Here is a 64,272-nt window from a genome sequence, read left to right as displayed (position 1 = left end):
ATTACTTATATGCTTGCTTTGAGGCAAGCAACACTGAAGCATTTTTAAAAATTATTATTAAAAAAATTCAATAAAAAAAAACTTGATTTAACTAGGCAAGTCAGTTAAGAACAAATTCTTATTTTCAATGACGGCCTAGGAACAGTGGGTTAACTGCCTGTTCAGGGGCAGAACGACAGATTTGTTTGTACCTTGTCAGCTCGAGGGGTTTGAACTTGCAACCTTCCAGTTACTAGTCCAACGCTCTAACCACTAGGCTACCCTGCCGCCCCACCATGCATGAGAGCATCAGCTGTTCCGAATGACTGTGTGATCACGCTCTCCGTAGCCGATGTGAGTAAGACCTTTAAACAGGTCAACATTCACAAAGCCTCAGGGCCAGACGGATTACCAGGACGTGTACTCCGAGCATGCGCTGACCAATTGGCAAGTGTCTTCACTGACATTTTCAACCTGTTCCTGACTGAGTCTGTAATGGCAACATGTTTCAAGCAGACCACCATAGTCCCTGTGCCCAAGAACACTAAGGTAACCTGCCTAAATGACAACCGACCCATAGCACTCATGTCTGTAGCCATTAAGTGCTTTGAAAGGCTGGTCATGGCTCACATCAACACCATTATCCCGGAAACCCTAGACCCACTCCAAATTGCATACCGCACCAACAGATCCACAGATGATGCGATCTCTAATGCACTCCACACTGCCCTTTCCCACCTGGACAAAATTAATACCATCGTGAAAATGCTATTCATTGACTACAGCTCGGCATTCAACACCATAGTGCCCTCAAAGTTAATCACTAAGCTAAGGACCCTGGGACTAAACACCTACCTCTGCATCTGGATCTGGATTTCATGACGGGCCGTCCCCAGGTGGTAATAGTAGGTAACAACACATCTGCCACACTGATCCTCAACACGGGGGCCCCTCAGGTGTGCGTGCTCAGTCCCCTCCTGTACTCCCTGTTCACCCATGACTGCAGGCCAGGCACGACTACAACATCATCATTAAGTTTGCAGACGACACAACAGTGGTAGGCCTGATCACTGACAACGATGAGATAGCCTATAGGGAGGAGGTCAGAGGCCTGGCCGTGTGGTGCCAGGATAACAACCTCTCCCTCAACGTGATCAAGACAAATTAGAGGATTGTGGACTACAGGAAAAAGAGGACCGAGCACGCCCCCATTCTCATCGACGGGGCTGTAGTGGAGCAGGTTGAGAGCTTCAAGTTCCTTGGTGCCCACATCACCAACAAACTATCATGATCCAAACACACCAAGACAGTCATGAAGAAGGCTTGACAAAGCCTATTCCCCCTCAGGAGACTGAAAAGATTTGGCATTGATCCTCAGATCCTCAAAAGGTTCTACAGCTGCACCATCGAAAGCATCTTGACTGGTTGCATCACTGCCGGTATGGCAACTGCTCAGCCTCCAACCGCAAGGCACTACAGAGGGTAGTGCATACGGCCCAGTACATCACTGGGGCCAAGCTGTCTGCCATCCAGGACCTCTATACTAGGCGGGTCAGAGGAAGGCCCTAAAAATTGTCAAAGACTCCAGCCACCCTAGACATACAGTTGAAGTCAGAAATGTACATACACTTAGGTTGGAGTCATTAAAACGCGTTTTCCACCACTCCACAAATTTCTTGTTAACAAACTATAGTTTTGGCAAGTCGGTTAGGACATCTACTTTGTGCATGACACAAGTAATTTTTCCTACAATTGTTTACAGACAGATTATTTCACTTATAATTCACTGTATCACAATTCCAGTGAGTCAGAAGTTTACATACACTAAGTTGACTGTGCCTTTAAACAGCTTGGACAATTCCAGAAAAGGATGTTATGGCTTTAGAAGCTTCTGATAGGCTCATTGACATCATTTGAGTCAATTGGAGGTGTTCCTGTGGATGTATTTCAAGGCTTACCTTCAAACTCAATGCCTCTTTGCTTGACATCAAGGGAAAATCAAAAGAAATCAGCCAAGACCTCAGAAAAAAATTGTAGACCTCCACAAGTCTGGTTCATCCTTGGGGGCAATTTCCAAATGCTTGAAGGTACCACGTTCATTTGTACAAACAATGGTACGCAAGTATAAACACCATGGGACCACGCAGCCGTTATACCGCTTAGGAAGGATACACGTTATATTTCCTAGAGATGAACGTACTTTGGTGCGAAAAGTGCAAATCAATCCCAGAACAACAGCAAAGGACCTTGTGAAGATGCTGGAGGAAATGGGTAGAAAAGTGACTATATCCACAGTAAAATGAGTCCTATATCGACACAACGTGAAAGGCCGCTCAGCAAGGAAGAAGCCACTGCTCCAAAACCGTAATAAAAAAGCGAGACTACGGTTTACAACTGCACATGGGGACACATATCGTACTTTTTGGAGAAATGTCCTATGGTCTGATGAAACAAAAATAGAACTGTTTGGCCATAATGACCATTGTTATGTTTGGAGGAAAAAGGGGGATGCTCGCAAGCCGAAGAACACCATCCCAACCGTGAAGCACGGGGGTGGCAGCATCATGTTGTGGGGGTGCTTTGCTGCAGGAGGGGCTGGTGCACTTCAGTCAGGAAGTTCAAGCTTGGTCGCAAATGGTCTTCCAAATGGTCTTCCAAATGGACAATTACCCCAATCATACTTACAAAGTTGTGGCAAAATGGCTTAAGGACAACAAAGTCAAGGTATTGGAGTGGCCATCACAAAGCCCTGACCTCAATCCCATAGAAAATTTGTGAGCAGAACTGAAAAAGGGTCTGCAAGCAAGGAGGCCTAGAAACTTGACTCAGTTACACCAGCTCTGTCAGGAGGAATGGGCCAAAATTCACCCAACTTATTGTGGGAAGCTTGTGGAAGGCTACCCAAAACGTTTGACCCAAGTTAAACAATTTAAAGACAATGCTACCAAATACTAATCGCATGTATGTAAACTTCTGACCCACTGGGACTGTGATGAAAGCAGAAATAAATCATTCTCGCTACCATTTTTCTGACATTTCACATTCTTAATTCAAAGTGGTGATCCTAACTGACCTAAGGCAGGGAATTTTTACTAGGATTACAAGACTGAGTTGAAATGTATTTGGCTAAGGTGTATGTAAACCTCCGACTTCAACTGTAGACTGTTCCCTCTGCTACCATACGGCAAGCAGTACCGGAGCATCAAGTCTAGCTACAAAAGGCTTCTTAACAGCTTCTACCCCTAAGCCATAAGACTCCTGAACAACCCCCCTGCTCCATCTTTTACGCTGCTGCTACTCTCTGATTATTATCTATGCATAGTCACTTTAGTTCTACCTCATGTACATATTACCTCAATTACCTCGACTAAACTGTGCCTTCGCACATTGACTCTGTACTGGTAACCCCTGTACATAGTCTCCACATTGACTCTGTACTGGTAACCCCTGTAAATAGCCTCCACATTGACTCCGTACTGGTAACCCCTGTATATAGCCTCCACATTGACTCTGTACTGGTAACCCCTGTATATAGCCTCCACATTGACTCTGTACTGGTAACCCCTGTATATAGCCTCCACATTGACTCTGTACTGGTAACCCCTGTATATAGCCTCGCTACTGTTATTTTACTGTTGCTCTTTTATTTTTATTTCTTACTTATCTACTTTCTACCTAACACATTTTTCTTAAAATTGCATTGTTGGTTAAAGGGCTTGTAAGAAAGCATTTCACTGTAAGGTGAAATACCTGTTGTATTTGGCACATGTGACAAATACAATTTTATTCGATATGTGCTTGTTTTTGCTGTTCTCCAAATAGCATTTTAGAGTTTTTAAATAGTGTAGGAATGTAATAAATGAGCTTCAACTTCCAGAAAATTCCTTGCAGTACATGAGCTTCAACTTCCCAAAATTCCCAGTTCCACCATGGCAGGGATGGACTATGTTATAGAGGCATTCATTGTGTACTATTACAGTATGATTAGTAATAATGCATCAATAAATACCTAATGTATGTATACTTCTATAAATACAGTTACTGATATTGTTTCTTACTTCTATAAATACAGTTATTGATATTGTTTAGCTAATTCTTATTGGCTATATCCAGATCATTCTAACCATCTCAAACTCAAACCCTCTATATAACGCACTGACCTGAGGCAGTGTCCATGATACAGGCAACAGAAATGAGGTCATCATTATACCTCCATGGGATTGGCTCACTTGGACAGAATAGACAGTCTTCTAGTAAGGTTTAAAATAGAGCCAAGGTGATTCCCTACTGAATCAATCTGATACTCCTTAGCATTTCCACTGGGTTCACGTCATATAATTGGCATCATGATTTCTTTCTCAGCAGACCCACATTTCTGCTTGTGAAAATACTTGGACAGCTTTCATAATGATATTAAAACAGTGACTCAAGAATACTCGGGTCACAAGGGCATCTGAGCTAAAACAGGAAGCAGAAATGGACTGGCCATAGGGCAGTTTGAGAAAATGCCAGATGGGCTGATCAAACTTTAGCCCAGTGGTCCGGTCAAAAAAAAAATGTATGCAGAAGGACCACTATTTGGCTAATAATGGGGGTTTAAGGAAAAAAGGTTCTCACCAGTGACCCAAAGAAACTGTAACAGTTATCTAATTCATGCAGGGATTAAGGTGTGTTAGTGTGGTATGCCTTTTTCACTACACACTATCAACATATGCAGTAGTCCAATAACCCTAGTTCCTAAAGGCAGATGAGATGATACATAAAATATAAATAGAGGCCAAGCAGAGTAAATAGAGGAGGAAGAAGAGGAGTTGGAGGAGATAGGAAGTGAGAACATTCCAGTCCGAGAGGGAAGAGGTAGATGAGTCAGGAGAAAAGGTGTGGCCAATCCAGGCCCACTAATCCCAAATGATCTAGTTTAGCCCCCGTCTCCGCCCCTCGCTCTCAGATTAGACGTGTGGGCCAGAATCAAAATAAAGGCACCGTATGTCCCTCTGTCTCTCTGCAGACAGCTCTTCAACCAAGAACAAACTCTCAACATACACAGGACAAACACTCCTGTCACAAACATATTATTTGGGGTGAGGAATTGTGTTGTGGACAGCTCACTGACCGTACCCATGGCTCTACTGAAGTCAGGCTGGCTCTGGAGACAGAGTGAGTACTGTAGCTTCAATGTCTCTCGAATAATGTCATGTTGTAGTCTAACCTAGTGTCTACATGTTTTGGTCTTGGATACAGCCTTAGCCTTTACAGGTACTATCTTTACCAAGTATAGACCTCAACGGCTCAACAAAGCATAAGAAGTTGTGTGGGGCACTAGTATAAGAGTGATATCAGCACTATATAGTACACTTTGAAAGACAGGTTAAGTGGCGTGTGAGGTCTGTAGTAATCTTTTCTCCCATTCGCAGTCCATGCCACTCACTCCAAAAACTGTTCTCCCATGTTCTTAAGACTGTTGATGCCATCAAGATCGATTGATTTTGACTTTTAAATAAGATCAGAATCATTCTAGAAGGTGAATGTTACGATGGTTGTGAAATTCCAATCCTCACTCTACTTGTGCAGCCTGGCCATAATCTAATGAGCGTTAGCGAATCAGTGACTCACACAGACAGGCCACAAGCCAACCACAACCGCCGGAGAAAAACAAAAACGGATTTAGAGCTTCAACCATATAAATAAAAAACACTTAAAATGGCTGTAGGTCTACCCACTGTGCTGAATTGAGACAGAATCTGGCTGACGGTGCATTTCAGTTCATGTGAATAAATGAAATAGCTGGAGCATTTCAGTATGTGGATAAATTAAATACAAGTATACACAGTTGTCAAATTCGACCTGACCGATTGAAAACTAGACATCATAAACTAACCCGAAATCTACTCTACTCCACTTCACACTCCATCTCCCCCTCCCTCTCTCCTTTCCTCCCTCCCTCTCTTCCTTACTTACTTCCTTCAGCCTCTATCCTAAAACACTGGAAGCTGAATTGGTGTGACCTGTGGATCGATGGAACCCTGGCCTTCTACAAGACGGACAGTAGGCGAGAATTTGAGCACCGAGTGGGCCTCAAGACCAGCTGTGTGAGCGTCAAGTCTGGCCTGGAGTGTGCAGGTGAGGAGGGAGTGTATGGAAAGATCGGGGTGTTCAACAGACAATGGATGCTTCCGAAATGGCAACCTATTCCCTGGGCTTATAGTGCACTACTTTTGACCAGAGTTTCTTAAGACATGCTGTATTCTTTATTACAGAAAGAACGTGGAGTCCAAATATCTTTATTGACCTACAAAAGATTTGTGACTTTGCTGTGGACCCAAATAAAGCATTGAAATGTACGGTGTCCATATTAGACTGACACAACACCAGTTTATACTGAGGCTGTCCTAATATGGACACCCTAATAATGTGTGTGTAAGTGTGTGTAACCCTAGCTGTCTCTGTTGTTGTGCAGGTCTCTCTCCCCCAGAGAACCACCCCAGGGAAAACCTGGTGGTGGTGCAGCTTAAAGACAGTACCACAGTGATCCTGTGTGCCAACAGTGAGGACGAGGCACTGTGAGTCTGTATTCTTTCTCTTTCCCTCACACACACACACACACACACACACACACACTCCCTCGGTTTTACAGTACACATTCTTTATTTCTCTCTCACTCTCTCTCTAATTCTCCCTTCCTTTCTTTCTCATTTTCTCATTCTGTTTTGGCAGAGCGTGGAAATTGACAATTCTAGAGGTGAGACAAAACCCAGTAAGTAACCCAGTATATTTCTACAACGTGCACCACTGAGTACTGTATCAATATATCCCATATCCATATACTCATAGCATACAGTATATGATCAATGTTTATTGGGATGCTCAGAGGACAGTCTTGTTTTATCCCTAGCCTTATCTTATCTTCTCATCCTTTTCAGTTTGTGTATGACCCGTATAATGACTCCTACCCGTCCGTCCCAATGGACGGCCACAACACCATCTACCTGGCTCCTGGATCAGGTAAAGACAACACACCCGAGCTCTGGGTCATATTCATTACTGCACACCGTAGCAAAACTTTTTGCAATAAAAAACTAAACATTGTTTATCACAAGTTCAGGTAGTCCCTCCCTGTTTCAATCCGTTTTCTTCCGTTTGGTGCCTAGTGAATACGACTGATGTCAGCAAGTAAACAGTGTGAATCTAGCAATCCTTTCCAAGACTCCCTGAAATCAGTTGTTGAGAAAACTATCCTGGTTATATCAAATCCGGAAATTCTTATAAAACACACTCATATATTCACCTATGCTCCTGTATACAGTAGTACACCATATATTAAGCATCCTGTCTCACCCTCCATCTCTCTCAGGTACCCACCACATACTGATCCAGAGAGACCCATACGATGGCATAGGAGAACAGGTGGCACTGGGGCTACTGGCTGGCATGGCGGCAGGCGCTGCTATGCGCTCCTTTCTCTGGATGCCCTTCTTTTTCTGCTGATATAGAAGACCTCTATAAGCAGGGAGGCACGGCTGGGAAACTCCCAGGCTCATATATGTAGGAGTGCTGCTGTAGGCATCACTCCTAAAAGTCTTATTTTCTTGTCATCCTTGAGTAAAAGTAATGATACCTTAATAGAAAAGGACTCAAGTAAAAGCGAAAGTCACCCAAGAAAATACTACTTGAGAAAGTCTAAAAGTATTTGGTTTTAAATATACTTAAGTATCAAAAGTAAAAGTAAAAGTATACATTATTTCAAATTCCTTATATTAAGCAAACCAGACTGCACAATAAAAAATAAAAAAAACTTTTATGGATAGCCAGGGGCACACTCCAAAAAATAAATAGTAAAGTACAGGTACTCCAAAACACTACTTAAGTAATACTTTAAAGTATTTTTACTTAAGTACTTTAGACCACTGCCATTGCAGAATATGGGTGCACGTGTTTGTGTGTGTGTGTATCATCATTTGTTGTACATTTGTCCTTAATGACATAGGCTAAATTCACACAGCATATTTAGTATGAATGTACAGTACCCGTCAAAAGTTTGGACACACCTACTCGTTCCAGGATTTTACTTTATTTTTACTATTTTCTACGTTGTGGAATAATAGTGAAGACATCAAAACTATGAAATAACACAAATGGAATCCTGTAGTAATCAAAAAAGTGTTAAACAAATCAAAATATATTTTATATTTGAGATTCTTCAAATTAGCTACCCTTTGCCTTGATGACAGCATTGCACACTCTTGTCATTTTCTCAACCAGCTTCATGAGGTAGTCACCTGGAATGCATTTCAATTAACAAGTCTGCCTTGTTAAAAGTAAATTTGTGGAATTTATTTCCTTCTTAATGCGTTTGAACCAATCAGTTGTGTTGTAACAAGGTAAGGGTGGTATCCAGAAGGAAGCCCTATTTGGTAAAAGACCAAGTCCATATTATGGCAAGAACAGCTCAAATAAGCAAGGAGAAACGACAGTCCATCATTCCTTTTAAGACATGGTCAGTCAATGACGAAAAGTTTCTTCAAGTGCAATCGCAAAAACCATCAAGCGCTATGTTGAAACTGGCTCTCTCATGAGGACCGCAACAGGAAAGGAAGACCCAGAGTGTCACGCCCTGACCTTAGAGATCCTTTATTCTCTATTTTGGTTAGTTCGAGGTGTGACTAGGGTGGGCTTTCTAGTTTCTTTATTTCTAGGTTGGCTTGGTATGGTTCCCAATCAGAGGCAGCTGTCTATCGTTGTCTCTGATTGGGGATCATATTTAGGCAGCTTTTTCCCACTTGTTTGTGTATAGTTGCCTTGAGCACTGCATAGCGTCACGTTCTTTTTGTTCTTTATTGGGGTTTTTTGCCGGTTCACGTAATAAAGATGATGAACCCAAACCACGCTGCATTTTGATCCGATTCTTACAACAACGTTCGTGACACAGAAATACCTCTGCTGCAGAGGATACGTTCATTAGAGTTAACTGCACCTCAGATTGCAGCCCAAATAAATGCTTCACCGAGTTCAACTAACAGACACATCTCAACATCAACTGTTCAGAGGAGACTGCGAGAATCAGGCCTTCATGGTCGAATTGCTTAGAAGAAACCACTACTAAAGGACACCAATAAGAAAAAGAGACTTGCTTGGGCCAAGAAATAATGTCAATGGACATTAGACCGGTGGAAATCTGTCCTTTAGTCTGAATCCAAATTTGAGATTTTGGTTACAACCGCCGTGTCTTTATGAGACACAGAGTAGGTGAACGGATGATCTCTGCATGTGTGGTTCCCATCGTGAAGCACGGAGGAGTAGGTGTGATGGTGTCGGTGTGCTTGCTGGTGACACTGTGATTTATTTAGAATTCAAGGCACACATAACCAGCATGGCTACCAAAGCATTCTGCAGTGATACGCCATCCCGTCTGGTTTGTGCTTAGTGGGACTAACATTTGTTTTTCAACAAGACAATGACCCAAACCAGGCTATGTAAGGGCTATTTGACCAAGAAGGAGAGTGATGGATTGCTGCATCAGATGACCTGGCCTCCACAATCACCTGACCTCAACCCAATTGAGATGGTTTGGGATGACTTGGACCGCAGAGCGAAGAGAAAGCAGCCAACAAGTGCTCAGCATATGTGGGAACTCCTTCAAGACTGTTGGAAAAGCATTCCTCATGAAGCTGGTTGAGAGAATGCCAAGCGTGTGCAAACGTGTCATCAAGGCAAAGGGTGGCTACTTTGAATAATCAAAAATATTCAAAATATTTTGATTTATTAACATTTTTTTGGTTACTACTGTACATGATTCCATCTGTGCTATTTCATAGTTGTGATGTCTTCACTATTATTCCACAATGTAGAAAATAGGAAAAAATAAGGAAAAACCCTTGAATGAGTAGGTGTGTCCAAACTTTTGACTGGTACTCTATATGAAACGTATACGTTATGCAACGTATATGAAAAACATAAATGACCCGACCTGCATATTCAGCTGCTTGAGGTTTATGGCACCCCACAGAACCCTTGACTGCAATACTTTTTTTACTTGAAACATTGAGGTGCAAACGCTGATTACATTTATTAACCTTAGATCCTTTACTTAATTTCAGGTACAGTTTTCCATTCACTATGTTTGAGTGCAATGCTGTTGTTACTTTCAAATTGAATAAAATAGTTTCAAAACCATGGCTATGAAAATGTATATAAGATGACAGAATACTTACTTGCATAATCATAATTCCTATGTGGAATATAAGGCTTTCATGAGAGTGCATCACTGTTGCCTGTATTCAGCCTGTCTGGTGATGGTGTTCCACAGTCCTTCATCTTCTTGGCTTTTCCTCCGTGTCTCTTTAGGGTAGCAGCTGTTTCTTTAATGATATAAAGCATAGAGAAATACAGTGCCTTGCGAAAGTATTCGGCCCCCTTGAACTTTGCAACCTTTTGCCACATTTCAGGCTTCAAACATAAAGATATAAAACTGTATTTTTTTGTGAAGAATCAACAACAAGTGGGACACAATCATGAAGTGGAACGACATTTATTGGATATTTCAAACTTTTTAAACAAGTCAAAAACTGAAAAATTGGGCGTGCAAAATTATTCAGCCCCTTTACTTTCAGTGCAGCAAACTCTCTCCAGAAGTTCAGTGAGGATCTCTGAATGATCCAATGTTGACCTAAATGACTAATGATGATAAATACAATCCACCTGTGTGTAATCAAGTCTCCGTATAAATGCACCTGCACTGTGATAGTCTCAGAGGTCCGTTAAAAGCGCAGAGAGCATCATGAAGAACAAGGAACACACCAGGCAGGTCCGAGATACTGTTGTGAAGAAGTTTAAAGCCGGATTTGGATACAAAAAGATTTCCCAAGCTTTAAACATCCCAAGGAGCACTGTGCAAGCGATAATATTGAAATGGAAGGAGTATCAGACCACTGCAAATCTACCAAGACCTGGCCGTCCCTCTAAACTTTCAGCTCATACAAGGAGAAGACTGATCAGAGATGCAGCCAAGAGGCCCATGATCACTCTGGATGAACTGCAGAGATCTACAGCTGAGGTGGGAGACTCTGTCCATAGGACAACAATCAGTCGTATATTGCACAAATCTGGCCTTTATGGAAGAGTGGCAAGAAGAAAGCCATTTCTTAAAAATATCCATAAAAAGTGTTGTTTAAAGTTTGCCACAAGCCACCTGGGAGACACACCAAACATGTGGAAGAAGGTGCTCTGGTCAGATGAAACCAAAATTGAACTTTTTGGCAACAATGCAAAACGTTATGTTTGGCGTAAAAGCAACACAGCTCATCACCCTGAACACACCATCCCCACTGTCAAACATGGTGGTGGCAGCATCATGGTTTGGGCCTGCTTTTCTTCAGCAAGGACAGGGAAGATGGTTAAAATTGATGGGAAGATGGATGGAGCCAAATACAGGACCATTCTGGAAGAAAACCTGATGGAGTCTGCAAAAGACCTGAGACTGGGACGGAGATTTGTCTTCCAACAAGACAATGATCCAAAACATAAAGCAAAATCTACAATGGAATGGTTCAAAAATAAACATGTCCAGGTGTTAGAATGGCCAAGTCAAAGTCCAGACCTGAATCCAATCGAGAATCTGTGGAAAGAACTGAAAACTGCTGTTCACAAATGCTCTCCATCCAACCTCACTGAGCTCGAGCTGTTTTGCAAGGAGGAATGGGAAAAAATGTCAGTCTCTCGATGTGCAAAACTGATAGAGACATACCCCAAGCGACTTACAGCTGTAATCGCAGCAAAAGGTGGCGCTACAAAGTATTAACTTAAGGGGGCTGAATAATTTTGCACGCCCAATTTTTCAGTTTTTGACTTGTTTAAAAAGTTTGAAATATCCAATAAATGTCGTTCCACTTCATGATTGTGTCCCACTTGTTGTTGATTCTTCACAAAAAAATAAAGTTTTATATCTTTATGTTTGAAGCCTGAAATGTGGCAAAAGGTCGCAAAGTTCAAGGGGGCCGAATACTTTCGCAAGGCACTGTATGTATCAAATACACGCCCCTACTTATATATTTGGACAGTGAAGTTAAAAAAGTTTAATTTGTCTCTATGCTCCAGCATTTTGGATTTCAGATCAAATGTTTTATATGAGGCACAGAATGTACAGAATGTCACCTTTTATTTGAGGGTATTTTCATATATATCTGTTTTATAGTTTAGAAATGAATGCACTTTATGTATCGCATTTGAAGGTGTCATAAGTATTTGAACCAAGTGCATTAAATGTAGTTCAAAGTTTAGTATTTGGTCACATATTCCTAGCATGCAATGACTAAATCAAGCTTGTGACTCTACAAACTTGTTGGAAGCATTTGCATTTGGTTTTGGTTGTTTCGGATTATGTTGTGCCCAATAGAAATGTATAGTAAATAATGCATTGGGTGATTTTGTAGTCAATTTTATTGTAAATAAGAATAGAATATGTTTCTGAACAACTTCAAATGGGGACTATATACATAAAAGGCTTTCATTTCTACGGTAAAACAAATATGTAAGAAAATACCCTCAAATAAAAGGTGACATTTTGTACTATAGCCATTGTATCTCATATCCAAAATGCTGAGAGAGCCGAATTAAAAGGTTTAGCTTCATTGTCCAAATAAATACATAGGGGAATACATGTATAATTTATTAGACATCAGTTGTAGCCTACACACTTGTCAATCAATCTATGTTGATGTAGTTTTTCTCCAAAACAATATTCACATGATGGTGAACTTCAGAGAAGCAGAAGCAAACCATACCACTAGAGGGAGACAGAGCACATGAAACCAACATCTAATGGTTTGCTCCTAGCAGAATTTTGCTAGCCTATGCGAATGTCTGTGCCTCGCATACTCCCCTAAAAGACCTTCACTTGAAATATTAGAAACAAGCGGCAATATTTACAAATATTTTAAAACTGAATTCAAAAGCCTATTAAACTCTGCTTGTTCATGTGGTTTTTAGCATTGAGTCATAAATCAAGTCTGACCCTTCTACACCATGCCTTTCCACCATAAAAAATAAACCATCCTACAAAATCAAGTGTTATTTTTTGTTTGAATTAAATGTCAGTGGTTACAACTTCTTAATAACACTGTAATTCAGTGATCCAATTCATCACACACAATGGGAAGGCTGTTTTAAAGCAGACCTACAGTAAGGCAAATTAATATAATTATTTACTTAATCTCTAAACGATAAAATTATATTTTTTTTATGAAGCTCTCAAATCAGCCATGATTAATCAACAAAACCTTAAATTATCCTTGATTTTCACTTTAAATGTCCATGACACTCACTTTGATGGTCAATGACACCAATCTGTGCCTCTCTCCTTTTTTCTTAACCCTTTCCCAGATTGTGTGGTTGTTTTGTTAGGGTTGCGCCAATTCAAATCTGCTATCTGGATAAGTATGACACTGAGTCACCGATTGTATACTATGTATTTTTTATTAGCTAAGCAATAAGTGGTAAATGCAATTTTCGTATATACGGGCTCTCTGTCCCACCTCACAGGGCAAAACAGAGAACTAACTTGTTCCTGACAAAGATATTATAGATATACTCTTACAGAGGTAGTTCCTGCTTCCGAGCCGGCCTGTCAGAGTAGAGACTGGGTGTGGTTTAGACTCACCCAGCCTATCGTTGATTGTTGGCTCAGAGGCTGGTCCCAGCGCCCTAAGCGCTTCAGCGGTCAGTCATTGTAGCTGTGTAGAATATACTGTTAGCAGGCACCTGGCTCCTGTTATCTAACAAAAGACCGTTTGTTCTCGCAACACTACGTTCTGAATGTGCCCCCCCCCAACTCATTGCACAGGTCCTGTCTTCATGTTATTCTGTATTTTTCCATCATGAGAAAAGCCTCAATGTCTCAAGTCAGCAATGTTGCATAACACATACATCCACACAAGCCAACAGCAGATAATATTCAATCACATATATGGTAACTGCTATATTGCATAACACAGAATCCTCATAGTTTTGAATATATTGTATTTGCTTAATAAATTGTTAGCTAACTTTTATATGCCAGCTGATGCCTTATTGCATAATATAGGCCTACGTACATGTTTTAGCCTACAAATAAATGTAGGCTGTTGCAGTGAAAGAGGAGACTGCCTCTTTGGCATAGCACACGCTGTTGGAAAAGCAGACAGATAAAACTGTGGTTACTACCATATTCTTTCTTTAGGGTATTTAGGGTCTTTAGGGTATTTCTTATTATATTACTTCACATTGATAGACAATTCACTAGAAAGCAATGCAAATGTTCCTTTCAGGGAAAGATTCGATCATCAGAAAACGGTGTTTACAAAAATGAAACACGTTGCATTATGGGAGTAGAATGATTGACACGGCAGCCATTTTCCTGCTGGACGCCGTGTTCCCACCATTGTGTGAGAGATAGTAAATACTGAAACTGCTAGACAACCATAACATTTATTTCCTTGCGAAAAAACATTTATATTCACGTCAGGTAAGTGGCATATTTTAGCATGTTGTTTTGTCTAAAACATTTAGCCACATTTTTATATAAGTTTTAGATTGGTTAAACTTCATTTTATTTCAAAATATCCTTCCATTCCGTCGGTGTAGAAATGGAAAAGCGACTGCCGCGATGCCAGAGGCTTTCTACTTCCACTGGCGGAAGCAGATATAAAATTCTGATCCAATTTCATGTATAGTTTTACTTCGCTTGTACGGTGTAAACAAACATTCACATACAACTCAAAGCAACTTTTTGGATAGCTACAGTTGTCTACTTTGATGTTTTAATACTCTTAGTCCTGAATTTTGCTTTGTTTTTATTAGATTTTTCAAAGTTCATGTCCCGCTCTTTGCCAGTACATTGGTAGACTATTCGATTGCCTCTTCATCTGCGGCCATAATCTTGCGGTTAGAGGCGGCACAATGGTTTGTGGACCCATCCCTACGTTCTAAGTAGTGTATCTTGATTGGTCGACAGCGAGAAAAATGCCCACTGGATTGGATGTTTTTCGATAGGCGATCTGCATACTAGTTTGATTGGTTGGGCAGTATCTGAGTGTTCACGGGTAGGATACTGGCTCAGAGAAATAGATTTCCATGACTGGCCCACTGTTGCTGTAGCATTGCAGCTGTTCAGCAAAATAGAAAGTTGTCATAACAGAGTAGTACTCCAGATGGAACCATTTCAATCATAATTTCTCCATAATAGCAACATACTAGTTAGTCTGATTAATCAGGCTGTAATACACAATAAATTGGTATATAAACTTGAGACATTTGTTTGCAAAAAAATCAGCTAAATATCCCTTACAAGCCAGAATGTTTAATGAATTTACAATTACTATACCGGTTGTACGTGTGGTTTGGCCTTTTGCTGCTCAAAATTTCAGACAAAATATCCACGGGAAAGTATTGTTTACCTGACTTTTTAAGAGAGCTTGTAGGTACAGTGCATTCTGAAAGTATTCAGACGCCTTGACTTTTTCCACATTTTGTTACGTTGCAGCCTTATTCTAAAATGGATTAAATAAATAAGTCCTCATCAATCTACACACAATACCCCATAATGACAAAGCGAGAATGTATTTTTAGACATTTTTGCAAATTTATTAGAAATAGAAAAACAGATACCTTGAGTATTCAGACCCTTTGCTATGAGACTCGAAATTAAGCTCAGGTGCATCCTGTTTCTATTGATAATCCTTGAGATGTTTCTACAACTTAATTGGAGTCCACCTGTAGTAAATTAAATTGATTGGGCATGATTTGGAAAGGCACACACCTGTCTATATAAGGTCCCACAGTTGACTGTGCATGTCAGAGCAAAAACCAAGTTGTGAGGTTGAAAACATTGTCTGGAGAGCGCTGAGACAGGATTGTGGCAAGGCACAGATCTGGGGAAGGGTAACAAAAATGTCTGCAGCATTAAAGGTCCCCAAGAACACAGTGGCCTCCATCATTCTTAAATGGAAGAAATTTGGAACCACCTAGAGCTGGCTCCCCAGCCAGGTTCAATATCCAATACAAAACAAGATTCTCTGCTCTGAGGAAACCAAGATTGAACTCTTTGGCCTGAATGCCAAGCATCACGTCTGGAAGAAACCTTGCACCATCCCTACAGTAAAGCATGGTGGTGGCAGCATTCTGCTGTGGGGATGTTTTTCCAGCGTCGGGGACAGGGAAACTACTCAGGATCGAGGGAAAGATGAACGGAACAAAATACATAGAGATCCTTGATGAAATCCTGTTCCAGAGTGCTCAGGACCTCAGACTGAGGCAATGGTTCACCTTCCAACAGGACAACGACCCTAAGCACAGAGCCAAGACAACGCAGGAGTGGCTACGGGATAAGCCTCTGAATGTCCTTGAGTGGACCAGCCAGAGCCCAGACTTGAACCCGATCGAACATCTCTGGAGAGACCTGACAGAGCTTGAGAGGATCTGCAAAGAAGAATGGGAGAAACTCCCCAAATACAGGTGTGCTAAGCTTGTAGCGTCATACCAAAGAAGACTCAAGGCTGTAATCGCTGCCAAAGGTGCTTCAACAAAGTACTGAGTATAGTCTGAATACTTTTTTTTTCTTTTTTTTTCTTTTTGTATTTTTTGTTGTATTTTTTTGTTATTGCAAATTTGCAAAAATGCCCCAAAATGTTTTTGCTTTGTCATTATGCGTGTAGATTGATAAAGGGTAGAAAACGATAAACATTTAATCCATTTTAGAATAAGGCTGCAAAATAACAAAATGTGGAAAAAGTCCAGGGGTCTGAATACTTTGCGAACGCGCCCTATATTTGTTTGGGACTTAGGTAAAGTTTTATGATTTTTTTTTTCCATCAGTACCTATTGAAGCAAGCATGACATGACAAAGAAACTTGTATATTCTGAATCAGGGGAGGATGGAGAACGATCTTTTTTAATTTTTTAAAATTCAATTTCCAATATAAAACAAACTGCCTAGGTACTGAACCATAAACCAGCTCTCTAAAAAGTCAGGTTAGCAATACTTTCCTATGGATGTTTTTTCTCATTTTGAGTAGCAGAAGGACAAACCGCACAGACAACTGGTACAGTAAGTTTAAATGTATTGTTATTTAACATTCTGGCTCGTAAGGAACATTTACAAGATTTTCCACACAAATGTATCAGGCTGTATATTCCAATGAATTGTGTATTAGTCTGATTAATCAGACTAGTACGCTTAACACTTGGAAAAATTGTATTTCAATATATTTGCAACTCACAGAATGTGTATAACAGAGCGTTGTTGACACATTCAACGCGTTTCCAATGTGGTTTTTCCTGTCTTTCAAGTATAACTAACTCGTCATGGCTCGTACCAAGCAGACCGCCCGTAAATCCACTGGAGGAAAGGCTCCACGTAAGCAGCTGGCCACCAAGGCTGCCCGCAAGAGTGCGCCGTCCACCGGTGGGGTCAAGAAGCCCCATCGTTACAGGTAAAGCATCGGTTCACCCCTAGAAATAAAAGTTTGTGTTCACCATTGAAAGTACACACGTGGATACAGCCCTATTATGACATGTAGAGCTTGTGTGAAACCACACAGGTGCTACCAATCCATATTGTTATGGAAATGACTTGACAATCCTATAAGTCCCTGTGTGTCCGAAATGCCACCCTATTTCCTATATAGCGCACTACTTTTGACCAGGACACATAGGAAATAGGGGGACATTTCAGACGCAGACACTGTTTTCAATTAGCCGTTCAACAAGCCTTATAACTAAGCAGTGACTGCTGGTAAACGGTCGTCACCATTCAGTGTTTACCATGGCCAGAAACAACCAGGGCAGTAGCATTCAGCATGGGGATATGAGCAGTGAAGTACTATAGTAAAAGAGAAAAGAATATAATGACTTTTTCCCCCTAGTCATACTGACAGTGTGTTGGTTCCAGGCCCGGCACTGTGGCGCTCCGTGAGATCCGTCGGTACCAGAAGTCCACTGAGCTGCTTATCCGCAAGCTGCCCTTCCAGCGCCTGGTGAGGGAGATTGCTCAGGACTTCAAGACCGACCTGCGCTTTCAGAGCGCCGCCATCGGAGCACTTCAGGTCAGTGGCTGTGTGTGAGTGAAGCTCTGTTCCTCCTAACCCAGATCATGTCCTAATTGGCCTATACACATCTCAAAATTCCTATTTTTGTGCTGACCCACTGTTCACCATGCGTGTGTGTGTGTGAAAATGATTCTGTCTGCAGGAGGCGAGCGAGGCATACCTGGTGGGTCTGTTTGAGGACACCAACCTGTGCGCCATCCATGCCAAGCGTGTCACCATCATGCCCAAAGACATCCAGCTGGCACGCCGCATCCGTGGAGAGCGTGCTTAGATGCTGTCCTTTCTTTTCTCCAATGTTTCAGCTCTATTCTCTTTTTTTCTTTACCTCTAACTGTCCTCACCTTCACTCTCTCGTTCCCCCCGCCCTTCCATCTCTCTCCTCAGCCCCCTCTCGCTGTATTCTTATTGGTAGACTTTAGAGTAACAGTGATTATGATGAGATAGAAATGTGTTTGAAAAGTCTCGTCTCTCATAGTTTTTGTCTTCAGCAGATGCTATAGGGTATCTTTTTTGTGCATGTAGTAGGAGTCGCTGATCAGACAAATACACACACATGCTTAGAACCATGCATTCTCAGCTCTCCTACAACAAAACCACTCTGATTGACCAGGGGAGATATCAGGCATGTGTGTGTGTTTTGCGACAGGCGTCGGGTTTCTGCAACACTCACACACACACACACACACGGGGGCAGACCATAGGGGTGTCGCCCGGGGCTAGTCTGCTTAAGGGGAGTGGCAACTTCCACAGCAGGGTGCTACTTAAACTAACCCCAGGGCCTCTGCCCTGTCTGCCCACCTCCCATTCTCACCCACTTCCTGCTCCATCCTCTACACCTGATCTGGGGTACTCTCCCCATGCACCCTCCTGCCCACCACAGCCAGACCCCTTCCCCGCCTACTCCCCTGATCCCTATCCAGCCCTTCCACACTCTCCTGCCCCTCTAAATTGATGGTTGGGGGGTGGTTGTCTGTGGAGCGCCATTAGTCTGTTGGTGTGAGAGCTCTGATCAGCCAAGCAAATTGTATTCAAAGGCAAACGAGTATCTCTTCTTGGCTACTTAATTTTTTGTATTATTATTACTATCATTGTGGATATGGTGTCATTAAAAAATATATATATAATTCATACATTTTCTTTTTACAACTGCCAGAGATGTCAAAATAGGAATAAGGAGAAAAAAAGTGATTGATGTTTTCAGACATGGGAAACTCTTGTTTTTACAGAATTATTTTTAAACCAATCAGGAAGAGCTCTGTTTCATAAGCGAGCTCCTGTTCCAATGGCAGCCACACGGGGCCGATATATACCAGCCGCCTTCCTATTTCGTTTCTCACTATCAGTTTGTCATTATCCATGATGCTACTCTCAATCTCTTTACCTGATCTCTGTCTCTTAAGATGAGCATTAGAGTTGTCACATCTGTATAAATTGACTTTGTAGTAGCAAGAGTTACTCTGCACGTTTGGGTTCTTTTCTGTTGCTCTCACGTCTCTAGCTCTGACGATAGAATCTGTCCTTTTCCTCGAAATTTGTGATACACAATATAACCTCATGTTTGTTTTCTTATTTTTTCTTATTCCTCCAGATTTTCAGATGTTTAAATAAGCTGATGTTTGTATTTTCCAAATTTCTCATATTATGGTGGTAATAAATAGATATCCAAATGGGTGTCTTTGTCCGTTTCCTTTTCTACAAATGTTTCGCTCTTTACTTGTTGTGTGCGTAGTCTAAGAGATGTAGGGTTTTGATTGATGAAACATTCCGGTGAGCTACCCATTTTGATTTGAAAGAATATGACTTATAAATGCAACTAGATTACCGATGGGAACCTTTTGGTGGGGGCCACAAAAAATCTGAAGTCATTGAGGGACTGGGGTTGCTCACATGTCTGTATACCCACATGTGCATCATGCAATTCTACTAATTTTGCTATGGGGCAGAGAGGAAATAACTTTTTTAGAGCTAATTTCCTGTGATTCTACACATTTTGCCATAAACTGGAGAGAAATGTTTGCAGTTTTTAATATCTGAGTGAGACTGACAGGGCTCCCAAGTGGCGCAGCGGTCTAAGGCACTGCATCTCAGTGCTAGAGGCGTCACTACAGACCCTGGTTTCATTCCAGGCTGTATCACAACCTGCCGTGATTAGGAGTCCCATAGGGTGGCGCACAATTGGCCAAGCGTCGTCCGGTTTAGTGTTTGGCCGGGGTAGGCCGTTATTGCATATAAGAATATGTTCTTAACTGACTTGCCTAGTTAAATAAAAACAATCAATGTGGAAACCCTTGGCTGATAATTCAACCATGATTACTAAATTTAGATACCTGACCGCTAGACTTATTTACCAATCTAAAAAATGTTAACTGACATGGGCTAATTGAGTGACTAGCAGTGACTCACATAAGAGAAACTTGCCGATTTCCCCCTCAGCAAACATAGAACATTTGGCATGGGTCCTGAGATCCTCAAAAGGTTCTACAGCTGCAACATCAAGAGCATCCTGACCGGTTGCATCACTGCCTGGTATGGCAATTGCTCGGCCTCCGACCGTAAGGCACTTCAGAGGGTAGTGCTAATGGCCCAGTATATCACTGGGGCAAAGCTGCCTGCCATCCAGGACCTCTACACCAGGCAGTGTCGGAAGAAGGCCCTAAAAATTGTCAAAGACCCCAGCCACCCTAGTCATAGACTGTTCTCTCTACTACCACATGGCAAGCTGTACCGGAGTGCCAAGTCTAGGACAAAAAGGCTTCTCAACAGTTTTTACCCCCAAGCCATAAGACTCCTGAACAGGTAACCAAATGGTTACCCGGACTATTTGCATTGTGTGCCTCCCCCTCTATCTTGCAACAGTAAGTTGAGACCCCGAATGAGTGCCTTCGAAAGGGGTGCGGTCCGCCGGCAGACAGTTGCCCATCCCTGCCCTGTCGTATCCAAAAAACTAAGGAGCTAGAACTCAAATGTTTGTTTTTGCAGGCACTGAGTTACTCTGCAGCAATGTTCCTATCTTTGCCAATAAGGCAAAGCAAACAAATGATATACAGCTTGAAATCATGTTTTTGAAAGTAATGTTGCTCTCATGGAATGTCATTCCTAAAGCACAATAGAAACCAATTGCTTTTTGCATGTGAATATGCATTGCAATCCTATGCTCCTTGCTTACACTTTTGTTAGTGGCCCACTCCAAGAGGAATTGTCGAAAATGTGCTATATAGCAGTGTAAGATAGCGAATCCCAAGTTAGATTAGGTTGTCAGAGCTTTGTAAATGTATTTATTTTTGTTACATCATCAGAGATCTGTGTGCGTAGGTAGACATGCCTGTTTTCTTTCCTAGTTCCTCTTACAATGCCTGACCAGAGGGGTAAGAAGTTGAACAGCAGTAGATTTGGCACAGTTTGTACTGCGCTACAGTTCCACCAACTAGTAGGGATATATAGTTGCCAAAAGTTTCCAAACGTGCGGTGGAAAATGAAAATGAGTGTTTCTGAAGTTAAAATAGTATCTCTCTGTTTTGGACAGTTTTTTTCCATCAGTTTCTTGCTTAGTGAACACGACCCAGGTAGCCTATGTTTATTTCTTCCATTTTTTATTTAACCTTTATTTAAATAGGCAAGTCATCCTCCTACAAGGGCTAGGATAAAAAAAACATCTATATTACATCTTCGTAATCTAGCATGGGTAGGATGGTCATCTGAATCAGGGTTAGTTTGGCAGCTGGGGAAGGTAGTAGGACTTGCCCTAGCTGTGTGTGAAATGTGGTGCCTCTATCACAAAAGGCACAAATTCTCTCAAATTTGATACTAATGAATATCAACCTGGTCCTGCAGAGGTACGGTGGTGTGCAGGGCTTTTCTCCGGCCAACACAGCACCAAAACACCTGGGGTGTATTCATGACGGAAACCATTTACTGTTTAAGAACCAAACGGAGGCAAACAGAGCAAAATGTGAGTTTATTTTGAACACATTCAGGTATGTCCCTCCCCGTTTCATTCCATTTGCTCCCGTTTAAGAAATGTTTTGCAACAGAATCGGTGGAATGTATACCACCCTGATACAGCTAATCAACTCTAGGTCTCGATAAACTCAGATGAATGAAGTAGTTTTGTGCTGGGCTGGAGGTAAAACCTCCACGTCCAGTAGCTCTCCAATGATCACCAGGGTTGGTGACCATTGTTTTACAATTGTTTGTTTTTTAAAACTGGTTTATACAGGTTTATGTTGTATACATATACCACTTGACCCACTCTTTATTTTGTGAATAGCGTTTATTGTGTGAATAAGTGTTTCTTTGCATTAGGGTACGCACATCTCGTCTGAACTAAGTTCTCCATCATTGAGTTAGAGTAGTCATTGGACTCAAAAGTTTAAACTGATGTGGTTGAGTGTTTGTGTTCCTTATTCCCTAAAGAGAAAGGAAATGCTATATTTTAAGGGGTCATGATTTGGTGATTTACGTCTTATGTGTTAAGGGTTTACAGTTTGTGAGTATACTTCAGATAGAAGGGCAGACAATGGGCAACATTTTAAAACTCTTTGCAATGGAAAAGAAGATATCAGGGTTAGTTTTGCAGCTGGGGTATGTAGTAGGACGTTGTTGTTTGTGATGTTGTTTGTGATTGGACAACTCCAGCTAGTCCCTCCCTGTGTGTCTGTTTGGTGGTTAATGAACACGACCCACATTGGGAATGCTGTGTCTCTATATTCACCTTCCCCAAGGTCTGCTGAGTGCTGCTGTCCTTCCTCCATCCCCCACCACATCTGCTCCTTTCAGAGATTACTGGCAACATGTCTGTCTGTCTAAAACTCTCTGTGCTGATGACGGGCAGATTACAACCGCACTGCACACTCTGAGAGAGATTAACCAATCAGGACCCAGACAGAGAGGGCAGGGATTAACCAATCAGATCACAGAGAGGGAGGGCAGAGGGATTAAAGTGTGGGATTAACCCAGCGAGTTGAGTGCGTATGTGGTGTGCGTATTGAGTGCGCTATGGAAAACTCTCCAGTTTCCCTTTTCTCAATGCTATACTCTATTATGTTTGTGTTCAAAGGAACTCTTCATCAATTCATCACCCTCCTATGTTATTCACTTGCAACATTGTTAGATAAATATACTTTTGTTCCACTCTGAAAAACAAAGTTATTCTGTTCTATAAATTAATAGGTTTTTCATTTTCAGAGTCCATATTTGTCCAAGTTTAAAGTAACAAATTGTTACTCTGTCACCTAATGAGGAATCTAGTCATCTTCAGATACTGTAACATTTTTATGGAATCCATCATTTGCAATGTCTAGATTTCAACACACATTTGTAATGAAGATGTCGTATTGGCAAAGATAGGAACATTGCTGCAGAGTAACTCAGTGTCCATCGATTTTATAACACACACGAACACACACACACACACATCGCATACACATTGAATACACATATTGTACTCACAAACAAGTATACACCCGCACACAAATGTCCACTTGTGGTCAAATTGCATGGCATGTAACCAGGTCAACTAGGGATTACTGAGTTGTAAGAGTTGTCAGAAGAGGGGGGTGAGGTGGAGTAGTGGGGGTGTGGAGGGAGGCAAAGGGGGATAAGAGGCTGGCAGAGATGAAGGGGAATAGATGGGTTTGAGGGAAGGGGTGGGATACGGCAGGAAGTAAATGTTCTTTGTGTTACCCTGAGGGACGATAGACAATACTTTATGTCACAGATGACAGCCTTGGTTGTTCTTTGGACATTGAACAATTTTTGTAAGGAAATAAATAAAGAGGAAGTGATGACATCTCTGAGTCACTCATTTTCCTCTATAGCAGAGTTTGAGTTGATCTGAAATATGTTTGAACCATGGCCTGTGTGTTTAAATCAGTTTCTAGTTAAGTCTTTCCCATATAGTATTATCATCAAGGGTGTCCTTCCTTCTTTTTATAGGGTATACTTAGCTTTTTTCAAGGAGAAAGGGAAAAATTGAGACCATTGGTAGAGGAGATTGAGAGACATGTAGATGACCGACAAACAGGGAAAGAGACTGCGAGAGAGAAGGAAGAGGAAAAGAGGGGGAGAGATAGAGGTAGAGAGAAAAGAGAGAGAGATGGGGAGGGAATGAAGGAGGGAGAGAGATAAGGAAAGAGAGATAGAGGGGGACAAAGGAGTAATCCTGACTAATTCACTTAGGGCATTGCTAAAGGGAGGGTAAGAGGATTGGGCCACTCCAGAATCAGATCAGCAAAAATACCTGACAGCAAGACGCACTCGTGGGCCAAGGGGGCAACACAACAGAAACTACACGCACATAATATAACACATAACAACATGGCCACTTGTTAAGTTCTGGGTCAGTTTTGTACTTCAACTCAACCAATTTAAAATCCAAATAGGGAATACCAATACATGATGTACAGTATATTTGAATGCAAAAAAACCTGAACCCCTTCATATAAATTGTGAAACGAAAATGTCACTCAAACTTGTAATCACAATGACGTTCGTTGGGCATAAATGTAGATTCAAAGTTAGCTTTAATATTTCACACAAAAAAACATAGAAGCCATTTTTTTTTCTCCCATCAAAATGTAATAGCAACGACACTAGCCTAACACCATAGTAACATGTTAGCTCCAATAGCCTAAAAGTAACCAAATTAAGATTTAAATTGTAGCATATATAACAACAACTAAACTCAAATTAACACTGATAGTCTTTCAGAACAAAAAAGAGAGAGACTAAGAGAGTATTAAAGCCCTGTGAATATGATCTATTGATATGTTTCTTGAAAACAGCAGAAAAAAGAACAGAGGAATGATTGAGTATTGCGTGGTTGTATCAATAGAATTCTCTTGAGGATGTCTTTCCATGACAGACCAATCAATGCATCTGAACCATGGCCTGTGTGTTTAAGTCCGTTTCTAGTTGAGTGTCTTTCCATATAGTATGATCCTCAGGGGCATCCTTCCCTTCTACTGTATGAGAAATGAACTGGACCTGATCTCCTGCATTCACAGTCAGGAGGTATCAATTATATCCCTGCGTCTATCTTCTCCTCTCTCACCTGAATGGAAAACACATTCTACAGGGGTTGTAAAAACCAAGATTATAAATGAGAAACAAAACTTACAAACAAGAAATAACCAAAACAAAGTAATCTGTCAGAATAATTTGATCGTATTTGATCGTGTATCTGGTGAGGGCCTCATTCATTCACAACTCCTCCCACTCTTGTTCTTGTTCTTGTTCTTCTCTACAGCACCTGGAACTTCCACGAATTCTGGTCTTTGTGGTCCAGGCAGTCCATGGTGCTGAAGCCCAGCTTCCACGCCTGCTGGTCTTTGTAGTCCAGGCAGTCGACGGAGGTGAAGCCCAGCGAAGCGGCCGTGCCGTAGCCCTGGGAGGAGAGCGAGGCGGGTGACTGGCTCAGCGAGCCCCCCATGGAGGGCACGGTGATGGGGCTGAGGGCGCCGTTTGCCGACAGCTGTGAGTGCATGGGCGAAAGGTAGGCGCCACAGTCCAAGCCTGTGAAATAGGAGGAGGTGCCGGCGTAGCCCTGGGCGTAGGCCTGAGGCTGGCCGTAGCTCATGGGGTAGGCAGAGGGCCGCTGCATGCAGGGCGCCGAGGAGGCCAGAGGGTCAGGGAGTGGCGAGATGGCTGGGCTCCAGATGGAGATGGGTGCATTGCCAGGGTTGTTGCCACTAGTGGGCAGGGAGGGGCCTGATGGGTCGGGGGAGGGGCTGTAGGAGCCAGAGGGGTTGTTGGATGAGGGGTCGGGGCCATTGCTGGGCTGGTCCTGGGCCGGTGACGCCTTCTTCTTGGGCGGGCGGGGCTTGGACTGGCCGCTGCTCTGCTGCTGCTGCTGGCGGCACTTGGCACGGCGATTTTTGAACCACACCTGCAGAGACCGAGACAGACAAACACAACCCCTTAGAATAGAGAAAGAAAATATGTAGAAATTCTGTGATTGTGAAAGTAAGTTGTTTGGTGGAGGGAAAAGGACATCATGTTACTACATAATTGTTGATATATCTGTCACTATGCCAATGTGCACCTACAGATGTAGGATCTTCATTTGATCACCCTGTTGCAAGAGAACTTTATTGAAATGAAAAAAACTTGTTGTATATTTGAGGTTTAAAAATGCTTCTGAAGTTGATTTTCCCTTATGAAAATGTATCATTCCCTACAAAATTGTACATTAATTATACCATTGAGAGTTCTAAAGGTACTCGCACTCAAATCATGAAAAGGAAGAATCAAAGGAGGCTGATATGCTAAAATAATATACTTTATTTAATCCATGCTTAAATTATATCAATCAGCCTCCTTGGGTTATTCCTTTGTATGGTTTGAGTGCGAGTACCTTTTGAACTCTCGATTGTAATGAATGGACATTTTTGTCAGGGTTGATTCATTTTTTTGTAAGGGAAAAACCTTTTGAACTTGATTTTTTTCTCCTACGCACAACCCACCTTTCTTACTAGCTTGAAAGCAAACCCTCATACTGGCTGTCTACATTAATTATAATCCACATAATATACTGGCTCAACTTAAGATCCTACATCTGTATACTCTGTGATAGTATTTGTGTGTCAAAACCGTATCGGACAGAACTGTGAGCTAAACTGTCACGAGTGTGGGATGTGTATGTACAGAGCATTTAGTAGGCTACATGTCCTTCTACAGTCTTTACCACAATACTGGTGAATTGTACTCTGAGAGCATATGCCACTATCTCTTCTTTATATTTTCATATTGGCTACTTTATCTACAGTGCCTTCAGAAAGTATTCATACTCTGACTTATTCCACATTTTGTTGTGCTACAGCTTGAATTCAAAATGGATAAAATATATATTTTTCTCTCACCCATCTGCACACAATAACCCATGATGACAAAGTGAAAACATGTTTTTAGAACTTTTTGCAAAGTTACTGAAAATGAAATTCAGAAATATCTCATTTACATAAGTATTCATGCCCCTGAGTCAATACATGTTAGAATAATCTTTGGCAGCGATTACAGCTGTGAATCTTTCTGTGTATGTCTTTAAGAGCTTGGCACACCTGGATTGTCTAATATTTGCACATTATTCTTTAAAAAATTATTCAAGAGTGGTTAAGGGCGCTGTACTGCAGCGCCAGCTGCGCCACCAGAGACTCTGGATTCGCGGCCAGGCTCTGTCGTAACCGGCCGCGACCGGGAGGTCCGTGGGGCGACACACAATTGCCCTAGCGTCGTCCGGGTTAGGGAGGGTTTGGCCGGTAGGGAAATCCTGGTCTCATCGCGCACCAGCGACTCCTGTGGCGGGGCGGGCGCAGTGCACGCTATTCAAGGTTGCCAGGTGCACGGTGTTTCCTCCGACACATTGGTGCGGCTGGTTACCGGGTTGGATGGCGCTGTGTGGCTTGGTTGGGTTGTGTATCGGAGGACGCATGACTTTCAACCTTCGTCTCTCCTGAGCCCGTATGGGAGTTGTAGCGATGAGACAAGATAGTAGCTACTAAACAATTGGATCCCACAAAATTGGGGAGAAAAAGGGGTCAAATTAAAAAATTGAAAAAAAAAAAATTCTTCAAGCTCTGTCAATTTGGTTGTTGAGCATTGATAGATAGACAATTGCAAGTCTTGCCATAGATTTTCAAGCTGATTTAAGTATAAACTGTAACTAGGCCACTCGGGAACACTTAATTTGTCAGGATGCATGTGATGAAATAGTCTTATTCTGTACAGGCTTCCTTTTCTTCACTCTGTCATTTAGGTTAGTATTGTGGAGTAACTAACTCAGTTTTTTTCCTATCACAGCCATGTAACTTTTTTTACAGTCACCATTGGCCTCAAGGTAAAATCCCTGAGCAGTTTCTTTCCTCTCGGGCAGCTGAGTTAGGATGGACGCCTGTATCTATGTAGTGACTGGGTGTATTGATACACCATCCAAAGTGTAATAAATAACTTCACCATGCTCAAAGGGATATTCAATGTCTGCTTATTTTATTTGTACCCATCTACCAATAGATGCCCTTCTTTGCGATGCATTGGAAAACCTCCCTGGTCTTTGTTGTTGAATCTGTGTTTGTAATTCACTGCTCGACTGAGGGACCTTACAGATAATCGTATGTGTGGGGTACAGAGATAAGGTAGTCATGAAAAAATCACGTTAAACATAATTCCATCATCATTAGACCGTACCTGTACACGCGACTCGGGGAGGTTGATCTTGAGGGCCACCTCCTCCCTCATGAAGATGTCGGGGTAGCGGGTCTTGGAGAACATGGCCTCCAGGATATCCAGCTGGTTGCGTGTGAAAGTGGTGCGCTCGCGACGCTGCTTCCGCGGGGTGGCTGAGAAATCCAGAGACACAGAGACTGTGTGACAATAATGGTATGATGGAATGGCATTAATGGACAGTAGCACTCCTCAGTGCTCAAAGTGATTGACATTCACATTGCATTTCATTAGGCTGGCAAGTCATACAGTTCATTGGTAAAGGGATGTAGCTATATCTGTTGATAACAGTGGTATTGGTTTCAATATCTATCATGACCACTCTCTATGGTAAAACAAGTCATTGGGCAATGTCATAGCCTATAGTTTCTATTATCTTTATGGTATTTTGAGATATCCAAATGAATCATAGCCTAGTAATAAAAAAAAGGCACAAAAAAAAGAAAGGCACATATGCTAATGTTGGCTATGAGAAAACTATTAGTTTCCTGACTAGTCTTTCCCCATATATGGGAAGATATGTGTTACACTAAATGGTGATTGTGTGCTAGTTGAAGAAGTGTTACAACTGGTGATGATGGTAATGGCAGATGCAAAAATAGAAATGTTGACACAGAAATGCATAGCCGAATGTAAAGGACTACTCTGACATTTATCCAACCTGGACTATCGACATTGTTTTTTGTTTTATTCTCTATTCTTTTCAATTCTCACAATGATTTCATTTTTTCTTTTTGAATAGGAATCGCTTTTATTTCCTACCCTTTGTTGAATATTGTCACATGAACAAGTCTCAAAATAATCTATTATTAGTAGTATTGATATTCTTATTGATATTATCATTGATATTCTTATTCTTATTGTTGTTGTAGTTATTATTATCATTATTATGTTATGTTGTTATACATTATTAAAATCTCTACAGGATCGGTGTCCCCCTGTGGGACGGTTGAGTTAACGTGCGCTAACGTGATTAACATGAGATTGTAAGTAACAAGAAAATGTCCCAGGACATAGACATATCTGATATGGGCAGAAAGCTTAATTCTTGTTAATCTAACTGCACTATCCAATTTACAGTAGCCATTACAGTGAAATAATACCATGCAATTGTTTAAGGAGAGTGCACAGTAATGAACTTGAAAATGTATTTATAAACCAATTAGGCACATTTGAGCAGACTTGGTACAATATTTTTTACAGAAATGCAATGGTTCATTGGATTAGTCTAAAACTTTGCACATACATACAAAATCTACATTGCGCCTAAACTGGAATTATACATTGTGGCCTTTCTCTTGCTTTTCAAAGATGATGGGGAGACCAGAGCTAATGTGTTATATTCTCCTACATTAATTTCACATTTCCACAAACTTCAAAGTGTTTCCTTTCAAATGGTATCAAGAATATGCATATCCTTGATTCAGGTCCTGAGAAACAGGCAGTTAGATTTGGGTATGTATTTTATGGCGAAAATTTAAAAAAAGGGTCCAATCCTTAGGGGCTGAAAAATCCATGGTGCATGGACATAATGCATACACTGCACACTGTTTTACGCATGAGCAGCGTCAAGCTTTGGCCAATGTATCCCGAGAAAAAATATAAACGTAACATGTAAAGTGTTGGTCCCATATTTCATCAGCTGAAATAAAATACCCCAGAAATGTTACATACGCACAAAAAAGCTTATTTCTCTCAAAATTTGTGCACAAATTTGTTTACATCCCTGTTAATGAGCATTTGTCCTTTGCCAATATAATCTATCCACCTGACAGGTGTGGAATATAAAGAAGCTGATTCATTAGCAAGATCATTACACAGGTGCACCTTGTGCTGGGGACAATAAAAGGCCACTTTAAAATGTGCAGTTTTGTCACACAACACAATGCCACAGATGTCTCAAGTTTTGAGGGAGCGTGCGATCGGCATGCTGACTGCAGGAATGTCCACCAGAGCTGTTGCTAAAGAATTGAATGTTCATTTCTCTACCATAAGCCTCCTCCAACACAATTTTTTGGCAGTACAGACCTCACAACCTCAGACCACATGTAACCACTCCAGCCCAGGACCTCCACATCCAGCTTCCTCACCTGCGGGATCGTCTGAGACCAGCCACCCTGAGGAGTATTTCTGTCTGTAATAAAGCCCTTTTGTGGGGAAAAACTCCTTCTGATTGGCTGGGCCTGCATCCCCAGTGGGCGGGCCTGGCTCCCAAGTGGGTGGGCCTATGACCTCCCAGGTCCACCTGTGGCTAAGCTCCTGCCCAGTCATGTGAAATCCATAGATTAGGGCCTAATGAATTTATTTGATTAACTGATTTCCTTATATGAATAGTAACTCAGTAAAATCGTTTAAATTGTTGCATGTTGCATTTATATTTTTGTTTTAGTATATATATATATATATATATATATATATATATATATATATATATATATATATAAAAATGCAGTTTAGTTGGGCCAACTAACGCACTTTCAACATTTAGATAATAAAGAATTTACCACATTTTTTTCAATTTACCAATGTTTTTTCATTTTTCAAATATATATATATATATATATTTGAAAAATGAAAAAACATTGGTAAATTGAAAAAAATGTGGTAAAGTCTTTATTATCTAAATGTTGAAAGTGCGTAGGCAATGGAGATAAACACAATGGTGCAGTTTGAGGCCATGTGGCCGAGAATGATATGTGCGCTGGAGATGGGGGTATGAGCAGGTGGGTCTGGGCATGGGTGATGTTATCGTCGTTTTATGTGTATGTTTTGTGTTGTTGTGTATGTTTTTTAAAATCAATTCTGACAAAAAAAATACAAAAGGAGGTAAATGACAATAAAAAAAAGGTAATATTATTTTACTCACATGGGTATCCAGCGGTGGTGTGTAGCAGGTCCATCCCAGACATGTTCATGGCGTAATGGGGTTGCTTAATGTAGGACATCATCCTCGCACCGGGTTTTTATGCCTTCTCCCTCACTTGGTCGTCTCTCTGAACAGGCACACACGACGGACTTATTTGGCTATTTCCCACTAGTCCCTCTCCGTTGGTAATGTATTGAAGTTTAGGTCCCGCTCCAAATCGACCTCGCCAAGTGACAAAGGTATCTTGAGATGTCTCAAAGTTATTTGCCTTTCTTTATTTTCCCTCTTACTGTTTCTCACTTGACTTGTCGAAAACACAAAAAAATGTAAAGTGCAACCCTCGTGACAATTGCGCACCGCAGTTTAGGACATAGTAGAGTGCGCGGACTCTTATATTTTGGCGCGCCAGGAGCAGGTAAAGGTGGGTGCTGCCGGTGAGCGGGGTGATGCCACGACACTGACTTATTTTACAGACACGGTGAGCTAATTAAAGGTACCAAGTGGACGCACAGAACCCCCCTCCCTCTCTCTCTTTCTCGCTCTATTTTGTCTCTGCCCATCCCACTACACTTCATCGCATCATCTATTAAACTTTTATTCACAGATACATTTACAAACAATTTTGCAGATAGGTCTACTTTTTCGTAGTAGAAAACGAAATATGTCACATTAAGATTTTCGCATTCGTCACATTTCCATGGAACAAAATAATATACGCCCTGGGCTGATTTATCTTTGCTTAGTAATGGGTTGGGTAACGTTTTTTGTTTTTGTTGAACATATGTATATTTCAAACTATACATACAGGGCTGTAGCAAAAAATAATATTTTGTAGTCTACTTTTTCAAATGCGAGGATTTATTAACGACAACTGATAAACATTCGTTCTCTAAACATTTGAAATCGAGACATAATATTATAAATTATACCGAGGACATATTTGACCTAGGACTATATTAATATAGTAATTAAAATGACTGAATTGAGTCCATGGTTAATATATTGCATTACTCAAAAAGTATATTCCCATTAAATTCTCAAATAAGCCTATAATTTTATGTTTCAATTTGTAATTATAATTTGAAAATCAATGAGAAATTAGTTAATGTTGGTCCAGAGTCATTTCGATTAGCCTACTTTGGAATCAAATTAAAACGTTGATGTAATTAACTATCCTCTGAACCAACATTTTATTCATAATTTCTTTTGACTTTTTTGTGATACGCCGAAAAATATTTCATATTCGTTTAATTTGATCTGTAAAAACATGTGTTTTTGCGATGTTTTCACGGGATTTTTGTAGAGTTATGTTGGCCCAACTAAACTGCATTTTTATTTAGAATATGGTGGACAATAAACATGTTGCCAATAATTTGACAAATTAAGCAAATTTTATTTAAATTAAACTGATTTGCAGTTTTTTTCAGTTGCTTTGGTGCAATTTTCACAAGTATGTGGTAAATGTTCACAACTCTTACTACAAAAATAAAAACAGATATTCAAAAAGGCAGTTGTTTCAACAGCACATGTTAAATTGACTAAGTACAACACACAAAATCATACGGTCACTTTTCACCAAACTGAATCAGTGCTTCATTTAGAAATAGGCCTACATGTTTCACATTGCAATACATGTTCATATAAAATAATTGCCTTCCACATTACTTGAAATGATCCTCTTCTAATCTGTTAAAATACATTTTACTCTGAATTAATCCGACTGCTCTTAATTTATAATAATTTAACCGTTTGGTAATCACATAGATTTTAAACTGGTTTGTCGATGTATGTCTATGGTGTATAAACATATAAAGTATGATATATACGTAATGTATTATTATGATGATGATGAATATAGATTTTGCCTGACAGGTCTGGATTGATGTTATTGCATGCCTCATCCTTGCCCCCAAGGAGGGTGGGGCTCATGGGGATTACAATCATACATCTTCTACCTCTATTGTAATCATATATTGTATTTTACAGTATTGTATTGTACTTATGTATTGTAGTGCTTCTGTACGTGACTCAGTTTGTAAGAGCATGGCACTAGCAACAGCAGAGTTGTTGGGTTTGATTCCCACTGGGGTCACATATGAACATTTGTGGACTCTGTTGTCACTTCGGGTAAAAGTGGCTCCTACGTAAATGGCATATATTACGGTGTTACAGTATTGCATTGGCCAATGCAATTTTAGTAACGCAGTGTTACCTAACTCCCCATAAAAAAACGTTATTTTGGATAGGGGATGCATTTGTTACATACAGTACAGTACATATCTGATCTTGTCAATATCAGATTTACATTTTGTAAGTGATTATCAATTAAGAGCAGTCATATTAAGCAATAGTCAAATGTATTTTCAAAAGTAATGTGAGCATTGCCTTGTGAAAGGCAATTACTTTATATTAACAGGAACGTGTATTTCTAGACGAAACACCAATGACATTTGATGAAAAAGTGTCTGCATGGTTTTGTGTGTTGTACTTAGTCAATTGAAAATGTGCTTATAGTTTTTGAAACAACTGCTTTTTTGAGGATATATTTTTTGAATGTTGTACTAAGAGTTGGGAAAATGTACCACATACTTGTGGAAATTGCACCAAAGTGATTGAAAAAAACATGGGAAAAAAGTTTTGAATATGAAACTTGCTCTGTTATAAGTGTTATCAGTTTGGAGTTTTGTAGTAAGAGTTTTGAAAATTCACCAGAAACTTGTAAAAATAGCACCAAAACGATTGAACACAACTGTAAACAGGATGGTGATTGTTGCACAATCTTCAATATGTTCTTCTGTTTAATGGTAATTTCAATGATATAACCATTCTCTAAGAATATAACTTATGCTTTATTAGCATATTACAACTTGTAGCCTAAATGTCCAAAATGTATATTTTGGTTTTTAGCCTGGCTGAAACTCAGGAATGTGGCTTCAACTTTGATTCTAAATTGCAGCTCAAGGTTTTCAATCAGTTATTGAACAGGTGCATCACACATTAAATTGCTGTTCATCAAATCAAGCCTTTCACGCATTCATTGACACATCATCAAAAGATTACAGTGAGCTGTAATAAACCAGTGTAAAAACAAACACACACTCACAGATTCACAAACATCCACAAAGCTAATTCGATGTAGCTATAATAATATACTTCATCTGAAAAGTAAGTATCTTATCTTCAAATAAAGTCAGGCAAGAAAGAGCAATCCATTCAGTGGCAGAGGGAGAGAACAAGGATAGAGAGAATGAGCTATCAGCTGATAGAATAAAGAGAAGTATAGACAACTTGGACAGACAGACAAGAAGACAGAATGGCATGTAGGTATAAAGACAGACAGACAGAGAGGTGTAGAGATGTACAGACAGCTGGCAGACAGATATAAATGAAGAAAATATAGATATCTTCTACACATGCAACTCAAAACAATAAAAGTTACAGCAACAAAAATACTTTACATAGACAGAAAAGACAAGTCACCAAACTCATGAAACGAGCGAGATGGAACAACGACCGCATTTTTGTGGACTAACATCATTGATGCCCATGTGTGTGTGTGTGAGTGTGAGTGTGCCAGTGCCAATGTGTTGGTCAACAGTTCAAGCTAAGAGAAAATTAACTACGTGGTTGTGGCTTTCGTTAGCTGTCTTTTTGGAGATCAATGTTGATTAATATTTGGACAAAACAATAATTTTAAGGCTGGATATTTTCCTCAGGATTTTTTTTGTCAAATAAATATTTGGTAAAATCCAATAGTTAACCACTTTTGTTCTAAACTTTTTTGATATTTCATTTTTATTGACAGTCAGCAACTATTCAGTGTCTACATATTGTCATAATACAGATGATTCAGACATGCAGCCAGGCTAGATTGTGGAACAGCTGCAGGAGCAATTAGGGAAGTAGAGGAAGAGGACTGAGCCCCCGTAATCCTTGGCCACATGCTGCCACGTGCCGCACCCCACATGCACACATGCACTCACGCACGCACACACACACACCAAATTACGCTACGGGAGAGCTTTGGGATGGAATTGTTGAAGATGGTGCAGTTAGAGAGACAGGGAGATGGAAACAGATTGAGGACAGAGTGAATCAGGTGAGAGAGAGAAACCGAGAGAGAGAGAGGGAGGGGGACAGGTAGACAGAAGTGATTACAGAGAATCGGCTAAGGCGGTCAAGGAGGAGGATAGGAAAGAGGAGGGGAGGAAAAACACAGGTAAACTCAGAGAGATTGAGAGTAGGGAGAGTTGGAGGGAGGAGGAACAAGGTGGCAGAGGGAAGATGGGGGTGAGGTGGATGGAGGGAGGGAGGGATGGAGAGGGGGAAGCAGGTGAAGGAATAAAGAGGGTGAAGGAGGGTGCGGGCCGTGTCCCCACTGACACACTGCAGTGGTTAATCCAGATTAGAGTGTCTAAAATGGGTCGGCTAAATCTGCTGGCCAGCCAGTAATGCAGACTGCTGTCAGTCCCAATCACACACACACACACACACACACACACACACACACACACACACACACACACACACACACACACACACAAACACACACACACACACACACACACACACACACACACACACACACACACACACACACACACACAAACACACACACGCACACATCCCCAACCCAGTTGCAATTATATTGCAACAATTTTGCATAGATTTTTTGGTAGAGATGGAGACGTTAATCCAACATGTCAATTTCTAATTTGTAGACAAACTGAAATTAAAACCAGACTAAGTCATTGGCATGGATGAGATGGAACTATCCAAGCAGAAGATACATCTCCTTCAAATGTTTATATTTGGTTGTGTTGACAATTCAATATACAGTTTGTCTACAAATGAGTCATTGATATTGTCGGATTCATGTCTCCATTTTAACCAAAAATCTAAATGAAAGAATAGGCCTAATTCTAATCTAATCAAACTTTAAATCCACTTTAAATTAAGTTTGATTTGATTTAGCCCTATTCTTTAACTTCGATTTTTGGTTGAGATGGAGACTTGAATCCAACATTAAAAATCCTTAATTAACATAATACAAAAAAGTCCCCATCAAAATCCACCAGTTTAATGATTAACTTGAAGATATATTTGAAATCAACCAAAGCTTGAAGTCCTAGGCTTATATGTATTGTCTATTTTTTTTTTTTATCCTGGGTTGAATTGAAACAATAGCTGTTGATGACTTTGCAAATGCAATATAGGCCTAAATAGTATTATTGATGATACATTACTTATAAAGTATGGTTACATTTCATTTGCTCTTTTTAACCTACCCTGATTTCAATAGCAACAGTGATTATATTTAGTTATTAAGGGATCTCTTAATAATCATTCTCATGATAGCACATTGGTAGTGGTCAGTGACAAATATCAAAGCTAAGCAGGCTGGGCTTGGTTAAAACCCTGGTATTGTTTGTATTTGTTATTTATTAGGATCCCCCATTAGCTGTAGATAGATCATTTTTCATTAGGATTTGATTTATTAGGATCCCCATTAGCCGACACCAATGGCAACAGGTAGTCTTATTTGGGTCCGACATATAACGAAAAATACATTACAGACAAAAGACTCAATTTACATACATTTAAAAACATTATCATGTAATGTAGTGTGTGTGTGTGTGTGTGTGCATCAATCAGTTACACATACACGTCAGTATATACACACAACAAGTAGGTCACATGGGGGAGAGGCGTTGTGCCATGAGGTGTTGCTTTATTTGTTTTTTTAAAACCAGGTTTGCTGTTCTCTTGCACTATATAACGTGCATTCGGAAAGTATTCAGACTACTTGACTTTTTCCACATTTTGTTACGTTACAGCCTTATTCTAAAATTGATTAAATTGTTTTCCCCCCAATCAATCTACACACAATACCCATAATGGCAAAGCAAAAACAGGTTTTTAGAAATGTTTGCTAATTTATATATATATACAGTGCCTTGCGAAGGTATTCGGCCCCCTTGAACTTTGCGACCTTTTGCCACATTTCAGGCTTCAAACATAAAGATATAAAACTGTATTTTTTTGTGAAGAATCAACAACAAGTGGGACACAATCATGAAGTGGAACGACATTTATTGGATATTTCAAACTTTGTTAACAAATCAAAAACTGAAAAATTGGGCGTGCAAAATTATTCAGCCCCCTTAAATTAATACTTTGTAGCGCCACCTTTTGCTGCGATTACAGCTGTAAGTCGCTTGGGGTATGTCTCTATCAGTTTTGCACATCGAGAGACTGACATTTTTTCCCATTCCTCCTTGCAAAACAGCTCGAGCTCAGTGAGGTTGGATGGAGAGCATTTGTGAACAGCAGTTTTCAGTTCTTTCCACAGATTCTCGATTGGATTCAGGTCTGGACTTTGACTTGGCCATTCTAACACCTGGATATGTTTATTTTTGAACCATTCCATTGTAGATTTTGCTTTATGTTTTGGATCATTGTCTTGTTGGAAGACAAATCTCCGTCCCAGTCTCAGGTCTTTTGCAGACTCCATCAGGTTTTCTTCCAGAATGGTCCTGTATTTGGCTCCATCCATCTTCCCATCAATTTTAACCATCTTCCCTGTCCCTGCTGAAGAAAAGCAGGCCCAAACCATGATGCTGCCACCACCATGTTTGACAGTGGGGATGGTGTGTTCAGCTGTGTTGCTTTTACGCCAAACATAACGTTTTGCATTGTTGCCAAAAAGTTCAATTTTGGTTTCATCTGACCAGAGCACCTTCTTCCACATGTTTGGTGTGTCTCCCAGGTGGCTTGTGGCAAACTTTAAACAACACTTTTTATGGATATCTTTAAGAAATGGCTTTCTTCTTGCCACTCTTCCATAAAGGCCAGATTTGTGCAATATACGACTGATTGTTGTCCTATGGACAGAGTCTCCCACCTCAGCTGTAGATCTCTGCAGTTCATCCAGAGTGATCATGGGCCTCTTGGCTGCATCTCTGATCAGTCTTCTCCTTGTATGAGCTGAAAGTTTAGAGGGACGGCCAGGTCTTGGTAGATTTGCAGTGGTCTGATACTCCTTCCATTTCAATATTATCACTTGCACAGTGCTCCTTGGGATGTTTAAAGCTTGGGAAATCTTTTTGTATCCAAATCCGGCTTTAAACTTCTTCACAACAGTATCTCGGACCTGCCTGGTGTGTTCCTTGTTCTTCATGATGCTCTCTGCGCTTTTAACGGACCTCTGAGACTATCACAGTGCAGGTGCATTTATACGGAGACTTGATTACACACAGGTGGATTGTATTTATCATCATTAGTCATTTAGGTCAACATTGGATCATTCAGAGATCCTCACTGAACTTCTGGAGAGAGTTTGCTGCACTGAAAGTAGTAAAGGGGCTGAATAATTTTGCACGCCCAATTTTTCAGTTTTTGATCTGTTAAAAAAGTTTGAAATATCCAATAAATGTCGTTCCCCTTCATGATTTTGTCCCACTTGTTGTTGATTCTTCACAAAAAAATACAGTTTTATATCTTTATGTTTGAAGCCTGAAATGTGGCAAAAGGTCGCAAAGTTCAAGGGGGCCGAATACTTTCGCAAGGCACTGTATATATATATATATATATATATATATATATATATATATATATATATATATATATATAAATGAAATATCACATTTACATAAGTATTCACAGCATTGTATGAGATCTCCAGTTTCTTAGCAATTTACCCATGGAATGGCCTTCATTTCTCAGAACAAAAATAGACTGACGAGTTTCAGAAGAAAGTACTTTGTTTCTGGACATTTTGAGCCTGTAATCGAACCCACAAATTATGATCCTCCAGATATTCAACTAGTGTAAAGAATGCCCGTTTTTTTACTTCTTTAATCAGAACAACAGTTTACAGCTGTGCTAACATAATTGCAAAAGGGTTTTCTAATGATCAATTCGCCTTTTAAAATGATAAACTTGGATTAGCTAACACAATGTACCATTGGAACACAGGAGTGATGGTTGCTTATAATGGGCCTCTGTACGCCTCTGTAGATATTCCATTAAAAAAACTGCCGTTTCCAGCTACAATAGTAATTTACAACATTAACAATGTCTACACTGTATTTCTGATCAATTTTATGTTATTTTAATGGACAAAAAAAAAATGCATTTCTTTCAAAAACAAGGACATTTCTAAGTGACCCCATACTTTTGAACGTTAGTGTATAATTCATTTTTTTCAAAACGTTGACAAATTACGTTCAAACAACATTGATTCAACCAGCTTGTGCCCAGTGGCTCTGTCCCGGCATTTGAACCACAGTTCCCCATGAATGGTAATGTGTGTAATCAATCATTCAATCAATACACTTGAACTACTTTTTATCATTTGATACAGAATAATTAAAGGCACAATCCAGACATTCTCTGCTCCTTGCCTCAACAAGACGAAGAACAAACACAATCGACTTGAGACAAAGTAAAGGAAAACAAAACACGGTGTGTGTTATTCTTTATGTGTGGGTGTGTGTTTCTGTGACAGAGAGTGAGATGAGTAAGATAGTAATGTGCATACATATGTGTGTGTGTGTGCATGCCTGCGTGCATTTGTGTGTAAGGTGCATGTGTGTGCATGCTTGTGTGTGTGTGTGTGTGTGTGTGTGCGTGCGAATGCATGTGTGTGTCTGCAGAGCACACCCTAGCCACTCAACTTACTTTTGAGAGTTAGAATAGTAGAACACACAAGGTGCAATTCTGGAATTTGGTTGTGCATCAGCAGTTTTTCTCTTTTTATGTCAGTCAGTGACAATCACTCAATTAGCCCATGTCAGCTCATTTTTTTAGATTGGTATGTTAGCTGACTGGACTATCTAAACTTGTACTAATCATGGTCGAATTACCGACCAGGCACGCAGGGCACTTGCCCAGAGGCCCTGACCTCCAGGGGGCCCTCATTGATTTTATTCGTCACTCTCACTCAAATATCATATTACATGACATAACTCAGGGCAAGATTATTAGAATATCAATAAATTAGCTTCAAAACCTGCAAATACTGTCTCTTCACCCCATGGGAAAGGTGCAGAATTACAAGAAATTAGCTGTAAAACTGCACATTTGTCTCTCCACCCCATTGCAAAATGAGTAGAATTGCATGAAAACAAGTTATACAACTGAAACATCTTCTCTCTGCTAACATGGGAAAATGTGTTGAATTGCAGTAAACTTGCTTAAAAACTGCATCACTTTCTCTACGCCCCATGGCAAAATGTGTAGAATTGCAGGAAATGTACTTTGTTTCTGTTTTGCTTAGGCCCCCAAAAAGCTAGGGCCGACTCTCTCTCTCTCTCTCTCTGTGTGTGTTTAGTCAGAGGATGCTATATTAGGTGACAATGTGGTTGATTGATTACAGTGGACAGTAATCCTGCCTAGAGATTATCCAGGTGGTATTAGGGCAACTGGGAGTGTGGCACAAGCTATTCCTGAACTGGAGAACATAGTCCAACAGGAGATCTCACTGTCTCTACATACAACACACTGTTGTGGAAACTCTTAAACAGGGACATTCAAAGTCAATCTTAAATTAATCATTGTTTATTGTCAGCGCGTTGGAGAGGTTCCAACAAACTTGATGCACCAGAGTGAACATCTGTCAGGAGCGCTAACGGGGCAGTCCCATTAGTTCTCTTCTGTACTGACAAGTCATATTTGCATGACTTAGCTTATTCATCATTCATGTTTGCTTCATTCCTGTGAAAAAACAATAATGGGTCATGCATGTGACAGACCAATACCTCACAAGGCTTCTTCTCTCTAAGTTGATACCTTGAAACTGTGATATAGTTCTCAAAACAAGGGTCTGGGCGTACTGCCAAATTGCAGATACTGATAGTGAGGATTCGTTCAATAAGTCACTTACATTAACACGGATATTGGTTTATAGAAAAGCGCAAACATTGTACACAGAAATGTATAATATAGAAATGCACCAACATAAAATTTTGCATCACATTCCGTCCTCTTATCACTTGTGTGATAATAGACATTACATTTTAATGTAGGCATTTAGATTTTAGCTTCTATATCAAAATATTCTATACTCCTTTTAAAGTAAGGGAAATCAACACAGAAACTTCATAATTCCAAACCCTTCATTCTCAGTTCTCCAAGTCAATTAGTATAGTAATTGTCACGCCCTGACCGTAGATTGCTTTGTATGTTTCTATTTTTGTTTGGTCAGGGTGTGATTTGGGTGGGCATTCTATGTTTGTATGTCTAGGTTTTTGTATTTCTATGTTTCGGCCGGGTATGGTTCTCAATCAGGGACAGCTGTCTTTCGTTGTCTCTGATTGGGAATCATACTTAGCTAGCCTGTGTTGCCATCTTAGTTTGTGGGTAGTTCATTTCTGTTTAGTGTTATTCACCTTGCAGGACTGTTTCGGTTTTCCTTTTGTTGTTTTGTTTATTCAGTGTTCAGTGCAATTATTAAAGATGAACACGTACCCTACTGCATTTTGGTCTGATGATTCCTCTTCTTCCGATGAAAGCCGTTACAGAACTACCCACCACAAACGGACCAAGCAGCGGGGTAACAGGGAGCAGAAAGTGTTGGACTCATGGACATGGAAGGAGATATTGGACGTCAAGGGACCTTGGGCACAGGCTGGGGAATATCGCTAATATCTCATACCAATGAGATTGGTATGCACCAGATGTCCAGTGCTCCCCCACAGCCCGGTTCGACCTGTGCCTGCACTCTGGAGGGGCCGGGCTTAAGAGGTCATCCAGCCTGGAGGAGTGGTGCCAAGGCTGCGCACCAGAGCTCCAGTGCTCCCCCACAGCCCGGTTCATCCGGTGCCTCCTCCACGCACCAGGCCTCCTGTAGGTCTCCCCAGCCCTGTGGCAGCCCCACCCACCAGGCTGTCTCTCCGTCCTCTCCCTCCAGGTTCTCCCTTCACTCCGGAGCTGCCAGAGTCGCCCTTCACTCCGGAGCTGCCAGAGTCGTCGCCCTTCACTCCGGAGCTGCCAGAGTCGCCGCCCTTCACTCCGGAGCTGCCAGAGTCGCCGCCCTCCTGTCCGGAGCTGCCAGAGTCGCCGCCCTCCTGTCCGGAGCTGCCAGAGTCGCCGCCCTCCTGTCCGGAGCTGCCAGAGTCGCCGCCCTCCTGTCCGGAGCTGCCAGAGTCGCCGCCCTCCTGTCCGGAGCTGCCAGAGTCGCCGCCCTCCTGTCCGGAGCTGCCAGAGTCGCCGCCCCTCAGTCCAGAGGCGTCCTTCAGTCCGGGGTCGGCGGTGAGGGTCCTCGCTCTAGAGGCATCACCTAAGTGGGCCGAGCCAAAGGTGTAGCGGGGTCCACGTTCCTCACCAGAGCCGCCACCGCGGAGTAATGCCCACCCAGACCCTCCCCTGTAGGTTCAGGTTTTGCGGCCGGAGTCCGCACCTTTTGTCACGCCTTGACCGTATATTGCTTTGTATGTTTCTGTTTTTATTTGGTCAGAGTGTGATTTGGGTGGGCATTCTATATTTGTTTGTCTAGGTTTTTGTATTTCTATGTTTCGGCCGGGTATGGTTCTCAATCAGGGACAGCTCTTTCATTGTCTCTGATTGGGAATCATACTTAGGTAGCCTGTGTTGCCATCTTAGTTTGTGAGTAGTTCATTTCTGTTTAGTGTTTTTCACCTTGCAGGACTGTTTCGGTTTTCCTTTTGTTGTTTTGTATATTCAGTGTTCAGTGCAATTATTAAAGATGAACACGTACCCTGTAGCATTTTGGTCTGATGATTCCTCTTCTTCCGATGAAAGCCGTTACACTCCAACATAAGCGTATGTAAACCTCCGAGTTCAACTATTTGTAAATGATGAATGAATTACACCAGTATTTTTATATCAGATAAAGATACCCCAAAACGTATAGTCATATTGAACTTGATAGACAACTGGTTCAAAGCAAATAAGTTGTCAAAAATGTGCATATGTGATTTCTTACCTAAAATTTAAAAAAACATTTCCATGAGGATATCTGCATGTCCAATATGCCATATACAATCTTCCAAGTTCCTAGGAATCCACAACTGGAAAGATCACGTCATTTGTCTCCAATAAAATTGTGAAGGGTATTGGTGTCATCAGAATAATTCAGCATCTCATCTCCAGAAAAAAAAAACATTTAGAATCTGTATTACACCATGACACAGTATTTCCATTCATCTCCTAGTGCAATTTAAGTAGCCTAACCTCAACAATACATAAAAATGTATCTGCTCCTAGTTTCTCTCCATATTCTTCTTCAATTCAATACTCAAGTTCATTATTACTCCGCAAGAATTGCCAATGATCTCACTGACTAATACAGGACAAGACAAAGTCAGTTTTTCATTAAAACAGACTTCCTTTTTTTCTGGAACTGTCTCCCTGCTTGAACGGCCCCCCTCGAGCACCTATTTGGTTCCTGCATGAACGCCTCACCGTCGTTAACAGAACTGTTGGAAAATAGTACCCGTCTGGCAGGGGCAAAGGGCACTGTCTACCAGTCGCCCCTGCCACACGCTAGAACAGAAGGCGAGAGGCTGGGGTGACACCATGAGCTAGCTAACTAGTTAGCTAGCACACAGTGTGGCCCCCGCCTTCTGCCTACCGGTCGCTAGCTCAGCAGGCGGGAGGCTGGGGCACACTGTGTGTTGCCTAACTAGCTAGCTTGCTAGTTAGGGACACCATTTGCTAGCTAGCACATGTGATAGATGCTAGCTAGCATCTATCACACAGTGTTGCCCCCGCCTGCTGTGTACCGGACTAGCTGGCTAAGCTAGCACACAGTGTTGTTCGCTAGCTAGCTATCATTGTCGCCCCCTCCCCTTCTTCGGTGGAGTTTATAGGCGGTTGGCATCCAACGTCATTGTGCATTAATGCCACCTACTGTAATGGTGCTCCCCCACCTGTTCTAGCTTATAAACTGACCAATAGAAGTATAAAGAGGGGTTCCAGCAGATGCAGGAATGCCCAAATGTAGGAATGCCCCAAATTGCAGGCAGCAATTACACCCTTCTCATTTTTTTTCACCCAACTTTAACCTAAGCCAACGTCATGGTTAATTTTTTTGTTGATATCGCGTTGAATTCAGTTAGTTGACAACTCAACCAAATGTAAATGTTTAACTTGCACCTGTGCCCAGTGGGGTGTTTACGAGTGCAATTCACTATGGATGAGGCGACAGTCGTCAAGTCTCAGAGCACAAAATTATTCCACCCTATCTTTTCAGTCAGACCTAGTTTCGACCTAGAAACCCTCCTGTTCCTTAGGGCCTTACTACATGGGTGCCAACTACAGGCCAATTGCCAAATGCTTTTGGGAATTTGGGCAGAAAATGTTAACATTGATCAACTGAGGCAAAAAGGACTATGTCAGAGTTTAATTCAATAAGAGAAAATCTGCAAAATGGAGAGTAGAAAATAAAGAGAAGGGAGGGCCAGAACAGTACCCTAATGTTTGGGAAATGTGTCATAAATGTGTCGACAGTCATAAGACGGGGACTTCAAATATGGCATGTCAAGGGAACTAGGCTAGGCTATTGTTCAGATGGGTTAAATGGAACAGTAAATGAAATCTGGACACTGACTCTAGGTCTAGAACCTCTCACATAGCCTAATAAAATATGAACAAAATGAAGCAGTTCTTGTGAAAATTCTACATCAAATGTACATTTTGGGAACAGGGGTGGAGAAATGTGCTAGGGCCTATCTTTATCAACATCATAACAGCTAGTAGGCTATTTCATCCAAATAAAATATGTATCGTTTTCACAGCTTTTAGTTCCCTTAAAACTGGTCAAAATGATCTCATTTGGAAATTTTGCATGGAATATATTTCCTGTTTTTTTGTTGTTGACTTATTGCATGTTCTCCCCGGACTGTAAATGTCTTTGCTGCTCAAGAGAAGCAGATATGAAAGATAACTTTACCAATATCACTTAGATTAAAGCATTCTATCGATGTATGACATATTTTCTGGTGAGCAAGGGTTTAGGCTCTTTATCAATCCATCAATCAATCAAATGTATTTATAAAGCCCTTTTTTACATCAGCCGATGTCACAAAGTGCTATACAGAAACCCAGCCTATTTAGTATTCTAGGGAAACAAGTAAAGACAGAAGAGCTGAATGTATAGACAAGTTGTCTAACATAGCCTACCAAATTGTCGGAAATATTAAGCAGGAACATAGGTCTATCTAAATAAGGCTTTAAAAAAGATCCTGCACGCCCTATCAAAAAAATTACTGAATGTAAAGCGCATTTTATATTTTTGCGGGTTAGGGTCGGGTCAGGTCTCAGATTTTCACTTAATCACATATAGTCGGCCCGTTGCGGATGGGTTATGAACAACTGACCCGCACATCACTAGCACACACACACACACACACACTGATAACCATATTCTAAATTGTTTAAGCCTACTGTCTGATATGGGGTCTTCAAAAAACTCATCATTCATCTCACCTCCTCAATATAACAATTGTTTTAATTAGAGATGCTTGACTCACAGAGATATATGTAGAAATGTGTCAGGGACTGACTGGTGAACTTGGTTGTTACAGTGAGGTGTGCTCTCTGTAAGAAAGACAGTGATTTATTTTATTTTTTATAAACGCCTGCTCAAGAGGAGAGCCCACATCGGATCAGAAGTAATAGGTACTATCCTGTCTTAAAGCCACAAATGAAAACCGTTTGAGGACACTGAGTCAAATAAGTCAATATATAAACTGAATAAACCAACGGATGACTTATATTTATATACAACGCCAAGAAATGTGTATGCTTTTTCTTTCGTTGCTTTGGAACATCCACAGACAGGATCATATACTTTTTTATTGAGATTTTGCTGACAGCTAGTGGTTGATTTAACAAATTGCTTTGCAGTGGCTAAACTGTGAAGTGAAGTGATTGGTTGAAGAACTCCACGCTGATTTGCTAGAAGTCTTGACCATTTGACTCGTGGTTCCTCCCACACTCGGATGTTGTGCTGTTCGATTGCTCCTATGCCGGTGATGGGAAGTTGTGATTATTTACATGAGATGGTGTTTTGCACTAGTTTTGGCAAATAAATATGAAATAAATGGCATTTACTAGGTCAAGAGCATGCTGCGTGAGGGGAAAGAAGTGTGTCCCTTCGCAGAGGATAGTTTCAGACGCTTTTTCTGTCCCAGAGTAACACATGTACGGACTCTGCTGGCTAGAGAGCAAGAGCTAACGTTACTCACCGCTACTCTGAAAGGTAAAGTTGTCTGTTTCAGGTACCAATACCTCCAACAGAAAATCAGACCTGTTGCTAAAGAAGTACATCTACATACCAGGTGAAGATGAGAGCTCCGTAATGTATCCTGCTACTGTTGCATTATTGCTACACTGGTGAACTTGGTTGTGACAGTGAGGTGTGCTCTCTGTAAGAAAGACAGTGATTTTTTTTATTTTTTATAAACGCCTGCCCAAGAGGAGAGCCCACATCCGCTCAGAAGTAATAGGTACTATCCTGTCTTAAAGCCATAAAAGTTAATCGACTCATACAAGTTCAAAATGTGCGTGCGTGTGTACAAAATGTGTAACGTCAGTCAACTTGCTAATTAATGTATGTCTGTCTCTTCAGTTGATGCAGAGATTGTATCAACTGATGCTATCAACGAATCCCCACCAAACAGGGGGCTGGTCGTAGGCATAACGTCCATCAAGATATTCTTAAATGCCCCACCCTTCTCCTAGTGAGTGGATTTGTACACATATCCAACCCATACACATATCCTCCATGGGTCATGTTCATTAGGCAACACTGTAGGACAACTGGAAAAAAGCTTTTCTCCTGGGCAAGTTCAGACAGTGCCTCCATGTTTCTCCATCTGTTTTACGACATTTTCTTATATTTCTTGACTACTGAACATAATATGACCCTGATCACTTCTCTCTGTCTCTTTGGTATTTGAAAGTGTATTCATCCATCACTGTATCCATAACACAAAGCCACTCTGTTCCTCAACATCTACTGTGACTACAAGCCATGGTCAGAGTTTAACCTGGAGTTCATTGCACATAAGTTATCTGTCACCCGCTGCAGTTGAATCACATAGAAGTTAACACACAATTCCCTTCTGGTATTCACGTAGTTCTGCAGGGTTGTGTTAATTAAGAACACCATAGTAAAGTGTTTCAAAATGTTATATGATGGAAAACAACAGTTTCTTATTGGACAGTTCAGATAGTAGCTCCCCCTTTCACTTTGTTATGAATAATTTTCTTCTGTTTAGTGCCTAGTGAACATGATTATAGCCTATTGCTTTGTCTTCTTAGAGAGCTGTCTGAACCTGGAGCTGCAGTTCACCCCCTTCCAGCTTTACCGCAAAGAGTAGTATTGTACACACTACCGTGACACAATCTCAATCGCACTCCACACTGCCCTTTTTCACTATGTGAGAATGCTGTTCATTGACTACAGCTCAGTGTTCAACACCATAGTTCCCACAAAGCTCATCACTAAGCTAAGGACCCTGGGACTAAACACCTCCCTCTGCAACTGGATCCTGGACTTCCTGACGGGCCGCCCCAGGTGGTAAAGGTAGGCAACAACACGTCTGCCATGCTGATCCCCAACACTGGGGCCCCTCAGGGGTGTGTACTTAGTCCCCTCCTGTACTCCATGTTCACCCATGACTGCGTGGCCAAACACGACTGCAACACCATCATTAAGTTTGCTGACGACACAACAGCTAGGCCTGATCACAGACAATGATGAGACAGCCTATAGGGAGGAAGTCAGAGAACTGGCAGTGTGGTGCCAGGACAACAACCTCTCCCTCAATGTGAGCAAGACAAAGGAGCTGATCGTGGACTACAGGAAAAGGCGGGCCGAACAGGCCCCCGTTAACATTGACAGGGCTGAAGTGGAGCTGGTTGAGAGTTTCAAGTTCCTTGGTGTCCACATCACCAACGAACTTTCATGGTCTATACACACCAAGACAGTCGTGAAGAGGGCATGACAAAACCTTTTCCCCCACAGGAGACTGAAAAGATTTGCCATGGATCCCCAGATCCTCAGAAGGTTCTACAGCTGCACCATCGAGAGCATCCTGACCGGTTGCATCACCGCCTGGTATGGCATCTGACCGTAAGGCGCTACAGAGCGTAGTGCGTACGGCCCATGTCATCACCGGGGCCAAGCTTCCTGCCATCCAGGACCTACATAATAGGCGGTGTCAGAGGAAAGCCCGTAAAACCAAAAGACTCCTTAACGGCTTCTACCCCCAAGCCATAAGACTGCTGAACAATTAATCAAATGGCCACTGGACTATTTACATAAAATGTATAAAAAAGCCTGGCATGATGATACCATGTTTATCCCTTCCTTACATTGTTAATGACATGAATAACAACTCTGCCAGAGTGTAGTGTGGAGATGGATGCAGTGAGACAGTGTTTCTGCTCAGTGGTCATGACCAGTGGATTCATCTTTACAAGGAAGTAAGCCTATGTGCCTGTGTGTGTGTACAGTGAGTTTTGTAATGTTTGGTGTGGGAGACGAGTAAACATCTTTTCTCTCCAATAGAACTCTTCCTTTCACCAATTTGAAGAGCAGCCAGTGGAGACTCATCCCTGAGCTGCCCAGCAAGTTAGTTTGTGTTCCCTCTGTCTGCTGTTGCCTCTCAGTTGTGTGTGTGTATTCACTGTGCCCTCTTTCTGCAGTGTGTTGTGGCTGGATGTGCTGAGTATCCCCGGCGGTCGTCGTCTCTCAGCCAGCTGTCAGAACAGCTGCGTGGGCCTGGCTCTGGTGGACCAGACTGTACCTGGTGAGGATGGCCTATACACAATTTACAAATTACCCCATCAAAAATTGCGCCCCAATTGGTACTTTATTCCATATTTAGTGCTCTACTTTTGACCAGCGTCCATAGGGCTTTGGTTAAAAGTAGTGCACTATATAGGGTTAAGGGTGCCATTTGCGACCTAACCTAACAGTGGCCACCTTGCTCACTCTCTCTTACTATGACTATACATAGCTAGCAAGGTAACAAAGGTGGTACTTTGAGTGGACTATCCCTTTCACCAAAAAAAACAAGGCTGGATGTTTAGCTACATCACTTTGGAATGCATTGAATTCCTGTGTTTGTTTGTTTTTTCCATTGTGGTCACCCATCCATCTTGTGTCTGTTTTTACATGCGTCCACACGGATTAGATGTTGGAGAGCATCACATCACTACTGCAATCAATCTCAAACACCCACTTTGTTAAATCCCCCGTCTGAAATGATTAGATGGGAGGAGAGAGCATTTGGTCAGAACCTCTCCCTAGCCTAACATTGGGCTAGGTGGAGCTATTGGTATATTCAGGTATGCTAACTAGTCACCTTTCGGCGAAATCCGCTGTTTTGAATCCAAAATAGGTGACCTGTGTGATTCGTGTAGATCCGATGAGAAAAGTTTGGGCGAGGGGGTGGCTTTGGATCACTACTGGCTGTATGCGAACGAGTGATGCGTGTTTGTGGCAATACTGTCTGTATCCAAAGCTCAGCCCATTGTTTACAGAACAACAGAATGCAGCACGCGACTGAAGAGAGAAGAGGCAACAATTAGCTAATTATAGCATCAGCGCGCGCTCTGGAAAGAGAGGAGAGGGCAATGGCAGTTTGCCAGCTAACAGCAGCGTGTCTCCTGAACGATAACAAAGAGGTAGGTGAGAAGCCTGACCATGGGGGCGAGAAAGTGATGAAGCGTATTTCATGAGCTGTAACCTAAAAACAACTGGCATTTGGAAAGTTTTAGGTGAGGGAGAAAGTGTGGTGGAACAAGTATTGTTACCATTGCTAGTTTGATCGAATTCTCCGTTAGTTAGCCAGAAAAATGTTGAGCAACATTAGCCAACTTTACTGATCAAATAATTGAGTTATGGTCTGAAAATTTGATGGCTAATGAAGTCAGCTAGCTAACGTTACAACATCAGGTGAGCGAACGTTACTAACCTAACCAATTCGCTCTAGTATTAACTGGTATACGGATCCTTGCTGTTCCTCAAGTTATAACGCGTTAGTAGCTTTCTGGACCCTGGCAATCCGTGAAATGTTAAATAGCTAATGAACTAACTATTATCTGTGAACTAACGTTTTCCCTCTACAGTATGTGGTCAATTTAGAATAAGAGAAGTAGGTGAAAATGAGTCGTTACTTCAGGGATTCAGGGATCAAGTGTAGCTGGAGCTGGGCCTGGCTTAAACTGGATGCCACCATAGAGTTGAAAGGAACACCACATACCTAACCTCTTTCTCACTTTTTCAATACAGTGGATAAAAAGGGGTATGCCAGGTGTACTCTCTGCCTAAAAGAGATCAATTATGCCAACAAAGGGTATCATGCTCTGTTGGCACAATGTAGAACAGATGTCCACAGGCAGACAGTGTACAATGTAATCATGTGCAGTGTAGCCCAAATATATTGTTTTTGTTGTTTTGAACTTGACAGTTACACGTGTGAGTGAGGGGTGATTATTACATTTTTTACTCGGTGAACGTTATTTTTGTACACATGTAGCCTTGTGCACTTGATCGATGTCTACTACAGTGGCCACTATAATAGAGAAAAAAATAGAAAGCCTGTTTGTTTCATTCTGTTTCAAGTGCAACATTTAGATGTGTGTGGTCACAAGCGTTCTATTATAAAGGCTGTCATGGTTAACTGCAATATTAGTGTTTTTTTTTCTTCTCAAGACTTGAGTGTCATTTGTGGTAAATTCTGGCCCACAAATAACATTGGATTGCTTTCTTTAAATTTTTTAGCTGTGAGTTAGGTTCACGCGACTGATCATGTAGATCATATTCTTTGTTAATTAATTAATTAATTCAGTGCAAAAAAAAAAGTTTAACCTTTTTTGGCCCCTCACCAGTTTGCATCCCTGTATATTGAACATTCTATGTAGAGGTGGGAGAGAGGGAATGTTTGGTTACACTGACAATCGTTGTGGAACTGTGAAAAATCACAAAAAAATGAAATGTAATAATAGGATTAATTGAGAACAGCGACATAAATACTTTTTTCAGAAGTTGAGGTCGTTGGTTACAACCTCCTGGTGACCAACACTGTAGATATGGCTGTTGTTTACAGGTCAGTATCACAGGCCTATTACAGACCTGACAACATGCACGCATTTTGCGTACCGACTACGCAATTCTCTGTCCATGTACTCAGGTGCGAGAGCCGAGTTAAAAGTATGTATGAATGAATAGAGCCTGATTTATTTATTTTTAACAACAAAAAAAAAACGTTTTAATAAAAAATAAATCCACTGAGTAAATCTAACATCCCGATTCTCGAGCTGCAACACACAGACGTGTCAACGGACATGGAGATGAATACATCATTATTCGACGTCGCTACCCCGTGTCTGCCCCTCCTGTTTGTTGTGATGCTGAGTTTGCCGACTGTCATCTGTACGTAAACACGTGGACAAATCCCATTTCGACTCTGTGTGTTGTGGAAAGGTAAACACAAAATGTTTCAAGCTAACGTTAGCGAACATAAGATGGACATTCAGTGGGCTCTAAAGAGCCAGCAGTTCACTCGCATTTGCTAGTGAAAGAAATTAAATGCAAATGTGCGAGTGTGATATGAACTCAGCAAAAAAAGAAACGTCCCTTTTTCAGGACCCTGCCTTTCAAAGATAATTTGTAAAAATCCAAATAACTTCACAGATCTTCATTGTAAAGGGTTTAAACACTGTTTCCCATGCTTGTTCAATGAACCATAAACGATTAATGAACATGCACCTGTGGATAGGTCGTTAAGACACTTAACAGCCTACAGGCGGAAGGCAATTAAGGTCACAGTTATGAAAACTTAGAACACCAAAGAGGCCTTTCTACTGACTCTGAAAAACACCAAAAGAAAGATGCCCAGGGTCCCTGCTCATCTGCGTGAACGTGCCTTAGGCATGCTGCAAGGAGGCATGAGGACTGCAGATGTGGACAGGGCAATAAATTGCAATGTCCGTACTGTGAGACGCCTAAGCAGCGCTACAGGGAGACAGGATGGACAGCTGATCGTCCTCGCAGTGGCAGACCACATGTAACAACACCTGCACAGGATCGGTATATCCGAACATCACACCTACCGGACTGGTACAGGATGGCAACAACAACTGCCTGAGTTACACCAGGAACGCACAATCCCTCCATCTGTGCTCAGACTGTCCGCAATAGGCTGAGAGAGGCTGGACTGAGGGCTTGTAGGCCTGTTGTAAAGCAGGTCCTCACCAGACATCACCGGCAACAACGTCACCTATGGGCACAAACCCACCATTGCTGGATCAGATAGGACTGGCAAAAAGTGCTCTTCACTGACGAGTTGCGGTTTTGTCTCACCAGAGGTGATGGTCGGATTCGCGTTTATCGTTGAAGGAATGAGCGTTACACCGAGGCCTGTACTCTGGAGTGGGATCGATTTGGATGTGGAGTGTCCGTCATGGTCTGGGGCAGTGTGTCACAGCATCATCGGACTGAGCTTGTTGTCATTGCAGGCAATCTCAACGCAGTTCGTTACAGGGAAGACATCCTCCTCCCTCATGTGGTACCCTTCCTGCAGGCTCATCCTGACATGACCCTCCAGCATGAGAATGCCACCAGCCATACTGCTCGTTCTGTGCGTCATTTCCTGCAAGACAGGAATGTCAGTGTTCTGCAATGGCCAGTGAAGAGCCCGGATCTCAATCCCATTGTGCACGTCTGGGACCTGTTGGATCGGAGGGTGAGGGCTAGGGCCATTCCCCCCCAGAAATGTCCGGGAACTTGCAAGTGCCTTAGTGGAAGAATGGGGTAACATCTCACAGCAAGAACTGGCAAATCTGGTGCAATCCATGAGGAGGAAATGCACTGCAGTACTTAATGCAGTTGGTGGCCACACCAGATACTGACTGTTACTGTTGATTTTGACCCCCCTTTGTTCAGGGACACATTATTCCATTTATGTTAGTCACATGCCTGTGGAACTTGTTCAGTTCATGTCTCAGTTGTTGAATCTTGTTATGTTCATACAAATATTTACACATGTTAGGTTTGCTGAAAATAAACGCAGTTGACAGTGAGTGGACTTTTCTTTTTTTGCTGAGTTTACAATTAATTCTGCTTCCAATTAGTTGTATTTTCCACGTGACATTACGAGGATCACGCAACCTGATAGACTGTAACTGTACGTCACAAAAAGTATAATAAAAAATAAATATAAACATCTTGGTATTAAATGGAGTCGGGAGTTTAGAAGACTGCGCGATTGAGAATGAATGAGTGTCTGGTATTGGCTATAGAGGCAATGCTTCTAAAATGCCTTTGCATTAGATTTGAGATTTTATCAATTTAGAAAATCTGAAATGATGTATGCCCTACAAAGAAATACAATAGGCACCTTTACATAGGCTGAAACACCTGACTCTTCTAGCGAATAGTGTTTAAATTCCCTTTGTGGTAGCCTACTTAAACTTTGTGTAGCCAGTTTGCAGTCTGTGTTGATGCGATCTTTTGTTTTTATGTTTGCAAAATTATTTAGCTTTTTTAGTGTTGATTAGGAACCGTTTCTAAAAAGCCAATACTTGTGAGCTGGCCCTAGTGATTGGATCTTGTTAGTGACTTTTACCATATGTGTAAAAAGAATGCTGTCAAGATAGAAAGTATTCCATCCTTTTATACACTTGATTTGGTACAATTCTGTAATTGCGATCAGACTCATAAACAGCGCGCACGAGTATGGTGGGGGAAAGAAAATCCAAATCCAATTTGCTGCGCAAATTTTCCCAAGTGGCTTGGCCTATGCCCTCCCAGACCCATCCATGGCTGCGCCCTTGCCCACTTGTGTGGAATCCATAGATTAGGGCCTAATGAATTTATTTCAATTGACTGATTTCCTTATATGAACTGTAACTCAGTGAACTCGTTGAAATTGTTGCATGTTGCGTTTATACTTTTGTTCAGTATATATAATACCGACTGAGACTATGTCCAAGTTAAAACCAGGCCTTCAGTGTCCGGTCTGGACGGAGTAAAACCTCTAGCTTACATAAAATTGTTTCATAGGTAAAGATTCCAAGCAGTACATCTCTCCATTATAGCGTAAATCTATATACATGTGTTCAATTAAACATCTACTAATGTCTGACAAGATTCCTTACATGAATACAAGGCCAAAAAAGATGCAACACCGTTTGTGTGGTCATTACAAAAAGTACAATTTGAATATAGGTTTTTCTGCAACTACTTCATATAGTGGTTTGCAGGATAATAGTTATGAATAATTTAAAAATGAACTTCCTTAATTTTGTTAATAAGTAGGTACAGTGGGGCAAAAAAGTATTTAGTCAGCCACCAATTGTGCAAGTTCTCCCACGTAAAAAGATGAGAGAGGCCTGTAATTTTCATCATAGGTACACTTCAACTATGACAAACAAAATGAGGGGAAAAAAAATCCAGAAAATCACATTGTAGGATTTGTAATGAATTTATTTGCAAATTATGGTAGAAAATAAGTATTTGGTCAATAACAAAAGTTTATCTCAATACTTTGTTATATACCCTTTGTTGGCAATGACAGAGGTCAAACGTTTTCTGTAAGTCTTCACAAGGTTTTCACACACTGTTGCTGGTATTTTGGCCCATTCCTCCATGTAGATCTCCTCTAGAGCATTGATGTTTTGGGGCTGTTGCTGGGCAACACGGACTTTCAACTCCCTCCAAAGATTTTCTATGGGGTTGAGATCTGGAGACTGGCTAGGCCACTCCAGGACCTTGAAATGCTTCTTACGAAGCCACTCCTTCGTTGCCCGGGCGGTGTGTTTGGGATCATTGTCATGCTGAAAGACCCAGCCACGTTTCATCTTCAATGCCCTTGCTGATGGAAGGAGGTTTTCACTCAAACTCTCACGATACATGGCCCCATTCATTCTTTCCTTTACACGGATCAGTCGTCCTGGTCCCTTTGCAGAAAAACAGCCCCAAAGCAAGATGTTTCCACCCCCATGCTTTACAGTAGGTATGGTGGTCTTTGGATGCAACTCAGCATTCTTTGTCCTCCAAACACAACGAGTTGAGTTACCAAAAAGTTATATTTTGGTTTCATCTGACCATATGACATTCTCCCAATTCTGGATCATCCGAATGCTCTCTAGCAAACTTCAGACGGGCCTGGACATGTACTGGCTTAAGCAGGGGGACACGTCTGGCACTGCAGGATTTGAGTCCCTGGCGGCGTAGTGTGTTACTGATGGTAGGCTTTGTTACTTTGGTCCCAGCTCTCTGCAGGTCATTCACTAGGTCCCCCCCGTGTGGTTCTGGGATTTTTGCTCACCATTCTTGTGATCATTTTGACCCCACGGGGTGAGATGTTGCGTGGAGCCCCAGATCGAGGGAGATTATCAGTGGTTTTGTATGTCTTCCATTTCCTAATAATTGCTCCCACAGTTGATTTATTCAAACCAAGCTGCTTACCTATTGCACATTCAGTCTTCCCAGCCTGGTGCAGGTCTACAATTTTGTTTCTGGTGTCCTTTGACAGCTCTTTGGTCTTGCCCATAGTGGAGTTTGGAGTGTGACTGTTTGAGGTTGTGGACAGGTGTCTTTTATACTGGTAACAAGTTCAAACAGGTGCCATTAATACAGGTAACAAGTGGAGGACAGAGGAGCCTCTTAAAGAAGAAGTTACAGGTCTGTGAGAACCAGAAATCTTGCTTGTTTGTAGGTGACCAAATACTTATTTTCCACCATAATTTGCAAATAAATTTATTAAAAACCCTACAATGTGATTTTCTGGATTTTTTTCTCATTTTGTCTGTCATAGTTGAAGTGTACCTATGATGAAAATTACAGCCCTCTCTCATCTTTTTAAGTGGGAGAACTTGCACAATTGGTGGCTGACTAAATACTTTTTTGCCCCACTGTATGTGTGGCAACATCCAAACTTTTCCAACAGGTATTATAGACATTATCAACAAAACCATTCCAATAAGGCATGGCATAAGGTATGGATACAACTTCCTGCTGAAACGAGGCTCGTATAGCTCTATTGTTGTTGGACCAAAAGAAAAATGAATCTTTCCTACTGGTGAGTCAACAGGATTAATCGTAGGTATGTTCTGAGTGTCAGGTCTTGATGCGTTCCAGAATAATAAAGCAACACGTGATGGAATGGCATCTAAAACCATTGAAAAATCTTTAGGTGTTACAGGGATCTTTTAAAGTGATAAGAATTCCTTATAATTAAGTAAAATACACTCTCCATTTAAAAATTGGCTCACCAATTGGATATTATTTCAGAACAAATATAAAAATATATATTAAAAAAGTATTTTTATACAATATGTCCTGATTATTCCATATATAATATCTGTGTGGATAAAAATGATGCTTATAAATTAAGTGCCATGACAAGAAAAGTGCCATCCCGGTGAAAAGCAGAGTTTCACTGGAACTTTGTCAATACTATAATTGCAAACCAACATGAAGTTAAGACCACCAAAAGTGGAGAAGACATGATGAGGAATAAAGTTCTACATAGTAGTGGGTCTTCTTTGGAATTGTTTTATCCAATTGATCTTAAAAGTATTGTTTAAGGCAGTAATGTCCAGAAAATTCAGCCCACCATACTCATAAGTACAACACTTTTCGTATTGTAATGGGTACGGTTTCTCCACAGAAAGTTTAAAAGCATCTGGTCTATCTCTGCTTATTTTACTGTCAAGATATAAAGATAGAGCAGCATATGCTAGCCTAGAGAGACCCTCAGTCTTGGTTATTAGGACTTTTCCTTTTAACCCTTTCACACGTACCATCACACGGGTGTGATCGTTCTACAGTGGTCCCTGAAGCGTACGATCACACCCGTGTGTTTAGAACACTCGTTTAGAATGCTCATTTAGAATGGCAGTTTCGAATGACGCAACAATCAGCGTTTGAGCTGGCAACACTTTTTTTCAGAAACTATTTACACAAACACAGTCTTTACAAAGTTATGTCCAGAATGTCAGCAGTTTATTTTTGGATGCATTGTTCAGATATTCACAGAAGTAAATATAGCATAACACAATCATCCTAACCGGAAAAATGTAGGCTACATTTGTCCTAGCGCTGAGGAAAGATTGACCCAACACAAGCAGTCATATTTTCTAACTCTCGGCTGACATAAACTACAATATGAATTAGCTAATAGCAATATATAATTAATCACATCACAGGTGAGCTCACCATTGATCGAAATAACTAGGTAAAACACTTTATAGAAATTGAAAGTAATCCGACGATTAGTTTCAGCGCGCAGCCATGCATTTTTTCCTCACAGAAACCGAAGATAATAAGAGAAGAGGAGATGAGTTTGATCTGTTTATAGTATGCATGTTGAAGGGGTGTGTCATCTACCGTCGTTCACATCCCATCATTAATTTCCAGAAGTCCTCAAAAAAATTTGTGAACTCTTACTCACCTCATTTTGTTATAACATCTTTGGTCAAACAGACGTGAATCCCAGAATGCATTGTATGTCAACAAACATGGCTACACAGCTGGAATTAGCTTAGCTCATCATAATCAGTACAACCTTCAAAAAAGTATTTTACACACATATGTGCCCATTACAATCTGTGCAAGAATCGGAATGCATGATTTGTCACCTAGAATTGAAAACGTGAATAAAACCGTAAATACACAAATAATTGCCACACAAAACATTTTCTGATAATGATTTATTGATACAAGTGGCGCGTGCTGACAGTCAACCACATAACCTCCCACTCTGCGCCATTCAGTGTTGTTGTTTATGTATGTTGCTAGTGAGCTAAGCTGTAGCATTAACAATGTCTTTCAAAAGGAGACAACTCACAAATGTGGAAATTCTGGAGATTTTTTAAAATTCTGACAATGAGTCTGAGTATGAAAGTCAGGAATCAGATTCTGACAGAGGAGCTGCCCCCCAACCTTGTAGTCATTGAGAACCCTGAATCTGAATTTCCCTTGTCCATTGAGGAAGTACCAGTTCCCTTTGAAGATGCTGGTGGTGATGGAGGCAGACCGACAGTGGATAAAGTACAGGAGTTCTGTGGTAGCTGGAAGGCCACCAGTCATTTCTCCCCTCCTGGCCCTGCTGTTTGCTTTGACGAGTCCCAGTCTGGAGTGCAACGCCCCTTGCCATTTCCAACTGAGGCAGAGTGCTTCAAGTTGTTTCTGAGAGAGGAGCTGGTGGGAGACATAGTTGAGGAGACCAATCGCTATGCCTTAGAGCTACAGGAGAAGAGAGAGACAGGAGTGAGGGGGAAACTCGCTAAATGGGTGACAACCACAATTAGTGAAATGTATACCTTCCTGGTGACAGTCCTTCTCATTGGAATAGTAAAGAAGAACTCCCTAAGATAATACTGGTTTACACAGGGTCCACCACTGACATCCAACATTATGAGGGGCTTGGGGTGTCCGGGTCCGTGGTGATGACCATGCTGGCTCCTCATCTCGGCAAGGGACACACTTTGTACGTGGACAATTGGTACAGCAGTCCCACACTCTTCCAGCATCTGCAGCAATAAGTGACTGACTGACCTGACAGGTGATCTGACATGTGACTTGCCATGATACTATGCCTTTAGAGATGGGGGTGGAAATGCAGTTGTTGTTCAGTCACTGCATGAATATTAAATATGGGTTATGCATATTCAGTTTTTTGTCCTCTAGTAAAACAAGTTGTTGAACCAACTACCAATACTGCAATAAAATAGATGACTATTACATATTGGCATATGTGTTTTCTTGCTGTGTTTTCATCCAGTAAAACTGTTAAAGAGTGTACGTTAGCATACAAAAGCTGTCCTCATTCTTCAGCTCCAAAGATGTCCAGCTCCAGTTATAATATTGGCAAATAATGTTTCTGGTTTCTGAAAGTACAGAATAAAGAGGAATTATTCATTAGAATACAATATAAGGATATAGCAATAAAACAATACTACAAAGAAGTAACATAATAAACACTGCTATAAAAAATAGTTTATTGCATTGACAAAATCACAGATTTGAGTTATAACAGTAAGAAACTAACTTTTGAGCTCCACAAGGGGGCAAGGCAGGGCAGAACAGAGCTATGCTGAATAGACCAAATAAACAAACCATGGTCATATTTTTATTTATTTAACTAGGCAAGTAATTTAAGAACAAATTATTATTTACAATGATGGCCTACACCGGCCAAACTTGGACAACGCTGGGCCAATTGTGCGCTGCACTATGGGACTCCCAATCACAGCCAGTTGTGATACAGCCTGGATTTGAACCAGGGTGTCTGTAGTGCCATAGACCGCTGTGCCACTTGGGAGTCATAAGGCCAGGGTAGCTTCAAAATACAACACAAGCTAATAGTTTTCTGACGCAACTAGCATTGTTTTACAGAGCTAATAGAATAATGTAGCTAGGTAAGCATGATTGACAATAACACCACAAAGGTTATAAAATGTGTAACGTTACCTCACGTGTCCGCAGTTATAAGGAATATATTATGATCTACAGCTACAGCAGAAACGGCATACGGAAACTATTATTATAACTATTATAACGTAATAAGGCACTTACTTTGATAGAAACGCAGCCTGGATTTGAACCAGGGAGTCTGTAGTGACGCCTCTAGCACTGAGATGTGGTGCCATAGACCGCTGCTCCACTTGGGAGTCATAAGGCCATGGTAGCTTCAAAATGCAACACAAGATAATACTTCTCTGACGCATTTAGCATTGTTTTACAGAGCTAATAGAAGAATGTGGCTACATAAGCACGATTGACTATAACACCATAAAGGTTATACAATGAGTAACGTTACCTCACGTGTCCGCGGTGATAAAGAATATACACAAATATATTATGCTCCATACATGCAGTACGCTACAATAGAAATGTGGAATGGAAAATGTGAACATGTGTGCAGACGGGAGATGAGCTGCAGACGTGAACTGCACAAACAATTGGGAAGTGCTTGGGGAATTTTGTCCGTGTCAGAAATGTCCCAAAAATGTAATTATCCGCAAAAGTAAAAATGACTATTTTTATGTGAATGAATGAGGAGGCGGAACACACCTAAATTCAAACTGTTTTTAGAAAATAAAAACTTGTTAGAAAATCATTTGAAATTGAAGTTAAAACAACCTATACATATAAACAGTCTGCGTGCTTTAGTTTGAGGGCAGCGCGGATAAAATGTACTGTTACGTATAAATCACATTCTGGAATGGAGAGGACATTCTAACATCACGTGCATAAAAAAACTCATGCTGGGGCGACCGTTAGAGATATTTGGAACTCACGCATGAAAGGGTTAAAGATAAGTCCATTGATTTAGCTTCTTCTGGGTTTTTTTTAATAAGAGGGTTAACATTTAGCAAGCCTCTAGAGTTCTAATCCTTAGTAATGGTTATGCTAAATATGTAAACTCTTCTTTCAACAAGTGGCTATTTGGACATAAATTATGGACTTTATGGAACAAATCAGTCATTTATTGTTGAACTGGGATTCCTGGAGTGCCTTCTGATGAAGATCATCAAAGGTAAGTGAATATTTATAGTGTTATTTCTAACTTCTGTTGACTCCAAAATGGTGGATATTTCTCTGGCTGGATTGGGCTCTGAGCGCCGTTCTCAGATTATGCTTTTTCCGTATAGTTTTTTTGAAATCTGACACAGCGGTGGCATTAAGGAGAAGTCTATCTTTAATTCTGTGAATAACACTTGTATATTTCTATCAATGTTTATTATGATTATTTCTGCAAAATCACTGGATGTTTTGGAATCAAAACTACTGCACATAACGCGCCAATGTAAACTGAGATATTTGGATATAAATATGCACATTATCAAATAAAACATACATGTATTGTGTAACATGATGTCCTATGAGTGTCATCTGAAGATCATCAAAGGTTAGTGATTCATTTTATCTATATTTCTGCTTTTTGTGACTCCTATCTTTGGCTGGAAAAATGGCTGTGTTTTTTTGACTTGGCAGTGATCTAACATAATTATATGTTGTGCTTTCGCTGTAAAGCATTTTTGAAATCGGACACAGTGGGTAGATTAACAAGAAGTTTATCTTTCATTTGCTGTATTGGACTTGTTAACCTCTCTGATCTCCCCATCCCGGATCCGGTATCAGGAATACAGACTCAAGCTCATTACCATAACGCAACGTTAACTATTCATGAAAATCTTAAATGAAATGAAATAAATATGCCATCTCTCAAGCTTAGCCTTTTGTAAACAACACTGTCATCTCAGATTTTCAAAATATGCTTCTCAACCATAGGAAAACAATAATTTGTGTAAAAGTAGCTAGCTAGCGTAGCATTTAGCATTAGCATCCAGCACGCAACATTTCAACAAAAACATAAAAGCCTTCAAATAAAATCATTTACCTTTGAAGAACTTCTGATGTTTTCAATGAGGATACTCTCAGTTAGATAGCAGATGCTCAGTTTTTCCAAAAAGATTCTTTGTGTATTAGAAATAGCTCCGTTTTATACATCACATTTGGCTACCAAAAAAAAACGAAAATTCAGTCCTCAAAACACAAACTTTTTTCCAAATTAACTCCATAATATCGACTGAAAACATGGCAAACGTTGTTTAGAATCAATCCTCAAGGTGTTTTTCACATATCTCTTCATTGATATATCGTTCTTGGAAGCATGGTTTCTCCCCTCAATCAAATGGAAAAGTACAAGCAGCTGGCAATTGCGCACCGAATTCCACGCAGGACACCAGGCGGACACTTGGAAAATGTAGTCTCTTATGGTCAATCTTCCAATGATATGCCTACAAATACGTCACAATGCTGCTAACACTTTGGGGGAACGACAGAAAGTGTAGGCTCATTCCTTGCGCAATCACAGCCATATAAGGAGACAATGGAAAACAGAGCTTCAGAAATCTGCTCATTTCCTGGTTGACGCATCATCTTGGTTTCGCCTGTAGAATGAGTTCTGGGGCACATACAGACAATATCTTTGCAGATTCTGAAACTTCAGAGTGTTTTCTTTCAAAAACTGTCAAGAATATGCATAGTCGAGCATCTTTTCGTGACAAAATATCGCGCTTAAAACGGGAACGTTTTTTATCCAAAAATATAATAGCGCCCTTAGAGATCAAAGAGGTTAATGTGTGAAAGTTACATATTTCTAAAAAATGTTTTTGAATTTCGCGCTCTGCCTTTTCAGAGGAATGTTGTCGATGGGTTCCGCTAGCGGAACGCCTGCCCTAGAAAGGTTATTAAACAATTTAAAGACAATGCTACCAAATACTAATTGAGTGTATGTAAACTTCTGACCCACTGGGAATGTGATGAAATAATTAAAAGCTGAAATAAATCATTCTCTCTACTATTCTGACATTTCACATTCTTAAAATAAAGTGGTGATCCTAACTGACCTAAAACAGGGAAGCTTGTTACTAGGATTAAATGTCAGGAATTGTGAAAAACTGAGTTTAAATGTATTTAGCTAATGTGTATGTAAACTTCCGACTTCAACTGTATGTATATTATCCAGTTTATTTAATATACATATTATCCAGTTTATTTAATATATACATTATCCAGTTTATTTAATCTATATATATTATCCAGTTTATTTAATCTATATATAGTATCCAGTTTATTTAATCTATATCTATTATCCAATTGATTTTTATCTATATCCATTATCCAGTTTATTTAATCTATATATTATAACGTTTATTTAATCTATATATATTTTCCAGTTTATTTTGTAACTCAATCAGTTCCATCTTCGCCTCCCCTGTGAAGCCGGCTGTGGACCTCTGAGAAAGGGAAGTTCTCATAATGATCACCTTTTCCTCCTTAGCTCTTCTGGTCTTAGCAAGATTACCACCATATTTTCTAAGGTATTTGGCCACTTCAAATTTAAAGAGCTCCCACCCAGTTCATGCAATAAGATTTTTCTTAACAAGCCCTTTCCCAAAAGTGTGAGAGCAGTGCTTTAACTTCAAACTTATCTATATAATTATTTAATAAGGAGCTATTTAGCTTCCAGCTTTACCAAGTTATCAGGGGTAAATATTTTGACAACAATGTGAATGGCCCTATGGTCTGTGAGGGGAATAGTACAAATATTTGTAGTAACACAAATATTTGTAGTAACACACGAGCAATACAATTCAATATAAGCCAATAATCTATTCTGGACTGTTTGGAACCTGTTTTGTCACTCCAAGTGAATGATCGTCGGCCGGGCAATCTCTTTCTCCATAAGTTCAAACTTGTCCATAAAAAGTATTAAACTCAAATTCTAATTGGTTGGCCTACCTGGTGGCCATCTAAATTGAATTATCATAGCAATGTTAAAGTCCCCTCCTATCAATAATAACGAATTGTGAAATTGAGATAACCAATGAAATATATGTTTCTCTCCAGATTCAAGCAACTCATCATTCTCATGTTTGGTGTTGTACCCGTAGAAGTTTACAGTAATGAGTGTAATGTCATTGTAACTGATCACAAGACAAATAAAGTGACCAAAGGGGTCACAGTCCGAATGTAGAATATTACCACCAAAGGTATTTTTCATTGTAATTGTCTTGTTTTGCACACTTTGTACAAAATAATGAAATGCAGTACTACAGGATATTTCTTAACGTAGCTCTTTATTAGCTAGCTATAACTGGCATGTTCACCTATCGTCAACCAGGATCAAACTGCCCATAACCATCATTTGGGTGGTCTTAAATAATCATAGCACAGTATAACATGGTGGTAAAATGCATCCAATTACAATTCAGTATGTTTACACATATGAATATTACATCCCCCTTCTTTTAAAACAAAAGAAAAATGTTTACATATTCTAAGCGTTTCTTTTGAATACATGCTCTGTAATTTGAACTCAAGGTAAGTAACCATTTATATTGCATACTACACCAACTGAATCAACATAGACTCTGAACAATGATCCAACATACTGTTACTTTTCAAACAAGATATTCTCAGCAACTCAGCTTTCACTGTAGAAATAACATCTTAACATTTCAAACAAATACAATACCAAAGCATTTCAAGTGAACTTTCAATAACAAGTTTACAGTCTGGAACTCTTTTAGGGCAGCGATCCTCCTACACCCTTTGACGTTTCACAGATCTAGGACAGC

The 64,272-nt window shown here is 40.8% G+C and overlaps 3 protein-coding genes and 1 pseudogene across 6 annotated transcripts; 3 read left to right on the top strand and 1 right to left on the bottom strand.

The window, feature by feature from the left end:
- The first annotated feature begins 4,947 nt into the window (after positions 1-4,947).
- plekhb1 (pleckstrin homology domain containing B1) lies at positions 4,948-8,096 on the top strand. Of its 2 annotated transcripts, none has more exons than XM_021626112.2 (6): positions 4,948-5,136; positions 5,947-6,099; positions 6,437-6,539; positions 6,694-6,718; positions 6,900-6,981; positions 7,331-8,096. In XM_021626112.2, exons 1-6 carry the CDS (start codon positions 5,100-5,102, stop codon positions 7,462-7,464), a joined length of 534 nt encoding a protein of 177 aa, XP_021481787.2. In that variant the 5' UTR covers positions 4,948-5,099; the 3' UTR covers positions 7,465-8,096. The 2 variants fall into 2 exon arrangements, with proteins under 2 accessions (XP_021481787.2, XP_021481786.2); XM_021626111.2 differs by having other exon boundaries at positions 6,694-6,733.
- A 6,012-nt stretch (positions 8,097-14,108) lies between these two features.
- LOC110537661 (histone H3.3A) lies at positions 14,109-19,724 on the top strand. Its single transcript, XM_021623872.2, has 4 exons — positions 14,109-14,473; positions 17,296-17,438; positions 17,897-18,050; positions 18,196-19,724. Exons 2-4 carry the CDS (start codon positions 17,311-17,313, stop codon positions 18,322-18,324), a joined length of 411 nt encoding a protein of 136 aa, XP_021479547.1. The 5' UTR covers positions 14,109-14,473; positions 17,296-17,310; the 3' UTR covers positions 18,325-19,724.
- Positions 19,725-21,981: 2,257 nt separating this feature from the next.
- On the bottom strand, positions 21,982-31,610 carry LOC110537660 (homeobox protein otx5-like). Of its 3 annotated transcripts, XR_002475665.2 has the most exons (4): positions 31,135-31,609; positions 28,233-28,408; positions 23,498-25,938; positions 21,983-23,418 (listed from the first exon to the last, which is right to left on the bottom strand). XR_002475665.2 is itself a non-coding variant. In XM_021623870.2 (3 exons), the coding sequence occupies exons 1-3, from the start codon at positions 31,214-31,216 to the stop codon at positions 25,294-25,296; spliced, it is 879 nt and encodes a 292-aa protein (XP_021479545.1). In that variant the 5' UTR covers positions 31,217-31,610; the 3' UTR covers positions 21,982-25,293. The 3 variants fall into 3 exon arrangements, 2 of the variants coding, with proteins under 2 accessions (XP_021479545.1, XP_021479544.1); XM_021623870.2 differs by having other exon boundaries at positions 21,982-25,938; positions 28,233-28,384; positions 31,135-31,610; XM_021623869.2 differs by having other exon boundaries at positions 21,983-25,938.
- Positions 31,611-46,117: 14,507 nt separating this feature from the next.
- LOC118937885 lies at positions 46,118-51,034 on the top strand (annotated as a pseudogene).
- Positions 51,035-64,272: the final 13,238 nt, after the last annotated feature.

Source organism: Oncorhynchus mykiss, chromosome 12 (genome assembly GCF_013265735.2).
Source record: "Oncorhynchus mykiss isolate Arlee chromosome 12, USDA_OmykA_1.1, whole genome shotgun sequence".
Taxonomy (NCBI): Eukaryota; Metazoa; Chordata; class Actinopteri; order Salmoniformes; family Salmonidae; genus Oncorhynchus; species Oncorhynchus mykiss.
This window is presented reverse-complemented; position numbering and strand designations above follow the sequence as displayed.

Bases quoted from the DNA above. Each gene is read 5' to 3' on its own strand.
- plekhb1 (XM_021626111.2), top strand. From the start codon at position 5,100: ATGGCTCTACTGAAGTCAGGCTGGCTCTGGAGACAGA. The intron at 6,100-6,436 runs GTGAGGAGGGAG...GTTGTTGTGCAG, and splicing joins GTCTGGCCTGGAGTGTGCAG to GTCTCTCTCCCCCAGAGAAC. The intron at 6,540-6,693 runs GTGAGTCTGTAT...CTGTTTTGGCAG, and splicing joins AACAGTGAGGACGAGGCACT to AGCGTGGAAATTGACAATTC.
- LOC110537661 (XM_021623872.2), top strand. From the start codon at position 17,311: ATGGCTCGTACCAAGCAGACCGCCCGTAAATCCACTGGAGGAAAGGCT. The intron at 17,439-17,896 runs GTAAAGCATCGG...TGTTGGTTCCAG, and splicing joins AAGAAGCCCCATCGTTACAG to GCCCGGCACTGTGGCGCTCC. The intron at 18,051-18,195 runs GTCAGTGGCTGT...TTCTGTCTGCAG, and splicing joins CCGCCATCGGAGCACTTCAG to GAGGCGAGCGAGGCATACCT.
- LOC110537660 (XM_021623869.2), bottom strand. From the start codon at position 31,216: ATGATGTCCTACATTAAGCAACCCCATTACGCCATGAACATGTCTGGG. The intron at 28,409-31,134 runs GTGAGTAAAATA...ATTGTCACACAG, and splicing joins CACCACCGCTGGATACCCAT to TCTCTGTGTCTCTGGATTTC. The intron at 25,939-28,232 runs GTACGGTCTAAT...CGGTCTCTGCAG, and splicing joins TCCCCGAGTCGCGTGTACAG to GTGTGGTTCAAAAATCGCCG.